Here is a 72,089-nt window from a genome sequence, read left to right on the forward strand (position 1 = left end):
CTTAATAATTAACTTTGTATTAAGACATGCAAAGAGTCGATATGAGTATATAAAAATTTGTATAAAAAAATCACGACCCATGTCGTAACACATTATTGTTCCTATTTCAACACGTATCTTTAGGAATACATATCGAAACTACACATTTAATCTATAATTACTTATAGAATAACTATTCCCGAATGTATATGTTTGACAGTGAAAAGAGATGATTACGCTTGAAGAAAATCATTCCATTTGAATAAAAAAATATCATTAAATCTAAAAAAAAAAGCACACCGAACTAATAAATTTCAATGAATTAGTTAACTTTAGATGAATATTTTCTATCTATTGAATTATTATTATTTTTTTGTATCATGTCGTCATGTCGAAGGAATATTAGCATCTTCATTAATCATACATCTATCGCGTCTTTTCAACCGTTCATGTCAAACTTATTTTTGAGAAAAAAAACATGGCGGGTTTAAAAATGAAAAAAATGAGATTTTTTAATATAAAAAACGACTGAATGTAGTAATTGATACAAATTTGACATTAAAAGAGCCTGCCAAGACTGTTTTGGCAACGCAATTCATCGTCTGCAGATGCAAGTGATTATAGGTTCATCATCTATAGCAGACGACAATAGCAGACGACAATTGCAGAAGTTTGATACATGTTGGCGCAATCGGATAATCACGTGGTAATAACCACTTGCAAGTGACAGGCATTTCATCTTAGTATTGTTGCTTGCATTGACACCCTTGAGTAATGCACACTTAGTTAGGTTGACACTTTTATTTTAAGAAACCTAATTAAGTTTAGATATCGATTTAGATGCAGTTTTTAGCGTTGCAAATTACATGTCTTTTTGTGTCAATGAGCACCGATTTGTTAAAATTTTGCGACTGTCGCAAAACAGAATACAGACTCACGGAACCGTTATGTTTACATAAAGCAGTGCAAAAATATAATTAGAATATAAATGTGGCGGTTATTCTATTCAGTTTCTTTGCATTTTTGCATATGAATGAGAAATAAAAAATAGGCCAAATCGATAAAAAAACGTGAAAGGAAATTTAGTGCGTCATTCAACATCCTTTCTTTTGTTGGTGCAAAATCGATGTAACTAGTGATACTGATTACAATGACCTGAAGATTTTATGACTTTAAGGTATACAAAAGAACTAACAACATGTTAGCATCTTTATTATTATTATTTATTTATTTATTTATTTTCTTGCTACATTGTATTAAAGCATATCTGGCGCCATTCTTAAATTTATTCTTTTCTAGGTAACAAATACGTTTATCCAGATTCTTTTATCTTTAACCTCACAAATTTGTATATAACAGATAAACGTGGATGTCATTAATGTAGATGTTTAATAATATCAAATGTTGTCTCGTGTATAATGATATATATTTGCCAATTTCATTACATGTTTTCATCTCATATGTTTTTCTTTCTCTGCAGCTTACAACATATTTTGCCATTTTCGTTTGCATGCGATTTTATTTATTATAGTTTTCATGATTGATGATAAGCTGCACATGCTTAAGTCAAAATAAATATTCTGTTCTGTTCTGTTGAAAAAAGCTTAACCTAACAGTGGCTTATTATGAAACCGCCACAAACCTGCTTTCCGTAGAGTTAACTTGCGAGAAATTTGTTTATTTCTTACTTAAATCTGATTTTTTTTGCCATACCCTAGTTTATAAGTTTCAATCCTGACTTTTGCATCACAATCTTCATAGGACCTTCCTTTATTTATTTTTCGAAAGTTGGGTAATATAACACACATGTACATTTTAGATTATCTTACATGAACATATACAATACGATATATACCCGTCTAGGTCTCATACACATGCAGAAATATATACTGCTAAAATGTATTTGTTTGGTCACGAGATGTAAAAGAACACTAACGATTGGTTAAATGAAATAGGTATGAAATATATCAACGGTGTTTGTTTTCCATATGATACTCTATGTTATTGTATAAATAGTTTTAGAGTATCATATACTGAAAAGGAAAAGATTTAAAGACTAGTTTCAATCTAAATTAGTAAAAAAACACTCTTTTAGTGATTGGCGTAGAATGATCAAACTTCGTATCCCAGTCACTTAAATTACATATGGCGGTACGGTACCCCAATTACCGATGAACTTAAGCAAATGTATGATAAGGCTTATATTACCTGTATATCTACGGTCAGTTAACCATCGTCGGATACCCACGTTTAATTGTTCGGCAGTGGGTAACCGACGATGTCTATATGCATTTCAACATGGGCGATTTTTTAAGGACGCAGAAACGGATGTGGCTATGACACAGTAAAGGAACATTGAATGCCGTTAGTTGGAACACACGAGCAATGTACTACCACCAAGTGAAGTACCTAGTGACAGAATATCAGCTTTGTAGGAAGAAGGTCAGGGGTTTGATCCATGACACCATCATAAGATTTTAACACGGGTAATAAGCGGTTGAACTTGTTTCTCTTCTTCTTTTTTTACATATACCATGTACATTTCAAAATTGTTACACTGTCTACCGGCATTTACAATGTATTGAGCGTTGTATTGGATAAGTACAATATTGCATAGAAAAGTACCGTAAAGTATGTCGGTATATTTATTTGGAGATGCCCTAATTTTAACTTCTAAAAAGTACACAAATACATTGTTTCTTAAAGGATTGATTCCGGAAACGAAAAGAGCAACCTTTATTGAATCCTTAAGCAAAGTATATCTCTATGTGGGGTAATTCTCTTTTGGGAGATAACTATGAAACACGAAACATTTTTTGTAAGTTTATAATTATTATTATTATTATGTAAAATAACGACGTAATCATTAAGTCAGACTAAAAAGTGTCATATATAAAATACTCGTCAGTATCGAAATACGATGCAAGTCGCGTAAAAAAAACAACACTTTTGCACACTTGCCCTTTAAAGGAAGAAAAAATTAAATGTTTAATTACTAAGTTTTAATTACACGATAATTTATAATAGCTGTCAGAATGACAGGGTATCATTGTGAAATATATATACTTGATATACACTCTTATGCATTCACTTAATTTTTGTGAATTCCTTAAAGATTTATCAAAGTTTAATCAGAGAAGGTGTTCGTAACACAACGCCATCTTTTCCTAATTAATACTTGTTTAATGCCCCATGTTATTATAAACGTCAAAATATTATACTATATTTTGTGATGTTGCGTAGGGATAATTTGTTTATATACCTATAACCGCCCCAAAAACGTGTTACCTAAATAAATCATTCTAGGCTGACCTCTGACCCTGGCGTCGGCTTGCCTGATTTATCAGTTCGGGTATATGATGAAAAGGGCTGATAAAATGCTGAGTGTGGGTCATACGAAGCAGAAATACGTTACGTGGAAGATTAAATGATTGTAAAAGAAGAATAACTAACTTCTTTATGAAAAAAATGATGTAAGCGCATTTCTGCTCAGTCGTTTTATCAATAAACCCGTGCTATGAAGTGTCACTGTATAGAAACGGTAGTACATGTATAGCTTTTTATCTTTGGATTTAATCTTTTCATTGCAAAACACTTCTTTAAAATGATAATGATGACATTAGTTTCAATATGAGTGCAAGTAAAGCAAACAAGTTCGAATATACTTATGCTTATAAGAATGAATATATTTTAAGAAGACAATTAATGTTGCTCTTTTTTATCTACATGTGAACTCTAAATATGGAAAAAGCTGGAAATATGTCATTTTTTTCCGTGAACAGAAACAATTGATGCCAAATACTTACTTTTATATGTCCAATTAAAAATTATTTGGCCATTTAAACTTACATAGCCAGGGCCGAGTACTTAAAATTACTTGCCCCTCACTGCTGTGTGTTCAATTCCCATTAGGAACTTTTGATTCTTTCAAGCTCGCTTCCGGAAGGTCGGTGGTGCTACTCAGAACCCGCTTGTTCTGAAATAATGCACGAAAGGGCACCTAGGGTCTTCCTCCACAAGTAAAGCTGAAAAGGTACCGTATGACCTTTACAGTATTGATGTGTCTTAAAACTGTAACAACCGCCTCCATAGCGTAAACGTAGTGCCGAAGGTGGCACATTTGGCTTCTGTAGATTCCAACATTATTACATGACAAGTAAAAGCATTTCCAAAAAATGCTTGGAATCGCCGTTCAGCCATTAAAATAGAAATAATATTTCATTTCTTGCCAAATACATTTTTTTGTGTGTGGTCAACACATAAAGCCAACTTACAATACCATTCCGTTCTAGATGTGCTCAGTTAGATTCTGAAACATCGAAAGTAGGAGATATTGCCAATAAGAAAAATATCACAATAACTAAACGCGTAGTACAATTAGTTAGACTACATGCGCTACTTAATCAGTGCATCAATCAGCAAATATAATAAGCTTCTTGCGTAATTTACAATAGTTACTTGCTACACATTAAAAAAGATATACTGTTATTAAGACTACATTCTTTTATCAGAAATGGCATGTAACAAAAAATATTGCAATTTGCTGTATTTATCCTGCAATAGACAAAAGACTGGTCCTGAGTTATTACATTGATAATGGTATTTTCAGTTGTACGAATAAGTAACCCGGCAAAACATGGCGGTTGGGCGACTCCATTTAAGCATCCCTCATTGAAGTTTTTTGACGTCCATTTTGTATCATGTGATATTGAATTATTCGCTTTGATTGGCTAAAGGCAGGTGGTGTACAGGTAGAACTGTTCAAATATTGTCAATTGTATATATCGCCGTCCAGGAACGGCGATAATAAAGGGTATAATACAGATTATTACGTGGTCGAGGTCAATGACGAAATAACATGACACCCTGTAAATGTGATCGCAACTTTTCGGCTCTTTCCGTCAGTCTTCGGATAAGATAATAATAGCCGAGAACTTCCTCTAACCAAGGCGCCAATTTAGGACATCTCGGTTATTCCAAAGACTGACGGAAATCGCTGAAAAGTTGCGATTGCTTACACACCATTCGGAACTGCCTCGGCTATTATCTATTATAACCTCGGAAACAATACGGATTGAAAGTAGTTCTACCGCGTGGTTAACATATGTGATAATGTAAAACAAATTTATATATTTGACATTTTATATCTGTTCCGGTACTCATATGCTTGAAAATATGTCTGACAACAATTTGTAATTTAAAAATGCACTTAAACAAATCCGACTTAATGTCAACACATTGGCAACAGGTTGGATTTTTGTACTTTCGGTTTGTACAGCCATATTAGTAAATACATAAATAATGTATTGTTTGCTTTTGTACCTATGAATTCAATTATTTTAGGTGGACTTTTACTACATGTTTTGGAAATAAACTTGTCAACAACTCCCAGCAGTAAATTACTATTTGTTTACATGTTTAGTTTCTTAGCGTAGGTTAGACCGGAATACGTGTATCCGAAGACTGACGGAAAGGGCCGAGTAGTTGCGATTGCCTACACACGCGTCAATCGCACCTTTTCGGTCCTTTCCGTCAGACTTCGGACAAACCTAATATGAATACGGTATTTCGGTCTTACCTACACTAAGAAACTAAACATGCACACAAATAGTAACTTACTGCTGGGAGTTGTCGACAAGTTTATTTCCAAGTCCACCTCAAATAAGTGAACTCATAGATACAAAAGCAAACAATGCATAATTTATATTTTTATTATTATGGTGGTTGTAGAAACTGAAAGTACACAATGCCAACCTGGTTTCGAACGTTTTCTTTGTTCTTTAAGTACACTTTCTATGAGCATTTGAAAACTTTATTGATATATAGCAGTCAGAGTGCAGTTTTTTTCATTGGTTTTTATAAGGAAAAAACTCAACTTATATACATACAGTTGAGTTTCTTTAGCACCTCGTATATATCAGTGATCTATATTGCAAAAATACTGCTGACTGCTATATCGCTAAAAACTGACTGCCAAATTTGCAAATACTGATTTAGCTTAATGATTAATTTCGCCAAATATCGTCAAAATAAAACAAAGCTGATTGTTATTTTGTCAGATACTGTTTTTGCCAAATACTGGCTTACAATAAATATTAGTTACGCTATATCGCCACATGTCAACGTTGTAACATATTCTATGCTCAAAGTTTGACACTTACACTTCAACGTGAAAAATGACACTTTCTTTTATAGTCTAAGACTTACCGCTGTACAAAGATGGTTCATAAACATTATATTCTTATTTAAATTTTATGAAAATAAATCCAAATAATTTACTAGTCCATATAACTATTCAGTCCATTAAATCTATTAAAAACAGATTTGTTTACGTGAAAAAAAATCTGACCTACACATGATATAGAATTTCAGCTCTGTGAAAGGGATTCTGCAGGTTCTAATCTTTGCATTCAAATGTAAAACAAAAATGTATAAAAATGTCGTTATACAGCGTGTAGTAGTAACAGATACACTTTTAATGTTAATTTAATCAAAAGAGTGTCATCAAAAGATCATATCGTCACTGTGTTGACTTTTAATCAACTTCGTAGTGGAAAATTATCGCGTTATCTCCACTTACAATCGCCAAAAAAAACTTGATGAATTTTTTTACCCTCCACGTGCCACGCTGTAAGTAACAATAGCCCCCTTTCAATGCAAACGATTTAAATATGATCTTCGAAAAGTATCAACAGTTTCCCAATTTAGGTGTCTTAAAATGTATTTGATCCATGGATGGTTTCAAACCGCTTTAATATACTGCTTTCCTCTTTGAATCTGATTTTACATTTTACTGTCAAAAATGAAAACTTGTAACAGTGAGAATCTGATAAGCGCGTATGGATACATTAGCACGTGTCTGTTGCTGAATTGCATGGTGATAAAAACTTCATTTTTCATTTGGCTTGATCGACATCTTCTTTTTCGACAATCTATGTCGCCTCGACTTGGGTGTGAATAGACTCGATGTTAACCTTCTTTTTTCCCCCAATGCCATGACTATACATGTATATTCATGAATAAAATGTAAAAAATATGATGATTTTGAAATATCGTAGAAAACCGTGGAGAAAATACATTAAAGATCGTTATTAGCGTTAGTAAAAGATACATATAAAGGATATCTAAGTGTTTTACTAACATGAAAATCAGAAGTACGTAAATCTCACGCGTTAATTGGTGAGATTTGTTTTTTAAACATTTCCAAAAGATTTCATAAGATAAATATAATCTGATTATTTACATTGTATGTATTTTCACATTAAAACTTAAAGATTGTTCAAAATAATGATTTTATCTCTGTAAATAATATATTTTAATTGTGTAGCGCAAAGGTATATTTAAGCATTATCCATGATAATCAAATCTATATGAGCGTCAGAAAACAACATAGTGTTTGCACAAGCATGATCAAAGCCTGGCTCCGCGCAGTTGATCAGATCATGCTGTTCGCTTACAACGCCTATTAATAGAAAACTATCGAACAGCATGATCTGATCAGACGCGCGAAGCAGGTGTCTGATCATGTGCAAAACCTATTATTTTTCATGACGCGTAATAACTGTATATCTGATCAAGAACATGAAAAACTGACGTATAAATAAGACACTATATCACAGTCATATGATTCATGTTTTCAAGTGCATCTCAATTTAAGTTTTTATATGCACGAATTAATTCGAACCATGTGTCTTAAATGTCACCAATTTGTTTTAACCGTTCGTGACAGGTTTTATCCCATACCGGCGTTCATTAGTCGTTCCTACTGGTTCTCGTTATAAGGACGGGTCCTGAGTTTAGCTCCTTCAGCATCAAATCGAGTAGAAGCGAGTAAATTACCGTGACATTTGACAGTTATTTAAATTCTATTTATAGATTTCGTCATATGAAGTGTAATGACCATGTAATGGTCAGTCTGAAATGAGCACAATGGTCACAGCATTGGCGTAAACCTGACACCTGAAGTGGTCAATTTGGTTGAATTTAAAATAGTTATTACGTGTAAGGATTTTGATTGATATGGGATATAGTTTATACCATATGGCACACCGTCTGTTGTCCTTAACATCTTTGCAGTTTCGATAACAAAATAAATTATGTTTTGACAAACGCAGTTATAAAAAAAAAGTTTGTGAAATTATAAAATAAAGATTTCAAACAAGTAAGATCTTACATGCCATAATTATACACACAAATGTAATAAGCCATTGCGAATATGTCCATATGTTTGAAAAATGGGACTACAGGAGACATTTTCCTTCTTTCTTGATGATATAAAGGTTGGCGAAGAAAACTAGTAACTTAGGTGAGAATAATTGACTAAAAGAGCAAGAAGTTTATTGTCTCGGTGCCGTCCGTACATATGTACGTAAGTTGAGTGGCAGTCTGAACGATTGGTCAGCACGGAACTCGATTTTGAATGATCATTTAGTATAATGATATTTGGTCTAGAAGATGTAAGGCAAAAAAAGCCAATGGCATGCTCATTTTACATACATTCTTGTTTAACTTACATACACATATATAGTTATATCCTTTTTTCAAGAGTCTCGTAAAGATAGTGTGAAGTTGCCGTATAAAAATCCGAAGATCTGCCTAGACCTTTCACCCTTCTCCTGCGTTGGGTCCGAAAGCGATCCAATGCAAAGCCAGGCCAGCCTGGATATCCGTATAGTCTGACCAAGCTCTATACAGTTGGCTGATCAACTTCAAGTTATCATCTCGATATCCCCAAAGTTCATAAAGAGTAATTCAAAAAATGAAATAAAAATCAGCAGATTATGGGTTAATAAATTGTTTATTATGTTGTTTACTTTTGTTGCAAATCATGATACGGTATCAGTACAGTTGTATACAGTTCAATAGATAAAACCACTTTTTATTAATACTTCCCTACTCGCCACTCACCGCCGTGGGTTCAAATCCCGCTAAGGACTTTGGATGTGAGGAAGGTAGCTTAAGGAACGTGGTTGCTTCTACTCATGTGTCCACTCGTGTCTGAATAATGCACAGATGGGCATTTGAGGTTTTCCTAGTAAAGCTGAATAGTAATATTATGATCTGTCGTTTTGACTTAAAATTAAACAAATTAATTATTAAACTCTTATTTTTTGTGCATTTCGTTTATCAACAATTCAAGTTTTCTTCAATCGCTGAACATATGAGCAAGTCAAAGTGGTGAATGGAGTTCATAAATGAGAGCAAAAATGTCGTGAAGCTGAAAACGAGCATGTGGTAATATGGAATAAATATGTGTTGACAACAGTACTCATTTTGTTTATCATTATTATCAAAATTGTTTGCCTGTTTTATGTTGTTGTTTTTTTACAAAATCATTACTTTGTACACTTTAATCTTGCTAATAGACTTAAGTTTCATTTACCTAGTGGGCGTTTCTTTTTATCATTTTAAGAAAAATATACTTTTAAAAGAAAAGATATATTTTAAAGGTCACATTTTAACACAGTTTTCAGTGATCTCTCATGCATGTTTAATAGCAACTTTAAAACAAGCGCTAAATATGTTTTAGTCTATCGTTTAAATATGGTGTCGTCTAGCCGACGGTGATGTCGTTATATTTGATAGTCATCAAAATCACTCCAAATTGCCCGGATAACCAGATTTCGTCCTCGCTAATTTTACTGATATGGGTCCGATCAAACGAAATAAACATTACTTTTAAACAGACTAATTAAGAGTGATGGAGAAAAACCATGAAATCGCTGGTGAAAGGTTGTTAATGTTACGCATTTAAAAACAAACGACTTGTTTTACACTTTTTTAAAAGATATTTTGATCTTTGCGAGCCGTTCTAATTGCTCTCAAGCTCTTGTAATAATTGCACGCTATAAAAATAAACGATCCCTGAGACATTTCGCCGCAGAAGAGTCGATAAATTACCAAACATTCCGTCGTCGGATTAAAATGCGCTTCGTTAATGTGTTATAACTAAGATCGTGAATGTTCGGCATATTTCGTCATTTTCCGTGTTTTGTATTCATCAAGTCAGCGTCTTGATGAGTCATATCTATTTCACGCATTCTTATCGTCTGTAACGAAGCTAGTCGATTGTTTAAGGGTTGTTGAGGGATATTTACACATTAAAAGATATGCTCCACATTTATTACACAAATTTCGAAGACAAAACATATGCAATCTTTCCATGTCAAAAACTCAGTCGAGTCCCTTTAATTTAGACCATTTGTTCTCTACAAGGGTATGTATCTGATGGTACATAATTGCTATCCCTTTTTTAATTAAAAACCTGGCGAGACAGCTATTCTCTCGCAAACATGATAGTGATCTTAAAGATCGGTCGGTTCCGCTATACTTCGGTATCTGTAAGTGAGGTGTCCAATCGCAACTTTCTGCCCTTTTTTCCGTCAGTCTTCGGAGAAGGACCTCGGATACAAACCTGTAAAATACATACATTCGTTTTACATTGCAAACTCTATTTTTTTTTACATCTGAAACCACGTGGTAGAAATACTTTCAATCCTTATTGTTTCCGAGGTTATTATACATAATAGCCTAGCACGTTCCGATTGTGAAGTGTCCCGAGTGAACCATTTTTTTTTCTACCACATATGGTGAAGCGTTCTGTCAATCTTATCCGTGAATAAAAAAAATAGCAGCAACAGGAAATTTGTGTTAATGCTGTAAGAAAGAACATCATAAAAAAATTATATTTCATATTTTTAACATTAATTTCATATTTTAAACATTCTGTCATTTGAAAAATTACATTAAAATGGAACAAAAACATCACGTGACTGCTGAATTCCGTCAACTCTAAATGCTGAACAAAATTGAATGGTTTAAACGAAGACGCCATGCGGGGTGTATATTCATCCGAACAGTTTTGCACATATGTCGCCATGCAATTCGTATGAAAATATAAATGTTTGAAATTTAAAAGGGAGGTTTTCAGCTTTTGTATATTATCGTATAGTGGAAAAATTAATGAAGGTGTTTAGCGCTGAATGTACATAAATCAAAGCTGATATGATTAAATTCTATTGAATTCATTCTTTTCAAAAAGACGAGTTTTAATCTCTGCCTATCATTTAAATAAACTTGTTAAATTGTAGAAATGATATGTCGGCGGTTTTTTTATAATAAAAACTATTCGAATGTGAATCCTCTGACATAAGACAAGAAGTCCGACAACATCTGGTACCCGAGCGAGCAACTTCTTGATTGCATCGCTAACATTAAGATGAAACTTAAAACGTAATTTTGTCAAATGATCGAACTTTAAGAAGAGTGGTGTTATCATGACATAGCGAAAATTTAAGTATTACTTTAAGGTAGTCATTAATCTAAGAATATTATAATCTGTTAATACAAGGAAAATCTGTACAGCACATGACACTACAGATATAAGAAACAAGGTCACGAAATCTTAGAGCAATAAACTATTACTTAGTACATAGATGGCAAGTATTCTTTGATCATGCAATACATAAACCAGTGTTCGTTCAATGCACCAGGGAAAAAAAGAAATAGCGAGGACGTTGGGACTGGACTAAAGAGGAAGCAGTGGTCTATTGGTTACACTGTTTGTTCTACAAATCTAGAAGTCGTGAGTTCGATCACTCTAATTAGAATTACAATGTACATGTACTAACAATTCTGTCGGATATAACTTTAAACCCCGAAGTACATGGTAACCAGTTTACCTTCTGGAAAAGTGATTTTTTTAATCTGTTGCAATATCTGGAAAAAAAATCAATGTACAGTGCAACCTTTGAAGAGAGGCCATCTGAAAAACCGGTAACTTTTTGTTATAACAACGGACATGTTCAATGTTTCCCGAAGTGCGATTCACAATGTAATTAAACTCTTTAGGAACATACCTGAGCAACGACCAAATCTTTGTTTCATATATAAAAGGTGTTCGTCTGATTTATGGTATACAGTCATTTTTATGGAGTCAGTCGTCAGATACGATATATGTGTCTGTTGGTGACTATAAAGATACTGAACTAGTGATCTATGAGTCGTTATACATGTTATAGTTCAGAATTGTTGACTATTTAGGGGAGAAGATGTGCAGTCTGACCGGGACTCGAATCCGGGATCCTCGGAATATTGTTCTGCAACTTTACCGACAGAGCTATCCGCCCGCTTACACATCTTCTCCGCTAAATAATGACAGTTCAGTGACACACAGAAACGAATAATTGGACCGACATATATACTCGGGGTAAGAGTCCTATTTACGAGCACTAAAATGGGACCAATTAATTAGAAGGTTCCAATATACGATCACATAGTTAAAGGTGTTCAAAATATGGTACGTGAAACCTGCTACATGTTCCTTTTTACTTTTTTTTTAATGATATTACAAATTTTTATACAATATAATTGATCAATCCTGATATAAAGTAATTCTTATTTTTCCGATGCAGCTCTTTTGCCATCAAATGAATACATGTTCAAAACAAACATCCTAAATTCGGAACAGACAGAAAAAAGTAAATGGGTCAACGTTTAAGAATATGGGAAACAGTTTGAAAATAGAGCATTAAACAGTAAAAAGTAATTCACTTAATTAGATGCAGAACTATAGAGGGATGCGATTGTTGTGTCGCGTGACAGACATGCGACAATGGTTGATGAACGAGCTATCCTTAAATGTATAAATTCTTAGGCATATCGAATTTACACTTTTCTATTTCAATTTCTTTCAGTTTTATGAGTTTCTATAAAGCAGACGACACGTTAGATTATGCAGACGTAATTATAGAACAAACCGCCACAAAAACTTCACTAACGTATCCGAATGACAAGCGGGACACCGTGTTAAATATACTGACTTTGGGCTCTTTCATCTTTCGAAAGTCACCGCCCAACACTGCAAACTTAATATTCCTTACATTCGAAAATTTAATTGCATCCTCTTAGCCATAAAAGTGTTTCCATGCACACGACAGTGCACGCTTGGTAAGGCACAAGGCATGTCGTCTGCCCGTTGACAGACGACATTTGTTACGCTCAGTTTGACGCTAAAATATACAACAATTGTTGAATAATTTAAGTGAATTTTCAATTTTACTATTTTCTTTTAAAAGACAAACGTGGCATGCCTGTGATACGAGGTTTTAGATGTGTTTATTTAAAGAGAGAAAACCACACACTTTAAAGAAGATACACACATGTGATATTAGTAATTACTTTAAGATAATACTTTGCACCTCTTTTAATTTGTTTCTGCGGCAAGAATATCAAGGTAGATCTAGTCAAATTGTAGTTTTTAGATATTACTTTGTTTATTAAATTTGTTTTAATCGGTGCAATCCACTTAATTTAATACATTTTATAACACGTTTAACAAATTTTTGCCAGTGATTATATCCATGTTTGATAATCTAAATGTTTTATCATTTACATATTAGTTACAACTTTCCTTTGATCACCAGCAAAGCGTTTGTATGATAATTTCTTCACAATAACAAAAGCAATATCACCAAAAACAAAACTAATAAACAATAATTAGTTATTACATGTATATATAATTTTTGGGGGAACTTCTTTGTATATCATTCAAATGAGTAGAAAATGGAGAAAAGGTATAAAAAAGTTAACAATTCTGTCCCGGTGCTCCTCGTACCTCACAGCGAACAAATGGGCATAAAGAGTGTTTCTTTGAAGCCAGCAAGATATCTTATGCGATCCCCGGGATTGCTCTATTAAAAAAAACCAATAGTGTTTTTTTTAATTATCATCATTATTATTATTATTATTATTATTATTATTATTATTATTATTATTATTATTATTATTATTATTAATATTACTATGTTACAAATTATGTTTTCAAATTATCTTAATCTTGCAGAAACCTGATTAATATATACATTGTATTTGATATACAAATATAACATCTGTAGGATGAGATATAAAATATATTTTCACTGACCAGATTATGAAGCAATACAAATAACAACTTATATAATATTCAAGATCATTCCACAAATTGCATGCACAAACTGTAAATGAATTTGAAATGGATTAAAGATTTTTTCCCTGTTGTATTGAATTATGCAAGAAATAAGATTCTTTCCATGGATTTTAGTGAAGTTGAAGTTATTTTAAATACTGACTGACCCAGAAGTACATCTTATTTAGTTTATAAATAGTTTGTAAAACAATTCAAATATGAAGATCCATTTCATTGTGTTTACATTAACTTAAAATACTTACAAAAGATAAAAAGAAAACAAAGCAGTGAACATCAGGTTATGATAATGAAATTCGTTTTGGAATAAAGAAGAATTATATATATATTATTATTATTACTATGTTACAAATTATGTTTTCAAATTATCTTAATCTTGCAGAAACCTGATTAATATATACATTGTATTTGATATACAAATATAACATGTGTAGGATGAGATATAAAATATATTTTCACTGACCAGATTATGAAGCAATACAAATAACAACTTATATAATATTCAAGATCATACCACAAATTGCATGCACAAACTGTAAATGAATTTGAAATGGATTAAAGATTTTTCCCTGTTGTATTAAATTATGCAAGAAATAAGATTCTTTCGATGGATTTTAGTGAAGTTGAAGTTATTTTAAATACTGACTAACCCAGAAGTACATCTTATAAATAGTTTTAAAAGCCAATTAGGTGTTATGTTTCGCGATTTTTTTATTATTATATTTTTTTTTACATATAATACCATTTAAGTTATATTCACTCATTATTCTCAGAAATAAGGTATTTTCGTAGATTTTGAAAAGTAAGATGATCTTCATAAAATATTAAAACTCGACAATTGTAGAAAAGTAATTTTCGTCTGAACCTTAAAAAGAAAAGAAAAAAAAAACTGTTCATCACGACCATGCATGCGGTGTAACGCTGATGTATTTTGACGTTCCAAGGTAGGAACACTATTGGCCGAGTAGTTAAGGTTTCTGACTTTTTAAGTACTTTAAAGAGAACTTCACTGAGGTCAAAAAAAACAACAACAAAAAACAAGAGGGCCATGATGGCCCTGAAGTCGCTCACCTGTATATAGGCCCCCAGAGTGGGGCCAGTTTAAACCCCAGGGCTTTTTTTAACAAACTTGGTAGACACCCATTACAAGATGTTTCATGCTAAACATCTAAGGTCTAGCTCGTTGAGTTTTTTAAAAATGATTTTTTAAAGTTTTAACTATACACATATAGTTCAAAGAAATGACACCCCTAGGGCAAGGCCAGTTTTACCCCCAGGGCTTTTTTTAAACAAACTTTGAAGACACTCACTTGAAGATGTTTCATGCTTAATATCTAATTTCTAGCTATTTGGTTTTTTTCAAAGAAGATTTTTAAGTTTTTGCTATACACATATAAGGAAAATCAATGTCCCCCGGGGCAGGGCCAATTTTGACCCTAGAGCTTTTATTTGAACAAACTTTGAAGACACTATCTGGAAGATGTTTCATGCTTAATATCTTAACTCTAGCTATTTGGGTTTCTTCAAAGAAGATTTTTTAATTTTTTGCTATACACATAAATAAAATCAATGACCCCGGGCAGGGCCAATTTTGACCTCAGGGCTCTTATTTGAATAAATTTGGCAGACACCCATTAGAACATGTTTCATGCTAAATATCTTAGCTCTAGCTCTTTGGGTTCTTTAAAAGAAGATTTAATAAGTTTTTACTATATGCATATAGGGAAAATCAATGACCCCCTGGGGCCGGGCCAATTTTGACCCCAGGGCTTTTATTTGAACAAACTTGGTAGACACCCATTAGAAGATGTTTCATGCTAAATATCTTAGCTCTAGCTCTTTGGGTTCTTTAAAAGAAGATCTTAACTTTTTACTATATGCATATAGGGAAAAACAATGACCCCGGGGCGGGGCCAATTTTGACGCCAGGGCTTTTATTTGAACAAACTTGATAGACACTCACTAGAAGATGTTTCATGCCAAATATCTAAGCTCTACTTCTTTGGGTTTTTTAAAAGAAGATATTTTAAGTTTTTTCTATTGGTTGCCATGGCAACCAGAGTTCTGCATGGAATTTCTTTGAACAATTTTTAAAGGTGAGCACCAAAGGAACATTCCTGTGAAGTTTGGATGAAATTGGCTCAGCGGTTTATGAGGAGATGTCGTTTAAAGTAAAAGTTTACGGACGAAGGACGGACGGACGACGGACGGACAACGGACGCCGGACGAAAAGCGATCACAAAAGCTCACCCTGTCATTTTGTGACAGGTGAGCTAAAAAAACTAAACAACATAAAATTTAAAATTCTTTTATAGCCAGGGCACTTACTATAGAAAGATGATTAAGAAATATATTCAGATTGTATTTTTGTGCCAATTGTACCCGATTTGAATGAAAAGCATTACAATGCTTTTTAATTTTGGGTCCTTTTTCACAATTAGAATAATTATTCTGGGAAAACGGAGTGAACGAATGATTTGAAATTTTGCACATTAGTTACCACACAAGTAATTACTCAAGACCTACATCAAATGGAACATTAATCTGGAACAAGAGGGCCCAGAGGGTTCTGGATCGCTCACCTGAGAAATAGGTCAAAAGGTCAAAGTGGAGCCCCTTTTCACCCCAGAAGCACAATTTGAAAACAAGGGACAGTTTAATCTGAACAATTTTGTGTACTGTCACCAAGGAAATTTTTGTGTAAATTATTTCAAAACTGAACCAGTGGTTTAGGTTGTTGTTTTCTAATTTAAGCTCTGGCAGCCATTTAATTAAACAGTTCAGTCTGTCACTAAGTGAGAGGTGAGCTAATACAAAGATGACAGAAAAAGAGAAGGAAAAAAAACCTTGCTAAGGATTGAACTGTCGACATCGGGCCAATTTTGAGCCTATGGGTTTTATTTAAAAAAACATAGAAAAAGTTTCATGCCAAATATCTAAGCTCTACCTCTTTTGATTTTTCACAAAGGAGATTTTTAAAGTTTTACAATATACATATAAGAAAAATCAATGACCCCTGGGGCGGGTCAATTTTGACCCTAGGGCTTTTATTTGAACAAACTTGGTAGACATCCATTAGAAGATGTTTTATAGCAAATATCTAAGCTCTAGCTCTTTTGGATTTTCACAAGAAGATTTTATTTAGTTTTTACTGCATACATATAAGGAAAATCAATGACCCCCAGGGGCGGGGTCAATTTTGACCCTAGGGGTTTTATTTTAACAAACATGGTAGACATTCACTAGAAGATGTTTCATGCCAAATATATCAGCTCTAGCTCTTTTGAATTTTCACAAGATGATTTATAAGTTTTTACTATATACATATAAGGAAAATCAATGACCCCTGGGGTGGGCCAATTTTGACCCTAGGGCTTTTATTTGAACATATTTGGTAGACATACACTGGGAGATGTTTCATGCCAAATTAAATTTTGTAAAAAAATCTTTCGGTTGTCATTGCAACCAGAGTTCTTTATGGAATTTAATTCTTTGAACAATTTTGGTAGAGATTCATGCAAAGGAGATCCATGCAAAGTTTCAACAAATTTGGCCGAGTAGTTTAGTTCAAGAAATTGGTGACGGACGGACACATACACGGACGATGGACAACGGACAATGGGTCATCACAAAAGCTCACCTTGAGGATATTGTCCTCAGGTGAGCTAAAATTATTTCCAGTCTCCTCATGTCAAAACACCTCAGTAAAAAGTAAAGGTCTGTCAAAGGTCAAGGTCGCATTACTTAATTTGAAAGCTTGGTCCTGAATGTTGTTTAGTCCAAATAATATAATATACATTTTTATCTTAATGGGTCAAAAACAATAAAAGGTCAAAGTTATATTTGAAATACATGACCGGAAAGTAAAGTAATGAATCAAATTTATTAATTACAAAATTTTCAATTTACAAGTTTAGCAAAATTCTTAACTTTAATTTAGAGACAAAGAACGTTTTCAAGTTAAGGTCAAATTTGAGTTGCTCAATTGTCAATGTATAAATAAGATTCAACATTAAATAATTATGGCTATAAAATTCAATAATTCCATCATAAAGGTCAAGGTCATACAAAGGTCAATTAAAGTCGTGTTTGACCTATATGAATGTACTGTTTGTCATGACCATTTATGAATGGATAACATTTATTTAAAGCGAATTATAATTGCCAAATTCAGTAAACGTTAAGGAATTAAATCAAAAGTCAAGGTCATATATGGTTCAAGGTTAAATTCCTTACGATATGACAATTATTCCCGTCATTTTTTTTTTAGATTTTTTATGCAGTTTAAGAGAAGAAGGCGCAAATAGACGGTCAGACAAGCAGCCGACAAGACGCACTGCTGACGACAGCCTCAAACCAGTAAACCCCACGTACAACTTTCGATGTGCAGGGAATATAATATGTTATTTGATAATAGTAAGTTAATCTAAGACTATGGTTCCTATAATAATTTCTTCGTTGCCTTTGGTTGCAATATGTCACAAAGACCTCTGGCATCACAAGTGTTTTTATTAAGTAAAAATTTATAAAAAGTCATATAATAAATAATGATAATCAAAAGTATTTTGATTAAAATAATTTTTTGTATAAATAAACGGTTTTATGTTTTTATTCCCGTGCGATTAATTTTTGAGGCATGGAGGAGCACGTGGCCTGTTTTCGGTACATGGAGGAACACGTGATCTGTAAACCGTACTTGCTTGTAATTTTCTTTCTAATAAATTAATAAAACCTACAGTATACTTCATGCACATATGGTAGTTTCAAATACGTACATGAAAGAATATTAAAAAAAAAGAATTAAATGTAAACATGAAAAAACAGTTCTGAAAATAATTGAATGATATATCTTTAAGTTATTAAAGCTTATCCCCGCAAGAAACCTTTTTAACTTGCTGAACTACTGGACAGGTTCATGTCGGGTACAAATGGAGTTGATAAAGTAAGGGGGAATAACATAAAGCCGACTTTACAAGATGTTTTACAAAAGAGAGACTACTTTTAAAACCAATGATATCTATCCCCGCATAATGTCACGTCGTTTTCATATTTTTATCAATAAGTATTTGCTTAATTGTCGAGTTCAAGAATTACTTTTGTATAATTGTAATTGAATGATAACTATGTGCGACTAGATTGACTGAACTGAATAACGAAAGATAAAACAAAAATAATATTATGCGGATGCATTCGGTCCTTTACGTATCAGGTTCTTAGTAAAGCGAAAGTATGATGTCTGCAGCAATCCACAGAGCATTGTAACGTTTTGAATCCAAACTGACAGCAAAACCGGAACATAATAAATGCTGGCAACGTGTCCTTCACGAAAAGCATGACATCGTTGGATATAGCAGAAATCGACTCAGAGTCTACAGTTTTCTTTTATGGCAAAGCCTCCATTTTGACGTCCCGAGTCGATTTTTGTGTCTGTGTCGCGTGGTAATTTTAAGAGCAGTGATTTGAGCATGGCAAATCAAGTGTGTACTTACCTCTTTATTAATTGCAGTGTAATGGTACAAAATCAGCATTTTTATCAAAAGTGTGGGGATATATAAACATTGATAGATAACTGAATCAATATTTAATAATATGACGTCATTTCTAACATGACGTCAATCTTCAAATCGGTTTTATGTGAACATGTGTCTACTCCAGCACCCAATTGTATAAACGTTGGTTAACTTTAACCACTGGGTTAAATCCATGGTTTGGTTAACTTTTGGGTTAAACTTTGGTTAACCAATTGTATAAAATTTTGGTTAAATTTAACCAGCGTAAATTTCTGGTTAAATTAACCCACGTATAGGAGGTGGGTTAAATTTTAACCAAAACTTAACCAGAAATAAAATGGCCGCCGTTTGTACGCTTCGTCTCAACTTTTGTTCATTTTTGCTTCGAATTAGACTATTATCAGTTGTATAAGATGGCAACGATATTTCTTTAAGTTGCGTAGTGACGGGAAACGGAAACAAACTTTTCCAGAGCCGGAAATAAACAGTTATAAAAATCAGCTGTCAGTGTCGATAATTCGGATAAGTCATGGTACAAAATGTCATTTTAAACCGATTAAATGAAGATCATGCTTAGGTTAATACTGAGGATTAACTTGAAGGACAATTATAAATAAAATTACGAAGTCATTCTGGACCAATACGCAGCGGGAGATCCCTGGAAAGACAAACATGAGGCTGTATACTTTGTGATTGATCAGTACATTTATTTCGATCAACACATATGTGTGCGTTTCGTGTAATTGTCAATAACACATGAAATTATTAAAGATTTACAGACTGACAGGATATATCACCTTAGAAAATTCTCTTGCTGAACTTATCATGATGAAGAAGGTATGATAATGCATTTAACTTTTTGTGTCACTGTCAGTTAAACAGTTTGCATGACCTTTTTGTGTTTTTGTTGTGTTTTGTGTATAAAACCATTATCTGATATGAAAGTTGGCAAAACAAAGGAACGAAGTCATATAAAAGAATATATTTTGTTCATTCCATATTTCATGCACTGTTCTGCTTTTTAAATATTATTATTCCTAAACCAAAAAGTCTAGATTGCTCTGTCGTCAGGCCTCGATATCTTGTTGTCATGTCACTAGCGAAACAAGCCAATTGGCAGGTTTTTTCGCAGTGTGTGGCACCATGACACATTGTCGCTTGGCTCAAATGGAAAAATTAGCTTATTGAGGCTTAAATCTGCTTTGTTGCTTGCGACAACGACTCGATTAAGCCATGTGATAACACAGTAAGAAGCCATTCCCTCGTTATAAGCCAAGAGACATGGGGACAACGTGCCACAATCTGGCAAGTTTTGTAGTGCCCAGGAAAAAAAGGCGATAAACAACAACGCAACATGCAAAAGTGTAACATATCAGCCACCATACTAAAAGAGGTCAAAATATGCAAAAAGTCCTTAAGCTGCAGTCTCACTTACTCCCGGCAGAGCCCAGGACCATCCCGGTAAGTTACCGGGATGATCTGGGGTGAAATTATTGTTGCAATCACACTTACAGAGCAGAGCTAAGGATAAAGCCGGCAAAGCTATTCTTCTCGGATCCCGAACCACCCAAGTGATATTAAATATTTTATTCTATCCAGGGTCGAATGTTCCCGGATCATCCAGGACGTTGCCGGCAGAGTTACGGATCAGGGCTTTTTTTCACAGTTTGGGGAAGCAGCCCAGCCCTTAATTTTGGGGAAAAATTACACGGTATATTTGCAAAAGGGGAAGAAAAAACTTGATGTAAATTCAATTTTTGGGGAAAACTGCATGATTTTAAAGAAATTTTCTTTGGGGAAGCAGCCCTATACCGGCCCCTGTTATAGAAGGTAAAAAGGCCCTGCGGATGTACCCCAGTTGTTCCCGGATCACCCCGGTTGTCTACCGGTGCTCTGCCGGGAAGTAAGTGAGACTGTAGCTTTACTGGGTTAGTCATACAGTAGAAATATGGTGAAATATGGTGATGATACTGAAAAATCAATCATCAGTTGTTCACAACTGTCATAAAAAATATTACTAAAAACTTGAATTTTACTTTTCTTATAATCCTAGGACAATGAACATTTTGCTAAGCTGGTGTCCTTAAAATATTTTGGCTCATCTTGTGTAAAATTAGTCAAAAAGTTTTTTAATGTGTATTAAATAGTTTCCAGATACATTGATAATTATTTTAGCTCTATCAAGCAGATTCCAAAATGAAAATACTTTAAAACATATAATCATGCTTATTATTTCCCAATCTTTAAAAAAATTCCTAATCAAACTGAAATTTGGAATATCCAATGCAATAAAGTTAGTTATTGATTAAGTTAATTCCGGTATCGTTACAGACATAGGTGTCACAGTGTGTTGTTGTTTTTTTGGTAGAGTACAATATTTTTTTTTCAATAATTTAGGAAGATTTTCCTGTTGAAAAACTTGCTTTTTCCTAATTTTATCAGCAAAATTTCCAAAATGATGACTTAGGCAATTTGTCTTCTCATCAAATGTTGATAAAGGGCTTGTTTATTTCTAGTAGCAGGGAAAAGAAACAATGTCATCTTCTGATGAAAATCAAACTGTTTTTATTTAGTTTTTAAAGAAAGTTATACAGGAGCTGTAAATTCATGATTATGAATTAACACACAAGTCATATATTATAAAGTTATTTTATCAACCTTTTAACTTTCAACTTTTAAAATGTCCCAAAATAGCCTCAATGTTTTCCCAATAAAGGTCTTTTCTCAAATTAACTAAATTTAGGCTCATATATTTTATAATCACACTGACACATTCTTCAGAATTTAACTGAACAACAGGATATTTGTTCTCACTTATAAAGTATTGAAAATATTTTGGATAGGAAGCTGCTTTAGGTCTGATTTAATGTGACACAATATAGTACTGAATGGGAAAGGGCAATTCTTAACATTAATATTAATATTCTATATGTACTCAAACAGAAATACATTTTGATTTTACAATTACATGTACTTTTGTCCATTTCTTTTATTATTATTATATTGAATTAAACTGCTTTGTCTCTAAAATACTTCTTCTTTACACAATGTAAACTATGAAAGTAAATATATTTATGATTGAACTCAGATGAATGAAAGCATTATTAAAGCATATTTAGCATTATACCTTGTAAATGGCCATGTGAAGATATTCAATATCTCATCCCCATTGTTACTCTTGATATTTCTTAGATGGGGAGGGAGGGGGTTAATAAATAAGCAATAAATAGAGGGAGGGAGAGAGAGATTTAGACCATTATTCCATTGTTCAATGAGGATGTATTTTTATTTATCAAATAATTATTCAGACTTTCAATGTAGATGAAAATATTTTACAAACTATAATATCTTAACAATAGATAGAACTCTAGAAACATATTTGGACACTTTTCATTTTAACCAGTTATAGACTATGCACTTATTAAACTAATATAACTTATTGTTTATGGTAACAGTCATACACTATTCATTACATTATGTATATATATTGAAACCCTGGTTTACCTACTTCAATGACATATAGCCTATTCATAAAGGTACTGGACTAGTATAATGTTGGCCAGTGACAGGTTCCAATCATTCATTAAGTGTTAAGTATTTGTATTTACAAGATCCATGTATAAGTAATAAATACATAAGATCTTAGAATTCCTAAACAACATCAATAAAAATAATTCAAAATTGAAGTAGAGGTAAATTAAAAATCACTTTTGATTGTTCATAAATTAATTAATTATGGTAAATTCAAGATGACATTTTTTTTATAATTATTTATCATTTAGTTTCTCCTCTGAATAGTAAATTTACTGCTGGGAACCAAGTTAATTTTGCATTTGAGTGTTGTGACTAGGGAGAATGAAGGAAAACATGTTGAATGTTTAAAATAAAGGATGTCAGCCATACAGTCACAAGAAAGCAAAAATGATTTTGTTTTCATTTATGTGTTGTTGTTTTTTTGTGGGGGGGGGGTATATGGGGGGGGGTAATTAGCAATAAGTAGACTTTTATTTTTTTTATTTATTTTGCTTTATTATGGTAACTTTCAGTATTTAAAAGCTCTTCTTTTCATGAAACATAGCTTTGGCAAATGCAACAAGATTTCCCTAAGTGACTTGATATGGTATTTAGTAACTGAAACAGAAGTTTCATATGTTATATAGTAAAACTACAGAGAGTAGTTTGGGGCAAAATCATTCAAACATTGCATCTGCTGTTACACAAAATATTTTGGGTTCGAACGTTTTAGGTACGAATCTGATAGAAAAATATATGCGTCAATACTTCTGCATTGAGTGGTTCTTGTATGAAATTAGTTACATTCTAACCATTTTCTGTCCCAGTTGACGGATGATTTTGATTTATAACATTATATCAGCGAATATTTGCTCATTTTGCAGTACATTTTAATTTGTAAACAAAGCCCATAGCAACCATGCAAGTTATTCGTGGTATACTTGATACCTAAACAGTAAACACCAGTTCCGAGGTCATAAACAAGTTCATCCTACGTAAAAGTTATATTTTGTACATTTGTTTAATGATGATATGTAATTAGTGTGGTGACAATTAACACCTTCATTTAAATTTGAACCGATTTTAACTCTACTATCAAAATTTGCGATTGTAATAAAAATGGAAGCGTAAACCATGTGTCAATTTTGACATATTCCGCGAAAATGACATAACCGGATATAGAATTTATTGCATGTCGGGACTAGTATTGGTTAGTTTAACCAGCGGTTAATTTTAACCATTTTGGTTAGTTAACCTTTTGGTTATCTCGGTTTATACAAGTGACAAACCAAATTGGTTAGTTAACCAAAGTTGGTTAAATTTAACCCGCGGTTAGCGTTTAACCCAGGGTTAATTTAACCAACGTTTAATACAATTGGGTGCAGGTGAACGCTATATATTATCAGCCAGTTTATAAAATCATGTAGATATAAAATGATTGAAACAATGAAGAACATGACGCCATTGCTTGACATGACGTTATTAGCCAAATACTGTCAACCGGTAAAAATCAGGCAGTTTTTCAAAACGAAATAAATATGAGCGTTGACAGATGATTGAAACAGAGTGAAAAACATGGCGCCATTGCCTAACATGACGTCATTAGTAAAATCAGTATAATGTGAACCTATATCTAATCCAGTTAAATGATATAAAATCGAGCAGTTTATCAAAACGAAATGAATATGAGCGTTGACAGATGATTGAAACAGTGAAAAACATGAAGTAAAAATCAGTATTATGTGAACCTATATATAATCCAGACAAAGAATATAAAATCAAAACGAAAGGGATATGATCGTTAACAGATGATTGAGACAGTAGTGAACATGACGCCATTGCCGAAAATGACGTCATAAGTAAAATCTGTATCATGTGAACCCTATATCTAATAGATCTACAGTCAAAGGGTATAAAAACAACCATGGATATGACCGTTAAACAAATGATTGAAACAATAAAGAGCATGACGTCATTGCCTAACATGACGTGATAAGTAAAGTCAATATAATGTGAACCTATATCTAATCCAGCCAAACGGTATAAATTCAGCCAGTTTATCAAAACGAAATGGATATAAGCGTTGACAGATGATTGAAAGGATATAATAGTATAAACTGTCATGATTTTTCTGCTTAATTTAACGCTGTGTTCACTAACTTGTTATTTCACAGGTGTTAAAACAAATATACAAGTGAAAAATAACATTTGAGAAAGATTTATTGGATGTATTTTCAAAATGACAGCATTTTTTGAGAAGCGGATCTTGGGCCCGGTCTTGACACATGAGGGTTAAATTTACAATTAATCGTACTAGAATCAAATCTCCAGATAATTTTATATGATGAAATATGACATTTATCCATTTAACGTATAATCATCGTATTACAATACTGTCCATTTTTCATTTTAAGTACGCTATTATTTGTAATATTAGTAATGCGGTTTCCATTCACGAAATTCAACAATGACAAGGTAATACAAAAGCATTTGCTATTTCGATTGAAATATCATAACAGATATAAGATGCTTCAATTTAACTAAACATCTATTTTATCGCCGACACTGATCCATTTGGGAGGTTTTATCCGGCTGTTTATTCAAAGTACATATACACTGTCACAATCGGAACTTTTCGGTATTTTCCGTCAAACTTCGGGTGAAACATGTCACGGTTAACTTATTTACTATAACTCACTTGATGGACCAAAAAAGTTTGAAACGTTGATTATTTTTACGAAATATTTTCATTTGTTCGTTCGTTAGATCTTAGAAAGGTTACAAGTTATAAATTTGGAAGAATTCTTTCTTACTACTTTCTATGAATACATGTAGATCTATATAACTGGTTCTGGAACAACTGTTATCTGATCTACTCGAATTTACTTGATAAGATGAAAGTATATAGCGATTAAATATAAACATTCAATTCAAAATTAAAGAGGAATGAATGAATACCTGCCCAGACGGTGACATGAAAGAACAAAATGCAAAAGTAAATTACTTATTCTTGATATATGCATTTGATAGTACAATCTAACCGGAAGTGTAAATGACCACACATGTTCAAATTGTACATTAATCGCGTTATCTCAATTTTCACCGCACGTGCTTCCAAACCCACTCTGCACAATAGACATAAAAAGAAATCCCTGGTTCCGAATTATCATATCAAAAATGGAAAATGAATTATTACAGACTCGCTTTGACAGTCGTTTGTCTTTTTAGATGTATGACCACGATTAGATGTTTCCGGTCAAGTGAGCAAAGAAGAGACGAACAAGTAGTTTGGTGTATTAATCCGCAACATCTAAAGGCATCCGTAAATCGGCGACAAATTCCTTCATTCCAGAAGAAAGGTCAGAAGGTATAAACACGAGAGGTTGACGTTAATCTAAGACAAATTACCCGTGAACAGAAGGGCTTTGACAAATCGCTGGATGCTTTATTGAAATTAACGATGCAGCGCACTTAATTACTGAGGAGAGACGGTCTCTTTGGAGGCGGGGAGCAACAGAGCTAAAGTAGTGACAGACGGGGTTTTAATAAATGCAGTGAGTATTGGATAACCCGCTGAAGATTCAGCCTTAAATTCTGAATCTGTTATTGTGTTATAACTCACAAAGTGATACAAAATAAATTTATATATAACAGTATATGATGCTATGACCTAAATTGATATTAAACTGGGTTTTCTCTGATGTTGTCAAAAAAGAAGAAAACAATTTTAAGAAAGAGACTTAACAAAAGATAAGACTGCAAGTTGCAAAGAGGTATTTAATTAGAATATTTTAAGGTCATGTAAATATAAATATGCTAAAATTGTTTTAAAATAAAGAAGTAAAATAGATCATAATTGTAAGAAAGGGAAGTAACCGAAAACCACACCAGTTAATTATAACAAATCGACATGATCAAAAATAAAAATAGAATAGAACAAAATAAAATAAAATAAAATAAAATAAAATAAAATAAAATAAAATAAAATAAAATGAAATAAAATAAATTAAAATATATAAATAAATAAATAAATGCTGACTCTATTAATGACGCACTCCGCACGTGACGAATATTGTTGATTATTTCACTCTGTGTTTTCTGACATTATGCAGCATCACAACTGGTGGTTGAAATAACATTTATTTAAACATTCATTAGATATGATGCAAGCTAATTATGCATACATGTAGCTTGCGAAAGAGGGCGATCACTCGGGTCGCGTGAAAAAAAAAAAGAAAAAAGAAAGAAAAAGGTTTTCTCATTTTAAGCAAACTGTATGGATGTGAAGTTTTCGCTAGGACTGCAAGAGGTTCAAATTTTATTCCCCACCCCCACTTCTGCCTCCACCACACACACCACCACCATCGCCACTATCATCAACGTCATACCAACGACGTAAAATATCGATAATCTCTCATTTGCTTTCACATCACAATACACATCACCGTTGTGGGTTCGATTCACATAGGGGACAAAGAATATTATAAACATATACTTACATGTGAGGAAGCTTAGAGCCAGCTAGCTTACGGAAAGTCTGTACTCAGCTGCCCACTCGGGATTGAAATAATCCACGAAGGTGAAGGGAAAGCCCCCACAAGTTCTTCATTCGCCATTTAAACTGGGAGGTCGCCGTCTGATCTTTTATAGGTCGGTGTAACTTAAAACCCAACCGAACAAAACTAACTTCCGACGATACACAGGGTCAGTTTTGGAAAGTAGAACTGTTCTGTCGACGTAAAAATAAGTCAACATCAATAAAGCAGATTTACTAAATTTGTTCTGAGAACTAGTCGGTAAAGTTATGTTTTCTTCCCCCAAAAAATGAATTAATAAATACAAGAATAAAACAAAGAAACAACGGAAAACAAATTGGTACAGAAATCAAATTGGGACGATGTAAACTGATTTAACGTTGTCATAACTAATGAGAACTACTGTGTTAGTCGGCTATGTAATTTGTTCTAACATAACTTATCTTGAGACCCTTATAAATCAGTTTCATTTTGATAGTAAAAAGTTCATTGTCTGTTCTTCCGTACAGTGTCATGCCTAGTTTGTCCAAATATTTAACATTTTGAAGAAATATATGTGATTTAGAGCATTTGTTTGTCACCATCTGTATAGTCATATTTTTTGGTGAACATATGGTCTCAAATAAAACGTGCTTTTATACCGCTTTTAACGTGAAATTTATTCAATGCGGCAACATATTTCGTTACATAAAAACTTTGAATTGAAATGTTATATACGGTGAAAAAGGTAGAAAACGTAAATAAAACAGATTAGTTTTCGGATTTTTTTTTAGAAATAAATGTAGTAACGTTTCATTACATAAATACAGTATATGTTTACCACATCAACATAGCCTTTTATTGTAATAAGGTATGCATGGAAAGATAAGATAAACTAAATTTCAAATTTGTATCAAATTGGATATGATGTTTATTATTACTATCTTAAAGGCCCACCATGAGCCAACTCTCCTTGTCCTTGTCTTTTCCCTCTGCACGGAATCCCTGACTTTCGATGCTTTCTGCTAATTATTCATAACGTCACATCCTTTGAAACTTTTAAAACAAAATTTATATAAGTATGTTCGAAATAACAGACCTCTTACACCATACACGTAGAAAAGAAGTGAATACATGAACTTCACGTTGTTGGTCTTTAATTTTACATCAGAGCCACATTACATAACAGTTTTACATTTTCAGCTGAATGGCAACAAATGTATAAATGAGCCGCGCCATGACAAAACCAACATAATGGGTTTGCGACCAGCATGGATCCAGACCAGCCTGCACATCCGCGCAGTCTGATCAGGATCCATGCTGTTCGCTTACAAACCCTATAACAAGTAAAGAAACTGATAGCGAACAGCATGGATCCTGATCAGGCTGCGCGGATGCGCAGGCTTGTCTGGATCCATGCTGGTCGCAAACCCATTATGTTGGTTTGTCATGGCGCGGCTCAAATTTCGTATAATGAGATCATATGACTTCCAAGAAACGGCGTTTGACATTGAAAACAGCGCGTGTTATGATGGGTTCAGTATCAACAGGATTTTCTTAATATGTACCATCTAAAACCGTATAGGTAATGTTAGAAAAACGGCCAACTCTCAAATTTCCTAGTTCTTTGAAGAAAAGCTCGTTTTCACTTTGTTTTTGAATTACAATTTGTAAAAGTATTATTGACATTTTATGAAGTATTTGTACTATACAAGATGTTAAGCTACTAATCTACGAGGTGCTGTAAAATTTATACAATCATTTATTCAAAACAATTGCCAATCTGTGAAATATTGCAAATGTTATATTTTTTTTAAAGTCATATTGGTTTGATTCCATCCTTCTTATTTGTCGCTTCATAAATTATGTACAAAAAAATATGTTAATATTTAAAGTTTCGGTGATTCGTAGTATTTATATATCAAAAGCTTCTGCTAATTTTGTCAAATAAATCATCAAACTATCATTTTAAATCATGGCCACGCGTAACTTGTTCATAAGTCTATATAGAAATGGATTGACCCGCCAACGGTGTATATCTTAGTAAAAAATCATTAATCATTTAAGTTGCAATTTGTTGAATTTCATTTTATTACGGCCCATTAACGAAATTTTGCGATTATCAACAAAATCTTCGTTACTTAAACATGAACTGACGCCAAATTACGACCAAATGATGTTTAATTTGTTACAAAGAAAATAGTACACACCGCGGAAGGATACTTATCGGTGTACACCTACAGCGTCCATTTATCAACGCCATCATTTGCCATAAAGACCCCTGTCAACACCTTTTATCTGCAACAGTAGTGGCCTATTATCACATCACAGTGTTTGATTAGTGATAGTAAATAAATATAAATTTATGTTTACAATACTTATCAAAATATTGACCATACTCAGGCCGGGTACCAATAATTGAAATTAAGTCCCCCTAATCTAATAATAGATTGCTGACTGTGTGTTTGATGACGTAATATTGACACCGATGGTATGATAAATATTATGACATGTAGCACCCTAAGAGACAAGGCTCATAATGTTCATGTAACGCGGACAGAATGGTTTTGGGGAGCTGAGTTATTGATTTTGAATATAATGACGGGTGCCAATATAATCGCGCGAGGTTATATAATCATAATAAACTTCATACTATTTAATTATGTACACTTTCAAACCTTGTTTGGACAAATAAAAATGGTCAAGTCATATACAGAAATAAATTTCTCAAGCGCTTAGATGTATTTATATACAATGTATACAGTATTTGCTTCAGCAACAGAATTATATAATTTATGTAATCTAGCTCAGATGCTGAGATGGAGAACAGAATAAAAGTTGATTTTTTTAAAACTTTCCTTTTGAAATGAAAAATCTGGCTCGCTATTTTAAAATTCAACATAAACAAAGTTCATAACATAAAATCATTTCCTATTAAACTAGACGGTGCAATATCATTCAACTCCCTTTCATTAAAAAAATCTTCTTTTTTTTTTATACAACCATATGCCGCACGCTCTACTATTTGTAAAAAAAGAAACAATACAAAAAAGATATCCGATCTTTGACGAATTACATCAAGTTGAAAAGTTTACATCAACATATGGTTTAAGTGGTCAACATGTTACTAAACAAATTCCGATGCACGGAAGATTTGAAAGATGTGTACGTTCACGTAACATCCTTGAAGTTTTATTTACTCTGTAAAGTTTGAACAAATTGTCAAGATGTTGAGGTTGCCTGTCCGTCTGTTGCCAATTTTATGTTTGCCTTTGTTTTCAACTGTTACCTTGAATTTGATATTGAAATTAAATTTGATGCTCAAGATACAAAAAAAAAAATCACTGGAAAAATATAAGTCGCACCCTCTCAAATACTAGTAATCACCGAGGCGTAACGACAAAATAAAAAGAAATACATTGCGAAATTGTAAATTAAATACTTATTATGTACTTATTCGTATTGTCTAAGATTTTATTGGGTTTAAAGGCAACAAAAGTCTAGTCTCAATGTATCAGAAAAGAACATGCGATACATATTTTTTTTTATAAATATAAAACTGTTAAATAAATCAGTGTTGGTGGCAGTAAAACATACGAACGAAGGAGAAACCCCCTTTAATGCATGCAGAGGCTGCAATGAGCGTGTTAAAATGGCCCCTACGACCGGTATGGTGCATTTAAAATATGCTTCTAATATTACTAGAAAACCTTTTGAACAGAACTTATACATGAAACAAGTCATTTTAGAGGGAGGACAAAACAAATAAAACGCACACACTCATTGAAGAGGTGCAACAGAACAAATATAACGCACAAACTCTTTTGAGAGGAGAAACAGCACAGAAATAACGGACACCTCATTTGAAAGGTGAAACAGATCACAACGTATGAAACACATGATAATGAAACAACTCATTTTATAGGTGGAACAGATATAACGAAATAACTCGTTTGGTATGTGGAACAGAACAAATACACAATACATAACAAAGAAACTTATTTGACATGGAAAAGAGAAAAGAAATAACAAAACAATTCATTCTGAAGATGGACAAGAACAAGTACAATAAAAAAACACTCAAAAGGTGGAACAGAAAGAAAAACCAGAAACAACCCATTTGTGAGGGGGAGCAGAACAGAAATGTGGAAAAAAGAAATAATGAAGATCTAACAGAAAAAAATAGACGATGGACATGAAAAGGATATATTTGGCAACGATTTTAGACAATGAACAAAATCACAAGCCATATGATAAATGTAAGCCATTGCAATATATCAAAATTGTTAACATGCCCGTGTCATATACGCCATTTTTCAGTCCCGGGATTTGTTAAAATGGAATCCAATTTAGAAAAACACGTTTTTAATCAAGATCCTAGATTACCTGTCAGCTTCTACGATATCAGATTATTAAATGTGGTTTGTAGATTTCGTAGGTGATGGCACAATGTAACAGAATTTGATAAAGACTTCCATTCTTCTCTATTTGTTCATATTAACACTTTGTTTCAATACTTTGATAAACTTGGTGATACAAGTTAACGGTTAATAATAGACAGTATCCCGACTGATAACCAAAGTGTCAGCAAATAATAGACCAGATGATATGTACAACACTTTCTCTGAGATAGTTATCGCACCCTCTCGCGCGCTATCGTCAACTCTCGCGTGACATGTGTCTGACCGGTGTAACTGTTATTTAAACAACATTATTATATTTGGTAAACAATTCCGATGGCGAGTGCCAATGATAGTGTCTTTGGACAATATGATCAGTAAATATGATACAACGATAATGAAAATTAGTTCGTTTCGCACGTTTTCAGCAAAACATTTCAATTTAGAAGTGTTGACAAATTGCGGTCCGTCAAAAAGCTGCTAGCAACGGAAGAATTCTGTAAAATGTCAAACACGCGCTCAATTTAAAATGAGTCACGTATTGGTCTTTGTTTTATCTTTTGCTTTATTCTTTTATTATTTGAAAAAAAAGAGGAACAACGATTGATAAGAAATGTTATTCTTTTTTAGATTTTGAATGATCTTTGACCCGTAGCCCTGTCTTAGACTATCAATCAGGGTATAAGGAATGTTGTGCGTTTTTAAGACTTTAAGACTGTTAATGACATCTATGCAATCGGTGAGTGATAAATGACCACTTTAAGATATAAAAAAATCAAAACAAAGAAACGAGTTGATTATATCAGACAAAGCTATTACCACAGGGGCGTGTAACTCCTGTATTTTTGAGCCGTGCCATGACAAAACCAACATAATGGGTTTGCGACCAGCATGGATCCAGACCAGCCTGCGCATCCGCGCAGTCTGATCAGGATCCATGCTGTTCGCTTACAAACCCTAAAACAAGTAAAGAAACTAATAGCGAACAGCATGGATCCTGACCAGACTACGCGGATGCGCAGGCTGGTCTGGATCCATGCTGGTCGTAAACCCATTATGTTGGTTTTGTCATGACGCGGCTCATTTATGTTTTAGTAAAGCGTTACATGGCAGTGAGGCGGCGTGGTTCTGAAAAATGCTTCACTGAATTTTGATGATTTTGCATTTTAACTGGCTACTCTTTTCTTAAATATATAAATATATTAAACCATCTACATCATAAATTGTGTCCTTATGAAGTGTTAAAAACATAAATATATGGAACCTCCCTGTGCCATGCTATGAATTATTGGAACATTTTGTAAAAGGTCCTATTCGCGTACGGGTTCAGGGAAATCAGGGAAAATGTGTTTTTTCCTTTTTTTTCATATACATGTTTATAAATCATATTTAGCAGTAAACATTTGAATATATAACTATATTGCCTTTTTGTTGAAAAACTAGGAATATAGGAATAAGGAATAAACTGAATATTCGGTGACGTGACTTCTCAAACAAGACCCTATGGCGCGTGCGGGTGTTGCCCGGCATTCCTCGAGACAACACTGTCGCGTGTCCTTATTTAAACAGCTGTATTTATAACGCGTATTGAAATGCTATCAAATTGTAATTAATATGCCCCATAATACCCAGAGGTTTTCCGAATAAAAAGGTCAGAGCGATAAAATACTTGATGACTGAATATCGATAAAGATATAAATTAAATGCATTTCAAAAGGGAAAGTAAAGGGTTTTGTGTTTTTTTGAGTTATCAGGTCCTTTAATTTTTCTGGCTTATTGGGAAAAGGAGGGGATGATTAAAAGTTCAAACATGGAGAATAACTTAATGGTTTCAATAAAAATAGGAATTACATTCGCATTCAGAGCCTACGGGTTTCTTATTTACATTTCTATTTTAATCACTTTCCATTCCGATAACTCAGTCTGGCGGATGATTAATTCATTTAGCCAAGTCCCGCTTACTTTATTCTTAAGCAGTTTTCTTTCATTTTTGATTTGTGACACCGGACAAATACCTGCCATATAAGATACCTACGCGTTTTATATTCTTACTCGAAGAGAATGGTAAAAATAACCACAAGGTTACTAGTAGTATCATTATTCTTAAACGTACATTATATATAAATTATGAAATGGACCTATGTAACAACCAGATTCCTTCCAACATGTGAATCTACAAACCTCACCCCCCCACACACACACTTCCCCTCCCCCTCCTCACCGACTTGCCGTTTTCGTTGGATAAATCACGTCGTTTGCGCTACCAATGCACAAAACAAATTAACCAAATGGGTTAGAAAGGCTTATGATTTCTATCTTTCATTTTTTTCTTATACTAACAATTTTACCTGCAACGAATTTATGTTTAGAGACTTTATGGATACTGTTTTTAAATACATGCATAACTTTTGAGATAATCTGCAAAGCAACATTAGATGCTACCATTTATGAACATGTAACAAACGAATATATTTTCGGAATTTCTAAAACGCTAGGCCATTTTACATTCAAAGTACAATGTACATGTGCTCAAAACCAGACAGCAACAGCCAAAAGGATAAACAATTTTGTGGTTCATTTAAAGCGAAAAGAAATATTTGACATGAAATTTTAGAAATATTTCTTAAAATATTTTGATATATCAGGTTTGTATTTGTTATGATTTCACAAAAATGTCCACAAATACCCGTTATCTACTTCCTGCGTGTTCATTGCCACAGAACTTACCGTGTTAATAACCGGTATACGATACCCGGATCTTTTGTATTACCTTTAATAGACTCATAATCACATATCAGCTTGCAATGGGCCCGTTATACGTATCATCTCTCTGCGTCAAAATTAATTACTTTTCTTTAACTATCTACTGCATAAAAACGCGTCCACCGACATACCATTGAATTCTTAAATAAATCTTGTGCTGCGTGCTATTGAAATTTGTAAAAACCTCCACTAGATGTCATTAATAAATGATAACCGTTAAACTCATGTAGCCGCAATGTCTTTTATCTTCGTAGTATGTCTATTTAGAATTTAATTTGATCATATATCATGCATATATCTTACTTTTGAGATGTCATAAATTTAATAGTTTATGTTTTGACCGAATGTCAATCCTGAATAAAAACTGTTTTTATTGAAAATGGCGGCATTAAAGGGGACCCTATGTCTCGTTGATGTGACACAAAAGGGATATTACCACGGGCTATCGAATTTAGGTACAATTTTACACCATTATTTTATGTTTTAAATGACCAATCCACCCACCATTTGTACGTATTCCAATGATCTGTTTATCCCCTTGTTCTTGGTTTCATAAAACACCTTTTTTGATCGGTTGCCTTGGAAACAATTGGTCCTTGGCAGGTCCTTTCAGGACATCGGATCTTTTTACAACCCCTTAGTTAGATTGAAGTGTAGTAATTTTGACAAGCATAAAGGGGGTAGGTTTCCCTTCAGCATCTTATTTCCTCCTCATATTGTCCCTGTTTTCAAAGCCCCCTTTTCTCATTTACATAGAATAATATAGGGCATCCGGTCCTTAAAATCCAGGCCCCATTTTCACGTAGGTAGAAATAAGGGTCCTTTGGCGGGACATTGGATTCATAAAAAAGAAAATAACACTTGTCCGATAAATTGTACCATATCCGTATAATAAACCTAACGATTATGTCACATGATCCGGAATCTGTGTAGTTAGGCGCTGTGTATAATGGCCGATTTATTTTTTAATGGAAGTAAGTGGTACTTGGAGCAGATATTTACCCGAAATTCACGTAATTGTACGTTTTTAGTATTTCTTGTTTACATGGGAAATTTTATAACGATTTATCCCAAATGATATCCTTCGTCTGCGATATATGATTCAAATCAGTTTGAATTCTCGTCTGATTAGCGTTGTATGGTCAGATGATTGGCTATTAAAATGTCAAGCAAATTTGTATGCCTGTTTTAGTTTTTTTTTCTATTCACGATCTCGGGAAGACAATATAATTTTATAGTCAGTCACATTGTCCGCTCGTTTCGTAATATTTATAGCTTTTTCTGATGAAGTATAATGATCGTAAATAGAGATTGAGAAATGTATTTACTTTAACATTAGCATTGACATTTTTTCTAATATGCTGAGACGATATACATGAAAAATACTTTGTTATATAGAATCAGTTTTGATGTCTCAAATTGATTTTAATGGCATTTTTGCAAATACGGGATTAGCCAGGGTGCACCTGTTTGCCACTTCTTATCCAATACGTATTTGACAGGGTATACCCTAAAATGACCTCTACGACTGGCCTTAAATGATCTTGACATTTTTTGAAGCGATCATTGTAGCCAAGTTTAAATTCACAAACACACCACATTCATTTCTACGTGCTGATTCTGCCCCTTTTATCTTTGTATTGAGGCAAAGTAGCATTTTCGTATACATAAATGTATCCTGGATACGAAATGAATTAATTATCAATAATTTGACTTCTACAACGCGGTTTAACGCTGAACACGATAAATCTTTTAGGTGTGATTAACAGGATTTTATAAATCTTCAAAGTGGAATTGAAATATATCAACCTGTCTTAACAAGGGTTTTATGATGTGGCCAGTTAGCGTATTTATTACCCTATTTGGCGGGCAATATTAAAAGTTAGCTGGAGATAGGTTGGCTGGAATTAGAAGATAATGCGATGTTTAGACCACACGTGGATCACAAATCCTAAATTAAACATAAAACTATCGAGGTGTTAAAATTAGCTGGATAATTTAAATCCCATTACTATTAATTGTTTCATCTTCTACCAGTACATAATATTATGAATTCAGACCTTAACATGCTAAATATTTCAAATGCACTTGTCTGTCTTTGAACTATTCATTAATTATTTGGAAAATGTCAAATCATTTATTGACTGGCGTATGGAGCAAACCATGAATCAGACGACACGGATGTCTTGGCTCATCTTGGTCTGCACTGGACGCATGGTTAGAATGAGTTGTTGGCAGAACTAAATGTTTGTAAATACGTGTAAAAATGTATGACTAAGAATATAACACTGGAGATAAAGAAGTTGAACCATTAATGTTGCAGTGTCAATACCATGTATGAATTTTTAAAAATACATTTTTTTAATTTCCGAGAGGTAGTAATTTGGCATTGTGTCTGCATTGAAAATGATAATTATTGTTATGATTATATTGGTAGCGTAGTAGAATAAAGATTACTGACTTCCAACCGCTCGCCCCTCACCCTTACTGCTGTGTGTATGATTCCAGAAAAGCAGTCAACAAAAGCGTGTGAGTTAAGCATGGACGACAATGAGTGTGTATAGGGGATCGTGAACCCCTACTGCACAGTGGCGCTTTGAAAGCCCTTTGCTTAGTATACAAGCATAGTAGCTATTCCATTATTGACTTTTTACGATTTGTTGAATTTCAGAGATCAAATGACACAAAAGAAAGATATCGCCATTTTGTACCATACTTACTCCGGTTTCCAAACTGTTCATACTTGCTTACCATTGATGACATTTCCATGTTTTGTGGAATATATTAAGGTCGGCAGTTGTTGGAAAGGTTATTCTTCATAAAGACTATTAGATTGTATTCTGAAAAATGATGTTGTTTCATTCATTCGCAGTGTTCATGTTTGTTGTTGTCGTTATGATCGTATTTTTAAGTAGGATGATCAAAGTTTAAATGCAGTCTTTACATAAATGTCGGCTGTTGCTTGTTTTAGCTAGATTTGTATAAATGTTCATACATGCTCATATAGCGACATTTTTGCCAAAAAAAATTAAATTAAAATGTTCAACAACACCTAGTGATATTTAGGCGCCATCTGTTTATTAGATTTTCGCTGTATAGGCCTTCTGTTGAAAATTTCGGTAATGGATTTTGATAATTTTTAACGACTTAAGTGTTGTTCAAATCGCCCTTGTTACATATGTTAATATGATTTCAAACTGTGGCCAATTTCCAGTGTATCTTCAGATGATTTCCGACTCTGCTGTGTTACCCCATTAACTTGTAACAAATTTATGGAAAAATGATAGCCACCCTGATACATGTATTCCAAATTGTAAGAGCGCGCGCGCGCACCTGCAGCGCACAGCATTGCAGTCCCTTTTTTGTTTTCTAATATATGTCGACAGGCTAGTGGCGGCTCTCGGAATAGAAATCTCATGATCATGTGATCTGGACGTGACCTCTGATGATAACAGACAATAGTTCTGTCTGATGTGCCGATATCAAAATGTACTTTAGAGATAAAAATGAATAATTTGGTAATTTATGAACGTCAAAACCATATTCTTTCGTTTAGATTATTTTTTGACTGTCCCTAAATTAAAACGACCACAGGGAAACATCAATTGTCTGCATTATAAACAGTACTTCTACTCAATGTACGTCTGCTTTTGTCGATTAAGACCCGTTTTTCATTTCTCCTTCAATATTTTTCTCCTCAACAAAACTGTAGACTTCAGAAGCTATTTGGCGAAGTTAACTAGTCGGACTAGTAATCAAGGCTTGCAGGCCGTTTGTTTTAAACCCCTTTGGAGGAAGTGGGGGGGGGGGGGTGTCAAATCGGTGGTAAGCAGGAGTCAATTCAAGAGTGTGGCTTTAAATTTTAAATAGCTTCCTACACAAATAAAATAAATGCTATATTAACTTAAAGTCATTTAACACTAAACGTTCATTTTAGTGAAATAGTAACGGCGAGTATTAAAGAAATTTGGTCTACAAAAGAAGGTCGGTAATACAATTAATAATTACTTTGATAATACTTACTACTTAGTATCATACATAACAACAAATCACAAAAGAATCATACATGAATGTTGTTGGTAAGTGTGAGACACATGATCTGATATTGCATATATTTAAATAGCAGATAATAAATTGTTCCAGAACAAAATATTAATATTCCTCATAAAAATGTTTATACGCAAATTACTTTATATATTTTTCTTTCAATCAAATATTTAATAAAAAATATCCATCTGACGTATTTCTATATTTATTATAAATGTCTAAAATACTTAGGGAAATTGTACTCGTTCACTTTAATTAGCTATATGGAATATTTTTAATTTGCTATATGGAACAAGTTCCGTATAATAACGTTTTTCCCTTTTTTTTAATTGCTGCAAAGCATATTTTACAATCTTTCTGTCTAATACGTGTAAACCATTCATGACGTTTTTTGTGGGACCAATAACGAATTGAAAATAACAGGCCATGTTAAACTGCATCAGAAGATTTGAGCTAACTTTGGATAACTATGGAAATAGAATTACACAGTGTTTACCTAAAACTTTTCGGGATATCGACTGTCTTTTCTTTTATTTAAGGGCATTTGTCTTTCTGACAATATTGTGCACTGTTTATTTTTAAAATTGTGAGTAGCTTATATTCTTTCCCATTCTAATGTCATTTGTTTTGCCGTCTTTAACGACCTATGGTGTTCCTATTTTGACTGTTTGAGTATATGTGCGAGAGAATACGTTAAATCTAAATTTATAAAGGTACATAAAAACTTAAACGAAAGTTTAAATGACTAATAAACTTTATGTTAATTTGATATATCATTCAAGATTTTAAATTTCTTTATTTGTATTAGGTAAAGCTATTCTTACATCTGTCGTCTGCGGTCCCAATAAAACAAGGATATTCAGTGGCTATTTTGAAGGGTTTATGGATAGGCTTTTCAAATTTACTCTTAGATTACGACTTTTTATAGATTTTTCTCCGAACAACAAAAACTTTAAATGTCATTACATTTGAGTATTTTACACTATCAAAACTAGGAAATACGGCGGTAAATGGAAAAATAAAGTGATAAAATTAAAATACAAATAACAGTCAGTGTAAGGGAATTCGGATACTTTAGATTTTAATACATTTTGTACTATGCGCTTGATTTCAGTTCTGAAAAAAAGCACAATGTTTGAATATTTAATCGAGCTAGATAACAATATAGTGAAATTAGACGCGTGTACGCTGAAATTGTTCATTTTAAAGTAGCACGTGTGTCGGTTTATACAAAAGAATTTTTGTATAGAAATGTCCCCAAACTAACTGTTAACATGCCGTATATAGTTTTTCTTTTTTTTATTTGAACTTAAATTCTAAGGTATTAAACTAAATATCTTAAAGCCCCATCATGGTTTTATAGCAAGATTGGTGTAATTATAGGAGAGTTTGTTTATATGGAAATAAATAGCACGAATTGTATATATCACCTCTACAATCAAAGACCATGCTTCATCTAATGCTTATTTAAAGGACAGGTCATTTGATTATATTTTAAAAAGAAACAACCTGTAATAAAATAAACTAACCCAAAGTTTTCTAAACACTGATACAAAGTTACATAAACTTCTCCAGGTGCTCGAGTATAAACCATTAATCATTTTTTCAAAGTACATTTTCATTTTGTTATTTTCTGATATACCCCCTTTAATAAAACAACAAAACAAACACATTTCTTTGATTTTCATTTTCAGTTTATTTCATCTCGCTTAGAGATATGAATTATCATAACACATTTTTTAAAAAAAAAAGGTATTTGAACTCGTTATATAAAACTATATACAATTTCAATAATATTTATACAGTCACATATATAAATGTATGTAAATTTCATAAAAATAGAATAAAATTATGTACATATTAACGCTTGGAAGCACTATTTCAATTTCATAACAACCCAACTCTTGCATAAACCTGTGAAGAATTTGTACCCATATTTAAATTTTTTCTCAACAAATAAGAAAATTAACAATTTTCAAAAAACAATTTTCAAACAAAAAAAAACAAGTGCCTATGACGTCAGAATCTATGACGTATTTTTATCATTGTAAGTTTGCATATAAAAACAATTATCTATGTCTCATTTTATATTAAAAAAAATGTATGTTGAACACATTTCTGAACACACTGCATAGAAAACATTATTACACAATTGTGTAACGTATTGTGTAAGTACTAAGTACACAATGTTAAGTTTTACATCTCCTTTGAACACATTATTATGAGAACAGTACAAAAAATATCTTCAAACTCAAAAAAAAAGTCCGAACAAGGGCCTTTTAAGTACCTGGTCGAATTGAGCTTATGTTTAATAATATTGTAAAAAATGATATGTATATGTATATGATAAAAACAGAATTGAACACATTCGGGGAAAATACAAATAACTGCACATTTTTGTTCAAGCAGACTTTGTTCAAGTAACATATAAAAATGGTAAAGTAATAAATACGCCATATGTGTTGTCGTTTTTTTTTTCAAGTAAAAGAAAATACAAGTATTTTAAAATCGCTTAACTCTAGTTAAAAGTTGTTTCATAAAAACTCAAACAATAATAATTGACCGATAAATTCTTTACAATAAGCAGTGGCGTTTGTTTTATTTAACTTTTTATTCTAAAATATTGCAACAAAATTAGAAAAGTTAAATCTCAACCTTTCGTATTTTTCTTTCTTTTTTTCTTTCTTTAATCTATGAATAAATATTTCATACTCAATAAAATATATACATTCATTAAAAACACGAGTCCATTTAAGGCACTATTCCAGTATTGTCAACTGCAATTATAAATGAATAAATACTTTATAATTTCAAAATCTATACAATGCTAAATGCATTTAAATAAGGCAGTGTTCTGTTGCTGGTTGCACGTTGCCATGACGATATTCGGTGTTCTTCAGAAATGCACCCTGCATTTTTACCTTGCATCATGGCTTGTGTTACCAACGCAACTCCGTGTAATCTGTCATTCGGAGGTCCTCTGATTTTTACGGCTCACGCATCATGCCTGAAACCGCATTAGTCCTTTCGCTACGGTTTGTCCGTAATCCACAATTAACCGACTCTGTTATCACAAATCAATGCATATTCTGAAAAGAGAGAAATAAATAAATAAAAATAAATTTTCATAATTTATTCTAAGTCAACGAAGTATTAAGCAAACATACTCCAAAACTTCACAGCTTATTAAATCATTTTTATACCAGATTGCCACCTAGTTTATACTCGCTGAATAGAATATGTTAAAGGAAGTGTAAGATTTCCCCTCTCCTTATTTAACTTTCTAACTGCCACGCTTTAAGTTCATTATTTATTAATAAAGATTTAGTTCCGCACCCAATTCACCCATTTTGACCTCTTTGATCCGCACCGAACCCTTCACTTTTACTAACAATTTTTAAAAATTAGATCAATATATAAAAAATCGCAGTGCGTATGCACACAAATTATATTTCTATTTAATAAAAGATCCGCAACTCCTCTTTTCTCTCGTGGTATGCAAGTGAATTGACGAGGTTTGAATGAGTGGTGATAAAAACCAAGCAAGCGTCGACAAACTGTTGACATGCTACCATAAAGGTGATATACCGCCTTTAATTACATATTTTGCTTGATGCAACCATATTACGAAAAAACCTCAACTAAAGTAAATTTTATCTTTATCAGCCCATTATCAACTTCGCGCGACCAAAAAATCTCGTTCTCGTGTGCCGCACGCGCCAGCTCACGCGAGAACAAAAAGCTTGAAACTTGATTGGTTGACTGGGTTGGAAATGAAAAAAAAAGCAACTCAAGAATGTCTGAGAATATTACAGATGTGCGGATTTAATTTCAATTAAATATCAATGCATGACAAAAATATTAAACCTCATTCTCTTTTTATTAAACGCTGAAGCACCGATATGCGACTATTGAAATTATTTCACATTTAAAAAATTTAAATACATATCAGTTGGTATAAACCTAGATTCTGTTGCGAAGACACGCCACTGCATTTTGCGCACCGTGATTTTTAGAAAGAATTTAAGATGAACATAAAACATTTGAATAAAAAATGAAACCCTAAATCCTGAGCTGGTCTTCGACCCCTAGGGGACAGATTCTTTTTTATATTTACATTCAATATTTACAGAAGACAATCTAGAAAAAAAGAAGTAGCGAAGAGGGTCATTGAATAAACAGCGAAATTGCTAATTATAACTGATAAGTACACAAATCTGTGAAAAGATAGTCTTAAATCCAGTTTTTAACTATATAAGGCAATTACGCCCCGTTAACAAAAGATTAATGATAAAAGAACAGTTCGCCTTCATTGTGACAAATCCAAAAGACCGACGGATTCCGAATTTTATCAATTTTGAAGGATCTTTAGTAAAGTGGTCCTTCATTTTATAAAATAAATAGACTTAGACTGTTTAAGACTGGAGTGCTTACGTTTAGCTTTTATGTAGAGATTACGAGAAAATTCTATCCGAAACGAGTGCTGTAATTATAAACTAAATTTTTAATTGTGTGACATCCAGTCTTGTTTAAACGACAGTAATTAGTTTAAAAGTACAACTTTTCACGGAAGACGGCCCCAGTGTTATTATTTGCTTCTCAAATCCGAAAGTAAATTTTCGTGGTCTCCAGTTACTATACGGGAGTTGAAATTTGTTTATTTTTCAGGGCCTGTGTTATTTGCGCTAATTTTATTGTAAATTTACACCCATCGAAACGTTCATTGATGGACAAAACTAAATACAAAAAAATCCTTTCAAAAATAAGAGAAGAAATTAAAAGTAAATAGCTTCTAAATACAAAGAAACATTGAAATGTTTAAGTCAAATAATCGACAGTCTGTTTATTTACACCGTCTTCACTTTAATTCAATATTCCAATTTAGGCAAATTTAATATTATACAACTTACAATTTAAATAATTTAAAGTTAATCTTCGGGAATTTGATAAAGAATAGAAATAAAAAATGAAGAAAATGAGTTTAAAATACTAAGCGTGACCTGACAACCGAAATTCTACGCTTAACAATATCGCAAACATGACTCCTTACTACAAAACATCCTAAATATTTAAATTTATCTTGTAAACGAAGTGATAAAATCCCAGATTTAAAGATTTTTAAATACCGGTGAACAATTTAATTTAACTGTCTATTTTTCTAAGCTTGTAAAATTTTACCAGAAGTTGAGAAAGGCGTAATGTTTGCTCAAGAAATTTCGAACAATTTCAAATGATTTAATCGTTAGTTTTAAAGAATATATAGATTTAATAAAATTAAAATAAATACTATTAACGATAATATGGTATATTTGTATTACCGTGAATATGCATTATAAACTGTTCGGTTTACTTAGCAGTATATAGTGAAAGAATGAGATTTTTTAATAAACACGGCAATTTGGCAAACAGTTACTGTCTTAAAACATCAGAATAAAAAAGCCTTCAGATTTAAATCGCTTATGTTTTAAGAAATTAAAAACAATATTATATGTATAAAAAAATCAAACGTACCAAACATATGCAGACTTGATTGTTTTGAATGATCAAAACCAGCTTGAGAATGACAGAATATCTTCTTCTTCATGACCGACAGAGTCGTAACTGGAGTCCGACACGACACTTGATGTTGGAGAATGTAGTGAGCCGGCGGGAGATGCCTGGGAGTACGACATTACTGATCCCGCCGCCGACGACGTGGAAATATTGTCATATTGCGTCGTGTAAACTGGCTGACAGTTTTGATAGTTCTGGAAAAAATGATCCTGTGCATGATTTGGAGACTGCGGTAGATCCGGTGAACATTCCGGTGTGCTAGAATCTTGTTCCGGATAAAAATTTTGTGTCGTCTGCTGCAAACGGTTTCCGAGATTCTGCGAGACGTCCATAGCTTCCTGATTAACACTGTTACTTAAATTAATACCATTTTCTAAGTTCAGGTTATTGTTACTTTCGTTTGCATTTTGTATCATTTCTGTAACTTTGTTCTCAAGTTCGTCCATATCTACATTATCGAGCAGACGATTGTCCGGAGCTGCAGCGTCAGCATCCAGAAGTTCCTGCAGTTGTTTTATATACTGTACGGCAGACCTTAGTGTCTCAACCTTGCTCATCTTCTTGTTTTTTCGGCCCACAGGAACATGCTGTCTTAGCGTCTCGAACCCCATGTTAACCATTTTCACGCGCTTACGTTCCCGCTCATTTCGTCTGGAAACAGACGGAGTTTGTGAGTCTACAAGTTTGCAGCCAAGTCCGGTAAAATCCACCCGTCTTTTGCACCGTAGAAGAACTGGTTTGTTTGCATTTTCGTTATTGTTAATTTCTTTTCCTCCATTCTGCATTTCTTTCAGAGATTTTGTAAGCTGCAGTTGTTGAGCTACTGTTGGCGTTTTCACCACCACGTATGTCCCATTTGCTGGAAATCCTTTCTCGAAATTGTACTGCCCGATAGCGTTTGTTGGAATCAGCTGCAGTGGAATAAATCCTAATGTAGTAGCTGCCATTGTATCAATTTTATGCAACTATAAAACTTCAATCATTGAAAATTAGAAATATGCAAATGTCTTTATAAGTATGTACGTATAAATTCGTGCGACAGTCGTGTGCCAAAAGTGTGCGTTATTACTTCTCCTCATACAGTTCGTTCGAATATGACCCTGACGAAATAAGTCGATATTATAAACTCAGGTGCGATATATGTGACCATACAACCGTATCATGTCAATCAACCTTTCACACGCGACTCCGCTCCACCCACCTGTCAATCTCAATACAGCGCGTGCTACCTGGGGCGTTGACGATACTAACCGCAGTAGGGCGTTCACGCAACCGTGACAACATGCGCACCTGTATTCTAAACTCCGCCTCCTCTTTCAATGTCGTCTGCAAAGATCCTGTCAAGTGCTTTCGCTATTATTTAGAACGTGTGCCTTGGCGTGTGCCAAAGAGATGAAATACACGAATGCCCCAAGCGTTTTAAATTTCATCATTTATGGGAGACGTTATTCTTCTGATAGATTCATTAAAAAGTCGAGGCTATTATTCTATTCTCTTCATCAGCCAAATTAATCATATATCACTCCGCGCTGACATGGTTTCTTCCAATTTTAGCTCCTTTCAATCGAGTTATAGTTTAAATTCGGACGAAAAGCAAATTATTAGAAATTTTAACACAGGTATGTTTTCGAAATCAAAACTTTGTTCAATAGCATAAAAACTGTGATAACTTTAAGATCTGATTTTATAAACTCTTTGTTCCTAAATCGAGACATGTGGGCGAATGATTGATAAAAAACTTTTTGTAATCAATTCAAATATATTTAATCCAAAGTTTTAAAATTCAATATTTTACTCCAAAGATTTGAATCCATATCATGGATTTAAGTGGCCGTTTTTTGTGATCTTTTTCTTTTCTTTTTTTTTTAATATTTTACCTTTATCCTCCATATTTGAAAAATAAAATGTTAAGATTTATCTATACGCGTATAATGTAGATATTTTTGTGTGTATGAAAAAAAGTATATAATAAAGTCACTTCAATCCATGACAAATTTTACGGTTTTGTTACGTGTCGGCTTGACAAGGTGTTTTATTATTAAGTTAAACCAGTTGGTATTTAATGTTGAGTTTTCTGCATACGGTGAAATATTTAGCATTAAAGGATTTAATAGTTTATAAAGATATTATTATATAAGTTCGCCGCAAATTGTTGTATAGGGAACTTTTTTCCTCTATGTATAGTTTATTGGCATATATTTATTTTTTTTAAAACAAGGGTCATATCAGAAATATGGTAAAAATTCAGATTTCGTTAAAAAAAAGGTAAAATAAGTTGAAAAATAATTTAAAAACACGTCGATTTTTGTGACAAAGGAAGACAGTTAAATCAAACTTACCAGCATGAATAATCGTTTTCTGCGTTTATCTAACTATACATGTATTTAAAAATGATAAGAAACAACTAAGCAACAACAACAAACAAAAACAACATGACAACGGAACGCACGGTTAAAATATTACCTTTCTTTTTGTTTGAAAAATAAAAATTACTACAGGAATTTGACCTTGATTTTGTTACTCTGTATGGCAATGTTTGAACAGATGGAGTATTTGATAATTATTCTATGAGAAAATTCTGGCATCAAGGACAGCAGCAGTTCCAGGGAAATCAATCCCATTTATTGGCATGAAAAATCAATTTTTCTAAATCACTCCACAACCTAGGCAAAGGGAAGCAACTCTTGTTTCACTGTTGGCCATGTATTAAAGTTACTAAGGACCAGATTGGGCTAAAATGGCAGTTATTTATTTTTCTATTTTAGACATTTTAACCATCTGCTTCAAGTGCGAAGTGTTCAAATCTAGGAACTTACTGATAGAGGTGTTTTAAGTAAAATATTGAATTGACGGCAGAGTTTTAGACTCTACCCTTAGATGAATACAGATATTTTTTTATATCTTGACCTGTTCATAGACTTTATATTACAGAGCAGAAGAGCTGAGCTGAGTAGAGCAGAATAGGAGCATGATCACAGCTTATTATCAATAACATTAAGTTTTTGACTTAATATATTTATTTATCAAAAATGAAAACAGAGCTAAAATTTAGCATGTATATATGGAATATTGTAATGATATTTTAGCCGAATTCATTAAATGGTCTTGAACAGCTTCAATTGTTTCCAAATATTTTGGCTTATCTGGAGGCATGCAGCTTTAAAGGAGTTAAATTTAATACGAGGCTGTGCCATATATAGAAATATATATGCAGTTGTTACATTTTATTGAAAATCAGCGACGTCATTTGATAAAAAAGATATTCACCCTTCAAATATAAAAAAGTACAGATATCACGAATGAATGGTGAAACAAATAATAAATATCATCACGCAATGAAAAATGTCAATAAAGAATTGTCTAAAGAAATTATTTAATTACGAAATGACATTTTTTTTGTAATTAATTCGTCTGTTTCGTATTTACTTTTCTGACAATTTCATCAAAATGTTAGTGATACCATACTTGTCACTTGAACTTCTAATTTAGACTTTTAACATTTTATGACATTAAATATCATTACAATTAACGTTTTCCACAGTTTTGCAAATGATGAAAAAAATCTCTTAATGCATTTTCTATAGGACAAAAACACGAAACAGAAAGGTGGACGAAATGACAAGGTTTGCACACGCCTTTACTTTGACGATTGCCAATGTTGGTGGCCGGTATCACTTTCATCTATCCTGAAAAAAACAAATTAGAATTGTGAAAAGCAACTAATTTCTCTATATTGAGGTCCTTTGATATGAGACTAATATAGGAAAGAAGATATCATTTTATAAAGATTTATAAAACCAATATTTCTAATCTATGAATTGCTAAAAGCGATCTCTCGGCGTGATATGATTTTATTTTTGCTTTTATTTTTTGTGTGTGCGAGTTTGATATTACCAGCGGAAGCACACAGGGTGACCCTATCTCACCCGTCCTATTGACGCTGACCCGAGGAGAACCGTGTTCCTAATCTTATATTTAAGTGTTTTGCCTGACCTCAGTTATTGTTAAAATTTATTGATACTTTTGAACTAAGATCTTCAAATCAAATTGGCTTTTTCAAACATTTGTGCTTTAAGTTAATCAAACGTTTAATTTATAGTGCTGATAAGCGATACCAATCAGTGAGGAAAACGGCGTTAAACAGTCTGTGTTTTTAGGTTAAAATCATGAGATAGAGGATTTTACAATCAACTGACAACATTAAACATCTTTAACTTTGATACCGAAACTTTTTTATTTTCGTTCGGTTAAATGGTTAAACATTCTTTGCAAATATTATGTTTGTTGGGTGTATTGTACTCCTACGGAAGACCATGTAAGGGAATTTTGCTAGCGGACATTGACGGTGTTTTGCGCGGTTAAACCTTATACATGTACATTACACATACACTCAGCTTTTTTTGTCAAAAACTGCAAAACTTAAGATTTTAAATAGTTAAATATTGACTTTTCTGGACTCAAGCTAAACATTTAAATATAGTGAACAAGTGATATATTTACATTGTCTGGTGAAAAGGCTTTCCTTTTTCCGCCCTAACTTGTGTTTATATTCAAAACTGGATGTTTATCCAACGAAAACCTAACGTTGTTCGATAAACATATAAATAACAGATAAAAATATAAACCTCTTTGATCTTATTAAGATTATTATACTTTGTCCCGTGGCGAGGTTTCTTTTTATGATCAACTGCGTTACTTTGTAGCAAAGTTTATTAATGTCTTAAAGGTCTTTCATACAAATATTCGTGTGTGTTTATTCGGGGTGCATATAAAGTCTGAAATTCTCCGCCTCCCGTGATAAAAACTGTGCGTATCTTACACCCAGCGGCCCAAAATGGTCAATGTATTGGTAGGCGCATTGATGAATTTAGTACTATTTTATGAGCGATTACACTATTTAACTAATCGCGTGTTCTAATTTTACCGTTTAGTGACTTTGTCGGCGCCGTAATGATGTTTAAAACAACGAAATGTCCGACATCTGTAGACCGATTGATTTAAAATTACCAGTCATTTTTGCCTCATAAATTGTTCATCTAAGTGAGCTTATTTACACAATCTGTCATAATGTGTTATAGTTAAACTCCTTTGAACGAATTCATCACTGAAATTTAGCAGCAGTTTAGGTGCAAGCCAGGTTTTCTGTCCAATCGTTTGTTTAGTCCCGTGTTACAACAATTTGCCACCCTTTCTGTTCTGGAGACCCAAAAGAATCGGTTAAACAAACATTGGAGCAATTTAAGAGTATTATTCCACTCAAAACTTAGGCTCTCACGCTTACTTGACTAAAACAACAACAACAACAACAACAACAACAACAAGAAATAAAAAGAAAATAATAAAAAATATTAAAATAAAAATAAAAACAAAACAAAGTCATAGTATTACTAGTAGTTTTATTTCCATATAAACAAGTATACAAGCATACATTTAAAGGTCCTTATTTTAGTTACATAAATGTTGGTGCTTTTTAATGCTGGTTAAGTTATTAATAATTTTTTTTTTATTTAATATTCCAACTTTAATAACAACGTTGATAAAAGGTGATAAATTCTCAATTATTAATTATATATATTCAGTACGCGAGATTTCGTAAAATCAAGCGGGGAATTTAGAATTTCAAGAGAGAAAGTTACATAGCAACCATTTCCACACGTGTTATCTAATTATCGTTTCAAATTTGACGATTTAATATTCAAATTTGCGATATAACTGTCTTATTCAACAGAAAAATTATCATTGTTTCATTTCGGTGACTCGTAACTAATTGCAAACTTTTGTCTTTCATAGCGAGTCCCCTGGGGCGACGCGGCAATGCAAATTTTATTATTAAAATCAATATTTTTGATAAAAATGTACCAGAAGGCACGGCGTTATCTCGAGTAAAATTGAAATGACTGTCATAATAGTTGTTTAATTTACGTCGGCGTACCTTCTAAACATGTAAATTACACTGAGGCGGGTCCATATCAGATGCTTTACTGAGATCAACACGAGTTATCTGCCCAGAGATAGACCACCGCTTATGATTAGAAGATCAAAGAAAAGCAAGTCGGTGCAGCTGCATAATAGTATATAACGTGTACGCGTGTTCGTCTGTACGTGCATGGAAATAGATCATTTACATGTACTTACAACCATCATTAGTTCGGGTAAAGGTCGGCAAATCTCGCTACTTTCCGTGATTAAAAATATCAAATAGGTGTCTCAATATGACTTGGAGGTACATAAAAATGTTGTTAACTTACCACTTAATAAATTATACATCTGATTGTGGTTAACTTGGTAGACTTTACAAAGCTGGCGACAGATTACATATAATCTATGTTGATTTATGTTGAATGTTCAATGTTACAAAGTAATTTTTATAATGACCGGTTAGGTGTTAGTTTAAGTTATCGTTAAAATGATCCTTATAGTGATCGTTAAAGTGATCCTTATAGAGATAGTAATGACCACTTCTTAAGTGATCGCTTAATTGATCGATATGGTGATCGATATAGTGATCGTTAAAGTGATTGCAACAGTGATCGTTATAGTAAATGTTTAAATGATTAATAAAGTGATCTTTTTATTGGACATTTAAATGATCGCTATAAAGATCGTTATGTTGATCGGTTCAATGATCGCTATTCTGTAGTGATCGTTACAGTGATTTTTATAGTGATCGTTACAGTTATCTTTACAGTGATCATTACTGTGATCTTTATAGTGATCGTTACAATGATCTTTCTAGTGGTCGTTACAGTAATCTTTATAGTGATCGTTACATTGATCTTTACAGTGATCTTATAGTGATCGTTACAATGATCTTTATAGTGATCGTTACAGTGATCTTTATAGTGATCGTTACATTGATCGTTACAGTGATCTTATAGTGATCGTTACAGTGATCTTATAGTGATCGTTGTATTGATCTTTATAGTGATCGTTACAGTGATCTTTATAGTGATCGTTACATTGATCTTTATAGTGATCTTATAATCATCGTTACAGTGATCTTATAGTGATCGTTACAATGATCTTTATAGTGATCGTTAAAAGTGATTGATATAGTGACCTTTATAGTGGTCGTTATAGTGATCGTTAAAATGATCGCTATGTTGATCGTTAAAGTGATCGTTACTATGATCGTTAAAGTGATCTTTATATATTGACTGTTTGTTATAGTGATCGCCTTAGTTGTTGTTATGGTAAACGATATAGTGATTGTCATAGTGATCGGCATAGTAATCATTACATTAATCGTTTAAATGATCGTTAAGTTGATGCTGAAATGATCGAAATTGTGATCTTCAGGTGATCGTTTAAATGATTACTAAAGTAATTGTTATAGTGATCGTAATAGTAATCGTTCAATCATTTACAAAGTTCAGTAGAATAATGATAATATCTAAAACAAATTGTAGATACATTTACAAAGTTCAGAAAAAATATGATTTTATCTTAAACAAATTTTATATACAATGACCTATTTCAGCAGAATTATGATTATATGTAAAACAAATTATAGATAATTATGTATAACAATATTTAGAAGAACTATGATAGTATCTTAAACAAATTGTAGATACAGTAAGAGGATTCAGTAGAACTATGATTAATTATAAAACAAATTGTAGATACATTAAGAGGATTCAGTAGAACTATGATAGTATCTTAAACAAATTGTAGATACATTAAGAGGATTCAGTAGAACTATGATTAATTATAAAACAAATTGTAGATACATTAAGAGGATTCAGTAGAACTATGATTAATTATAAAACAAATTGTAGATACATTAAGAGGATTCAGTAGAACTATGATAGTATCTTAAACAAATTGTAGATACATTAAGAGGATTCAGTAGAACTATGATTAATTATAAAACAAATTGTAGATACATTAAGAGGATTCAGTAGAACTATGATTAATTATAAAACAAATTGTAGATACATAAATTAAAACATGCCTGGAAAAGTATAGTCATTTATATATCAAATTGTTTATTCATCAGCGTATTTGTAATAGAAATATTTTTTAATATCTTTTTTTTAAATATTTATTTTATTTTTATTCATTAAAGGTACATGTCTTCAGACGAAGAATATTGAAGATATTTCAAGAAAACCAACTTTGACACAAATGTAGTTAGATTTTAAGGATGGAAAAGATATTCAGAATTTAAATAATTATTTACAAGATTTAGGCAATTAATGACTGACCTTGCTGTATTTATCATTGGTGACTTACGCATTACGGGCTTTCTTTTAAATAATCTAACCTTTTTGTAATTTTCCTAGATTGTATGTGCTTTTTGTAAAATATAAATTACTTTCTTTCTCACTTAACAATACTTTACTTTCTAATATATTTAAAATGTTCATAAAAATTAGCATGAATCTGGAGCCACGCTGCTTTAAAACAAATGATAGTAGTAAATACACTTGGATGTATCATTATTCTTAAGGTATTTTTGAGAAATATTTTATCTGTTATGTACACAAAATATTAATGTCATTTCGCATATTTCGTTCAGAATATTTACATCCTTCATCTTAATGTAGTACGTACCATTTAAAACCGTCTGAGACATGTGTAGATTAAACAACAGATTATGTTTTGTTGTATTTATCGTATGCAAATCATGTTTTATTCATAATATATCATATATTATGCATAATATACTAATATAGATGCTCGTAGATACAAAGTTATAACCACTGGTATAAGGTTAATTTGCAAGAAGCACGCGCCTGTGGTATTAGCGAATAAATGAGCCGCGTCACGACAAAACCAACATAGTGCGTTTGCGACCAGCATGGATCCAGACCAGCCTGCGCGGATGCGCAGTCTGATCAGGATCCATGCTGTTCGCTATCAGTTTCTCTACTTGTTAAAATGTTTAAAAGCGAACAGCATGGATCCTGATCAGACTGCGCTGATGAGCAGGCTGGTCTGGATCCATGCTGGTCGCAAACCCATTATGTTGGTTTTGTCGTGACACGGCTCAAATTTACATATCAAACATCATCACAGTGGTTCTGCTGCGCCAAATCTTTTACAAGACCAACATTTCCTTCCATTTCTTGGTTCTCGGACTCTTTGCGGATAGTTCTCGCTTGGTTACATGAATTCCTTGTAAAACAAAGATGAAATTTTAAAAGTAAATGATAGAATACAAAGCAGCTGTTGGCTACTGGATGAAATAGGTTGGTGAAATGAGTCTCACATATGCAACAGGGTATTGAGTAACAAATAAAAATGAAAATAAACGCGCTTGTTGAAATTTGAGATGGAGTCATAATACGTTATAAAAGTTTTACTATCTTTACGTGTGTAACCGACATATAATTATGCATATAGACTGGTATATACATACTATGAAATCCTAAACTTGAAGTTATGGCCTGTCATTCTAATTGGTTTCACATTTTTCTCAAATAAACATTTAAAAAAGTGAAATAATAACGTGCAAATAGCCAGTAATGATTTTGACACGGTCACCGTAAGTTAGTTGAATTAGTATCAATTAACAGGTAACGGACGTTTGTATTAGTTCTGGTATCTAGAAGACTAGAGTACAGTCACTTATATACATATTTGTACCGGTCGTCCTGTGCTATAAATTAAATTTAGACACGAAGTGTGAACAGTTTCACAAATTTGTTAAATATAGCAGCATCCGCGTGCAATGAGGCGCGTGAGTTACTCACGTGACGACCGGAAGTTAGTCGCGCGCAACATTTTAAGAACCTGAATGACACGTTGATACTGCATTGTGTTCTGTCACGAAATCACGAAGTTCCTCAGATATATTTGAACAGCTTAAAATATATTTGACTACTCCTTCCTTGCCAATTTCTCTTCGTAATCAACAAACCTTTTTTTGACAAATGTAATTTTTTCTTTAGAAATTTAGAAATCGTTCTACAGTTTACATAGATTATATTTCTTAATATGTGGCAATTATCTTTTTATGCACTGATAGAGAAAAGCAATCTTAGCTTTTTTCAATTTTCATGATTTTGGCATACTTAACAACTCATTGGAAAATGAGATATATTTTCTCATTTTTTATAAAATATTGAAAACACATTTACCACCATTTTTTTACATTAGTGAAAGCTATGGATATAATTCATTTCATATCTTAAAAAAGGGAGATTTCAACCATATTTGATCACAATCTGCCCCACGGATACCTATCAAGTTTCAAAAATTGGCTCGCAAAATTTTATGTCATGGCAATTTTGCAATTTATCATTATTTGTATAACCTTGCGACAAAAACACATTTAAATCAATTATTAGAGGCACTGAATGATTTAAATTGCAATCAGCTATTCAGAAAGACTAGAAGAAAAATGGTGTAAATTTCCGTAAAATGTTTCGCTCATAATTAACCTTGTTCAAAAATCATGATATTTTTTTTTCAGCGGGCGATTTGAGAAAAATGTTATTGACACCAATTAATAAGGCGGTTAGAAGATTTTAGTATTTTTTTTAGTAAACTTAGAGATAAGATCGAAAGTTATTATAAAACCTCGACGGTATTGCTTAACATAATTACAGACATAATCGTGATACTTAATATGATCAAACCCCCAAAAAAGGATGGGATAGCATTTGTCCTTCGTATAAATATATCAACTAAGATACGCTTTTCAAGTTTTTTAAATACTCATATATTTGAGTATATATTTTATCGCTGATATAAAAAGTGAAAGTTTATCGTTAATACCAGTGCTATTTTATCTTTTATAAACATTTTATTCTGCCCATAAATGATAATATTTCATGGGTTATTAGCAATTCGTATGCAATTTATTTTTCTCGCGCGCACGCATTTCTTCTGATGCCCTCATTTTTAGTATCTTTTAGTACCAGCGTTTCCTGTAAGAAATAGATAGCACATGTTTGTTCACATACTCACCCGCTCAAAGTTCCTGTGATGACCCCATTTCTTTCAAAATTTACTTTGATAATTTAAACATCGGAATACGATCAGTGGTACATTTTTTGTTGTTGTTGTTTTTTTTTAAATATAATACACTAAAACATAACTCAAGCAAAAGCGTATGGAAACATTTTTATCAGAAGTGAGTATAAAAGGAGCGTATCTTACATGATGAAGGAACCAGTACAAGTATGCAACATTTACCATGAAATGGTAGAATTTGGAATATTGAACATTTCACACAAACTCTTTTTTCCAGAGATACACAAAGCTAGCATATGGTCTAGTGATAACACGACCACTGAACCAGGAGTTGCGAGTCTGGTGTCAAGGTCACCCTTCTTCCATGTGCTCAAACTCAGTTTCGGTGTGATTAACAATTAATACCCCGTGTATTACTGTCCTATATAAAAGCATGGTTATTGCTGCAACGGGAAATCTGTATTCTCGAACTATCCTTTAAGACTTAAATGACTATCCCTTTTTCCGCAGTAGGCAGTATGCACTTCCAGTGACGGCTGTTATCAAATATACATTTGACACAATATTGTCCATAACAACATAAATTTAGTTAATATTGCAGGCTGATTATTTGTCACTTCACTAATAGTTGTGAAGCTTTAATGTTAATCTGTTCAAAATTATTTTATGTCAAAAACAGATGGCTGAAAACATTTTAATATTCATTTAAAATTTCCCTTTGTTTTAAACGCATTAACGCAAAATTAAGCTATTTTGTTATCAATTTAATCAAAAACATGTTAATTTATGCATACCATTTTCCCCCCATACATATCGCAACATTTGAGGTATTGAAATTCAACTGTAAAAGTAGTATTTAATTTATTTTGTAAACTATTTCATTACTTAAACTTTCACGGTTGAATTTTCGTATACCATAATATATTTTAAGAATTCATAGAAAAATTAATAAACTGTTGAATTGGTTGAAAGAGATTTCATCGAATTTAAACTGCATTTTCTTTTACCCGGTATATTACTCCTACATTTCATTACAAAAAAGACTTTTCTTGCATTTAAAAAAAAGTACAAAAGATTTTTTAAAAGTCGATTTAAATTGTTGATAGAAGCAAAGCAAATGCACCGGCCTCTTACACAGACATGGCTGGAAGCACGACACGCAGACAGACACGAAAAGGAAAGCAAACGCACGAAGAAAATTTAAAAAGGCATAGATCATGCACAGCCAAAACCAATCAACACCACACAACCACACCAACCCACACCCTTACACCACAAAACCCACAAACCACCCCCCAAACACCCAAATTCCAAGAAGCCCAAACACCTTTAAAATAGTTAAAACTCATGTTCAAACAAATAAAATTTTAAATATATTTTTAATTTTTTAAAATTTTTTTAAAAATTTTTAAAAAAAAAACCCTTTTGTCCCCTTACAATTAATTTTTTTTATTAGTTAATTCAAAAAACAATGTTTTTTTCACCATTTTTTTGTGACACTTTTTAGTGTCAAGAAATTAGAACAGAAATATACTTCATGTCGTATGTGACAGTAAGTGAAGGAAGATATATGGACCAATAGTGTTAAAGTTCAAACATTTACTCTTGAAATAAAAAAACACAAATGAGAAGTTCATATTTTTTATTGTTTAAGTGACATGTTTTTTAGAGTTAGTAATGGAAACTAGTATGGACAAAGAGGTGAAAGGTTGATCTTAGTTTCCACAAATTTGTTTTAATTTTATGACGATACGATGATACTTTTAGAGAAAAAAAATGAAAGGAAACAAGCGGCTCGCGTCAGACATACAGATTGTGTTTTTAAAACAGGCTCGGTTGTTTTTGCACCTTTGCGGTCGCGGCCAATATCGAATCATACACAACAAGGAGTGGCTCCCTGTGTTGTTCGCATGATTTGCCAGTTCGGGTGATAATCGGTCCTCTTTTCAATTATCACTTTTTCGGAGACAATTTACACGGTGTTCTTTTTTCTCGTGATAATAGCATGCTGTGAGAATTACTTTATCGGACTAATTTACGTGTCTGTATAGAAATGCCCACGCGATAATGTAATATGACAATTAAAGAATGGCATATCTAAATTAATATCTATTTCTGAAAAGGGACGTTGAGAATATTATAGATCGCATAAAGCACAATAAACTAGGTGGATAAGTTGATAAAACTATTATTATATTCAAACAATGAATATATTTCTAAACAAGAAAGAATTCATAATATGACCACAAAAGAGCAAATTACTTACGAAAGTAAATAATAATTCAGACATAGATAACATAACAGTGTGATATAATAATAATAATAATAATAATAATAATAATGATAATAATAATAATAATAATAAGAAGAAGAAGAAGAAAAAGAAGAAGAAGAAAAAGAAGAGGAGGAGGAAGATGAAGAAAAAGAAGAAGAAGAAGAAGAAGAAGAACAACAACAACATTTCAGACTAGGAGGCTTTTTACTTTTCCAATCTATTTTATAATTTCTCTTTGAATGCCAAATTAAGACTACAATTGAATAAATATTTTTTGTGAAGCTTAAAGTTAATATTATACCGTGACATACAATATGTCAGACAAAACAGACTCTTATCAAGTTCGTACAATGTCATTGCAATTTGAGAATGGCTTGATAGATGTTCGCAATGACAAAACAGTACATTTATATATTCCTTTTGTCCTTTGAATTTATACTTAGAATTGTTATTAAATTGGTTTTTTTCTGGAAATATTTCCGTTCCATTTAATTTTATTTACATGTACTTAAACAAAAGGGGAAAAATTCATATCTAAATTTTCAGAACGCAATGCCCTCCATTTACTTAACTATAAATAATTTTAAAACCCAAGCAAAGAAAATTTTAAAATAGTAAAATAAAAACGAAAATCAATCTATATTTAAAAAAGGTTAAATAACCAAAAAATATCATGTTTTTTATAACTGTAATAAAATGTCACGTTACAATAACAGAAAAACTCACCTAAATAAATTTAATGGGCAAAAGCAAAAACGTAGTCGTGAAAACGTATAAAACTTCAAGTTTGTAAGTAACGATGTGTCAGCAGTCTGGGGACATATCATGGCATTTTATATAGTGTATTAATAATATATAATCATGTCATGAATGGGTCAGACGAAAAATCATTAGGTCATGTACAAAAAAAAGGGTTTTTCTATTTTTACCTGTAAATTAGCAAGGGCTTGGCATGAAGGGGAACCAGTGCAAAGGAGTAGTTAGACAGGACAACATGTTTGGATTTATTAAATATCTTGAAAAATGTGATCCCTCGGAAGCATTAAACAGCGAAATTACATGAAAATTGCAGACTCGGTTTGATTGAGTCATTTTCACATTGTAAGGGAACATTTGCTTAGTGGTTAAGGTGTCTGCTTCTCAACCTATTGGTCTTGGATTCAAGCCTTACTAACGTCACGAGCATGTTTCCTCATATGAGACCTTTACTGGTTAGTCCCGACAAGCTGTCATGAAAATGTATATAAGTTGCATGAAATTGCTTTCACAGTCGGGTTGAACAAAACTTTCATAGTGCAAAGGTCGCATTACCAATTTATAAAAGGCGGGAGATTTTCCCTTTACTTCTTTAGTATCTCGGATTGGTTGCCCACAGTTATCTATGTTTGGCTTAAATATTTTCAATTTTCATTTATGCATAGAGATGAGACTTTCCCCCTTATTTTTGCTTCAACTAAAGTAACTATTTAAACATATGCTTTTAACTGCATTTGTTTACTTTCTCAATAAAATATTCTGATCAGAGGATATGTTACTGTAAAGATTAACTTCAATATCAGTGACAGTCATAAAAGCAAAATGACAGTCATAAAAGCAAAATATTTACAAACTAATACAGGAGACAATTTCCTGACAGCAAATATCAATCTAAAGCAAATATTCAAACAATGGCAACAACAAATTCATCCTTGATTTCTCGGTAAAGGTTCTCGGAACATTTTAAGTGGCCAACACACTAGAACGAGGAACGTCAATACAGTTAGAGACTTGCCACGTGGCAAGATAATTAAATATTGACAAATACTCTATCAAGTATCATTTAAGGTCGTTTAACAACGTATTCTGTTAATTAAACGAAGATGAAACAGACGATAAAATCATTTATATTGTTTCTCATTTTGTGGGATGACAACCATATTGTAATTAAAGAACAATCAAAAGCGGCATGAAAATATTCCACTTTAATCAGATTTACAAATTGCCCTATTATACAAACAGTCCATCGATATGATATTCTTTCGTGCATAAATCTTCATGATGATTGCCTGTCGATACATGTATATAGTTACATGTATATATTTACATGAATATAGCGTTTATTGAAACCAAAATGTGACCCGTTGTAATAGATTATAGCAAAATTCATTGCAGATTTTATTTATATTTTGCTTTATTTTTTGTTATTGATTTTTGCTTGCTTTACAGAAACAAAATGAATATAATAATAATAATAATAATATAATAATAATAATAATAATAATAATAATAATAATAATTATAATAATAATAATAATAACAATAACAATAATAATAATAATAATAATAATAATAATAATAATAATAATAATAAAAAATAATATAACAATAATAACAATAATAATAATAATAATAATAATAATAATAATAATAACAATAATAATAATAATAATAACAATAATAATAATAATAATAATAATAATAATAATAACAACAACAATAATGATGCGCATTTCTTATTATGTAAATACTTTTGTCAAAGAAAATGAATTTTCAAGAAAAAATGTCAGTGACACAGAATGGGAAGACTCGAACAGTAAAACGCAGATACATGTATTTCGATTTATCCGGAAGGATTACAATGTATATACACTATACTTGTTCACTTTGTTTGCGTACTTTCAAGATAACCTTGGATGTACTTTAATTTTGCATATTAAACAGGTAACATAAAATTAGGACTAACAATGTATTCAGCATAGTCGAATTAAAAGCTTTAAGCTTAATCTTGTTATCCTAATTACATTAAACGCGCGCGCTAAAACGACAAAAGCGCGTGTTACCTAGGTGGCACGCGCCAGCACGCGTGTTGATGCAGACGGATTTAGCTGACAGCCACTTAAAGCAACTCTGCTGTTCAAATTTACAAATCATCTAAGGTCACACTAAAAGTCAAAATCAAGCATGAATCTTCAAATAAACTCATAAAAAACACGAAAACTTGTCATGGTTTTAAGATGGAAAACTGTCACGTGACCGGAAGTTTCAGATGTTGGTACAAGCAAGCGCGAATGTACGATGAAACGGCGGTGAAAGTGTCAAGTTGAAACAAATAGAAATAAAGATAATCTTCCACTTAGAATGAAACTAGATATGTATGCCTTTAGCAAAAGCTTTTAGCTCCTCGTGTTATGTTGAAAAAAATCACATTAACTTCATTTTATTGCAAACAATATTGAAAAACGTATAAAGTTATAAAAACAGACGATAACTGTGTAAACGTTTGGGCCACGGCGACTCAGTTTCAGAAACAAAAATATGTTAATCTAAATAAAATCGATGTATCTAAATATCATTCTGATGGAAAATAACAGAACATAACAAATCAAAATCAAATAAGGATCCGACAATTGAAGAAGATAAACTTCACTTGTGTATACACATATGTTCATATATACATGTATATGTGTGTATATTCATTGTGGCTGGTAACAAATTAAGGCGTGTCCACAAGAGGCTGTGGATGCAAATTCAGAGAAACACCAACAACTCCGTTTCTAAAACAGAAATGACTGTCATCAAATTTAGCCAAATTGTACAAGGCCGAACCTGCAATCCATTGACTTGTAGTACTGCAGTGTTCGGGTTTTATGACTACATGCCAACTTTGTACTCATGTACCCATGATTCCCTGGTTGAGTGCCAGGCACCTTATACCCCGGTCACATATTCACGGAATACGCCCACGGAAGAGCCACGGATTAATTCCGGCATCGTCCGTAGCTACCCGTACTGGTCAGTAGCTCTCCGTATTGTAACCGTAATCAATCGTAGTAGTCCTGGTATATCCGTAGCGATCCTTGACAATTTTTGAACATGCACAAAAATTTGCTACGGAAAAATCAACCGCAGCGTATCCCTGCTAGTCCGTATTAAACCGTACTGATACGTACTGGTCCGTACGAAAACCGTACTAGTCCGTACTGATTCGTAGCCAACCAACTTTTCAAGGATTTCCACGATTTGGTACGGAGAACTACGTTTTAGTACGGTTACCCTACGTTTAAGCTACGGTTTTAATACGGATTAATACGGAAAGCCACGACCGTAATACGTTGTACTACGGAGAGACAGGGATTAGCACGGTCTTATACGGTTTATTGCGTTGCAACACGGACTTGTACGGTCCACCACTGTTTAGTACGGATTAATTAAGTATCATGTACTTTCCAAGGGTATTACCTTCTTGTTAAAAACAAACATATTTGCGGGAACATTCAATAAACGATAATTGCCATTTACTGGCTGCAATTTTATATTGAAATGGCTCAGAATGCGCAGGCAGTGGTCGAGCTGCTAGATGACATGTATAGAGGAAAAATTCGGCTCTCATGGCCGAACTTGTTGAGAACCCAGCGTCCTTCAAGAAATTCACTTTTATCGGACCTGATGTGTCTAGGGGGTCAGACGCGATCAGGCCGAATCCTCTCCGCCGAAATCATTAAACTCTGCAATTCGTTTTCCAGGTGTCCTTTTCTTATGAGGCATTTTGAAAATGAGCATGCAAGAAATTGTGGACGGATGTATTAGGTCCGTATAGATCCGTGGCAATTCGTTCTTCTCCGTATCAATTCGTGCTTCTCCGTATCAGGCCGTACTTATTCGTACTAACCCGTGCTTATACCGTAGCAGACCGTAGTGTATCCGTAGTGCGTCCGTCCTAATTCGTGTCGCTCCGCATCAAACCGTGCCGGTCCGTAATAATCCGTGTCTCTCCGGGGAATTTTGGTGGTAAATCCGTCGGACTCCGTACTTATACCGTTGTGTGTCCGTACTGGAACCGTAGCGGACTACAGAATTTCACATTTCCGTAGTAATCCGTGAACGATTAGACCGTAGCTCTTTCGTGGCATTATCCGTGAATATGTGACCGGGGCTTTAACCACTAGGCCACCACTTCCCTTAATCAGTTTAGCTAAATACATTTATTTCAGCTCGATTTTGAAGCATACCTGAACAATTCTTGATACAGCTTCCTGAACTTTACAAGTACTTAAACAAGGCTGTGATTGGAGCAGGGTTCGAACCTTTGATTAAAAGACACATTGATACTAAAGTTCATCTGAGACGAGAGGCCACTGTGCTATTATTGAACATTAAGCATATTTTTCGACACTTCAATATAAGTTTTATCGCATGTACATGTATATCATGCATGTATTTGAAGAAAAATAGTCGTTGCCGAAGTTATATTCTTGTAAAAATTTTTATTGCAATTGTATTTACTTCACGATTTGCATAATAAATGACGTAAATATCGGAGAAAAGGAAAATATCATTTTCTGACGAGCTCTTACATTTAGCGAGAGCCTAAAGGCCTGTCTTCGTAGCAGGTGCTTGGTCAATAAATATCCAAAATAACATCTTAATTGACACCATCTTTTATTTCAGCCGACTATTCAATTACACTTTTTCCCTCCAATTATGACCATCGCTGATTTGTTTATAAATATTAAATGAAGGTAATTTCCGAAATGATAAAATTCTGCAATGCAGATTGTTTGTGAGTTTCAAGAAAGGGGAAATGGGAACGTTTATAAAAGACGGCGATGTTGGTGACACCATAATAATCAAGCAGAATTTCTTAAGGAACAATGTTCCACACAATTTGACGGTAATTTTCAGAACATGGAATATATCTAAGCCTTTTAAATAAAAAATTACATTTTTAGTTACAGAAGTTTACGAATAGATAAAAATGGAGTGTGTTGTGTAACATGTGTAATCAACTTTCGGATTATCTATAAAAATGACATCTTTCGAACAAAATGTGAAAGCTACGTGCCGAATGAATCGGCGCCAGTGTGGCGAAAAGGCATTAAGAAAACGAATAAAAAGAACTGGTAAAACGGTTTATAAGCACGTGCCTCACAGCGAGAAGCCGCCACATCTCGTTGCCAGGAGAAACGCACGTGAGAGACGGCGCGTTGAAACGGTAAACAACGCGTTTCTAAGGCTAAGAAAACATGTACCGATGGATATAAAACACAAACGCCTGTCAAAAGTTAAAACGCTTCGGTACGCCATTGATTATATAAAGCGTTTGACAGCCATGATTGATAATCATGACAAACATTTTGGAGCACCTTGTTGCAATTTTGGACGTTCTGTTTCCATGGTTACCCCAAACGCCGAGGAACGCGGAAGGCTGATCTACAAAGCACGTGACATTAACACGGAAGTGACGTCGTATGGATGGTTTTCTTCTCCGTGACTAAAGCTTTTCGTAACAATTCATGTTTAGATAAGAAAATGTACTTGGAAACAGAAGAACAAGCGTTTACTGACTGATTCAAGCAAAACTACACCTTTATACATAAAAATGTCTAAACACTTTTAACCTCAGATAGTCATCTAAAATATCTTGACGTCATGATTTACATTTCATTTGAAAGTCGGCCAACTGAAGCATTAAAAAATAACAATCGTATAATTCATTACTTCAAATACATTTTATCTAATTTTTGGCTTAATTAGAATTTACAATCTTGAAATTGTAAAGTATTGACACAAAATATTTCAGAACATCGTAATTTCAAAATAAATATCAATTTTCTTTTTGAAATTAAGTCAAGTCATTATAGAAAATTGTTACTAAATTTGTATCATTTATTCAATGTTAGTTTAAAACGACGCATTTTCATGATTTATAAAGATACAGTCGTTGGTTTTTGATACACGCTTACTTTTTTAAGCTATCTTACTTTTATATCTGCATTAGATATACCAATTTATTTGAATAATTACTCATTTATGTCTATTAAGGCCATATTCGTTAATCGAAAATAGTCTGTTTCATAAGTGATCGTCTCTTAAAGCGGACACGTTTGTATCATACTAATTCACCTGAGATAGGAATGGTGGCATTTTGTGTTTTTATGAAAATACTAAATATAATGTTAAAGATAATGGTTTTTTGTTTTTTGCTTTTTTGTATTTTGTTTCTGGAAGGTTGAGTTTTAAATATTTATTTTTTTCTTACTGATAAAGTTGAAGACAAAGCCCTGTTTTGATTAATTAGTCTGTAATGTAACCCACGTGACAATAAGAATCTTAGCTACGAACTCATTAGTGAGCTCGTGCAATGAATGCCAAATGTTTAGAAATCTCAGACCCTCGAGCCACACCGGTTTCGTGCCGGTGAACGACTGCAGAAATACATAATTTTTATGTTTTTCATATTTCACAAAAAAAATATTGATATCCACAGAAATCCGGCATTTTAACTATAATTCTGTTTAAGTAATGTACATGAAGTAAAGCCATGAAGACAATCACAATAAAAAGAGAAAAAAGCATCGCTTTCTGATATCTTCAATGTACAATTGTTGTACATGTATTATAAGCACATCTTTAGATTTTTAGACAAAAACATTTAAACAGTAACCAAGTGATTTATAATTCCCCCTTTTTGATGTTCATTTGTTTGGCAATCTTACATTTCTGTTTAGAAATACTCACTTGTAATCTATGAATAAATAACATGTTTACATACTTTAAAATATATACTAAAGTTGGTTAATATTCTACTTTTTAATTGAACAACTACCTTCTGGTTGTGAAGAAAATTACTTATTGGCCTTTTAAAACATGATTACATCGCACCTATGCTTTGGTAATTAACATATATTACATTTATATTTATATGTAGTACTTTCTTAACGGAAATGTTAGTAAAAATCTATAAATGTTAAAATGTTAAAAATGTTAATGAAAATGTTACCTAGGAAAACTGTTTTTCTTAGTCTCAAAATTGGTACTATATTATTTTGTTTCGATAGGTCAAGATTCTTTATTGACATTTCTCTCTGGCCAAAAGGTCCTTGTTCGTTGTAGGCATTTAAGCACAGAATTTTATTGTACGTTAAACATATTTTAACTCGTTTCTGCGACCTTCAGCTCCGTATGATTGATCAGGGTTCGTTAGGAACAACCACACACGGACTTCATGATGACTTATTTATATCCCCATGTTTTATTTGACTCGTTTGCCGCACCATAAACCGCCATTGCTCTATCACTCGACTGACAAATCAAAGTATCTAGCTTTCTTTATTGTGATATTTGGTTAAACATTTTATTTGTATGTACTATCACTTCAGACATATATAATACCACGCATTCTATTTAAAATGCTTTTTTTACCGACCACCAGTTAGCATCGTTAAAATGATTTAACCTTTGCCCACCAACGCCGCCGACGAATTTGTGCACATAATTTGCGCACTATGTGCATTAATTTCATCAGCTTAATGGAATTTCGACTTGAAAACTACTAAATTAGGTTTTAACAATATCTATTTCTTCTTCTTCTGTATTTACAAACAAAATTTCAATACATAAATTACATCAAGGATTGGGTAGAAAGCTTAAAGCAGCACGCCTCCAGATAAATGTTTATTTTCATGAAAATTTTGAAAATGTAATTTAAAGTTTAATGTTGGATAGTAACCAAAAGGAAGCATTTCACACATTACCAATGACACTTACAACCCACGATTAATTACAAAAAGATTCAAAATTTGCAAAAGATGCTCTTATTGCTTTAGTAACGTAGGTGAAATATAGGTGAAATATATTTATACATAATGAAAAATTAACCATTAATCGCTCCTAACCGGTAAATTATTACATGAATATTGAATCTTTCCTCTTTTCCTAAAATTTTCGTACATTTTTCTCAAGTTTGATTTTATTGAAATAATTTTGCTCATCTGGAGGCATGCTGCTTTAAAGCTTCTGAACAACTAAAGTTGAACGTTCAAACTCCAAACATTTTACTACCCGTTTTAAATATATTTTGCATACCTTATACATTTTGTATTTATCTTTGATAAACATGTAAGTAAAAATAGTACATGTATAAATTGAGCAGCAAACAGTGCAGAAAAGTCTGGTCACATTGCAGACTTTCCTTGCGCCATTTTTTTGTGATATAAATCCATTTTTAATTAACCCTAAAATGCTGTCTTAACTTCCATTTTTTTTATTTGAACTGCCCTGTAACACCGCACTTTGGGGTCAAACGCACTTTGGGGTCCGACCCCAAAGTGCGTTAAACTTCGCACCGCACTTTGGCGTCAAACGCACTTTGGGATCTAAATCGAGAAATTGACCCCAAAGTGCGTTAATATGCTACATATCAACGCACTTTGGGTTCAAGAGGTCTAAAGGTGTCATCTGAGTTCTGCTTAAATACTGAGTACTGACTTATTTTCTATCTGCGACATTGGAATATTTGAGTTGGAATTCAAGATGGCGGTCAATACTTTATGATGCTTAAGTGATAAAAGTTTCATTAATTTTACCACTTGAAAAATCTAAAAATTGTGTTCATATAACAAAATTACGGTGGCATAAAAGTGACATTTGCATTTTTTTGTTTTTAGTTTTGTATACATATTTTATTTTAGTTTTGCATACATATTTTTTTCAGTTTTGCATTCATATTTTATTTTTGTTTTTCGTTCATATGTTATTTTTGTTTTTCATACTTATTTTAGCCAATCAAAACAGCCTTCAAATCTCATAACAGCCCATAGTTGAGTATAAAACTAGCAGAGTGGTTAGGTCACATTTCGGCCCATTTTTGGAATCGGCCCAGTCGTTTTCGGCCGGGCAAGTCTGGTTTCGGGCGACCCTATTCGGCCCTTTTTTATATTATATGTATTTTATTTAATTATTGTTTTATTATTATATACTGATATATAAGTGTCTATTTGAAAAGGGCTGTTGATTGGTGATCAGTTATTATTCCATGAATATGCACCACTAAACCCCACCCCCTGAGAATTATGAAACTTAGGTCAATTCCTTAGCACATCCAGATAATATACAGAACTTTACGCCAGGTGTGCCGGCTCAAAGTCGGGGTCACAGCTACAGGTCAAAGGATAAAGACTTGAGACCATATGCAGAACCTTTCTTTTGGTTACCGCGGATACTAAAAAATGAAAATGTTGGTATTTGCAAATGGCATTTGCAAATAGGGTACTGTAATTTACATATGGCGAAGTGTTTGAAAATGGTGTTTAACAAATGGTGTAATTATCCAAACCTCTACTTTGCAAATGGCGTCATGTAAAAACATGTACGAAAAAAAAAACAAAAATAAAATATGAAAAAAGAACTAAAATAAAATATGTATGCAAACTTAAAAAGAATATGTATGCAAAACTAAAATAAAATATGTATGCAAACTAAAAAAGAATATGTATGCAAAACTACATGTAAAAAAATATCTACGACAAACAAACAAAAATATGTACAAAAAACAAAAAAAAAGTATAAAAAAATACAAATGTCACTTTTATGCCACCGTTCAAAATACTCTAGTACATAAATTGTGTATTCCTAGAATTAAAAGATGCTGCGAAAAGTATCCCGTTCTGTCGGTCATTTACTTGATAACTTTTGGTGCCATATTGAGCCCCATTTTAAATATGTTGGGAATGAAAAAAATGCAGTTAATGTCTTTTTCCAAAGAACTATAAATATACTCTATTGCAATGTTCTGGTGAAATTTTTTTTCGATCGGACTTTAAAAAAAGATTTTTACAAAAACATTATTAAGCTTATCAAAAAAACTTAAGTGTTTTTGTAAGCTCCGTAACAACCGTTCGCCAGAGACTTTTTGATGGGAAATCTTGCATACTTCTTAAGAAAGGGCAAACATGAATTTTATAATGTTAAAATAATGGTATCTGAGAAATGTAAGATGCTTGTTATCTGAATAAAGTAGCGATAACTGTGATATTATTCGTCATAAAAGAAGTCAAAACACTGTAGTATTTGACTTCCATATAAAATACTAATTCACTATAACTGTACTCATCATTGCCAAAAAGCAACAGATGAAAAAGATGGTTCAGGTAATTGGCCAATGTGTATTTTTTTTGGATAATATAGAAGAACATCAAAATAAAAAAGCTTTTAAGAAAAACAAATAAAAGCATAATGTGCCTTTAAAACGAAAACGTTATTTTTAACCCTCGGGGAATCAATACCCCACAATCCCCTCTATACCCCCAAAGAGAATTTTACATTATTCTGAAGCTCCGCTCTTAATGTGCGACTACTTAAATAGTTGATATTTTTAGTACTACTACTTAAAGCCGCATCTACACCTAGTCAAGTTTCTTATATGTCACATTTAGCTAAATAAATGGCCCTTTCAACATATTATCAGGCACATTTTTTACTGAAATGTCTTACTAAGATTTCCCAGAATTTATACCTTTGTCTATGCTAAGACTATCATAATTATTTCTTAAAAATGTGTAAATAAAAAACGGCAAAATAATGCATTTAGCTAAAAACAATGGAGTTAATGAAAGGTGAACATTCTTTTAAAATAAATGGAAAATTTGAGAAAAAATATTTTAAGCTTAATAATTGATACAAATTCTTTATTTGTTGATTTATTTGATGAAAGTTCTTCACTTACTAATCAAGATCATTTAAATCCCTATTGATTCTACTATAATTCAGGGCACATGTTTGTGTCTATTTAATGCCTTGATTTTTTTGTTTACCATTGGCTTTGACTACAATATATTATTTAAAACATAATGAACTCTAATTTTCTATGACCCCAAAGTGCGGTCGTTTGCCTGATGTTAAAAAACGCATATGTACCTGTTTAACGCACTTTGGGGTCGAAATTGGACCCCAAAGTGCGTAACGCACTATGGGGTCGGACCCCAAAGTACTTAACGCACTTTGGGGTCGGACCCCAAAGTGCGTTTGACCCCAAAGTGCGGTGTTACACTGCCCCTTATTATAAGTTTAGGGATATCGAGTTGAAAAAGCCATCCGTATAGTTTGGTCTGCTAAGCTTAAAGAAATGTTTAATCTTTAGAAATCTTACGTTACCATCCTTATAAAATATTTGTGAATTGGTTAAACAATCATAGAAAGTTAAATATGATATATGAAAATATTGATAATTGCTACACAGTATCTTTTTTTAAATATAAAATAAACACGTATTGACCTCACACAAAGTAGATATGGCATGTAAAACATTACTTGAGTTATGAATATTTAACTTTTTCTTAAAATCCTAGTACATTTATCCTCGAACCTTTATTTGCTGATCTGGAGGCATGTAGCTTTAAACACTCTATATTTCGTTTAGATGAACTTAAGCATTATACATGTTGGATAAGTTGACTCTAAACCCCATATTTTGTTAAGATGAACTTACCGTTTGACAGGATATTTCAAAACTTCATTTATTAAAGTTTATTTTACCGTATTTTTAACCGGTTTCGGATTTATTTACATATATGATCCAGTGTGAAATTAATATACTTTTATAAATATGACATTTAAGTATAATGTATATTAAAAGATGATTTATATACTATGTGATAATCATTTTACACATAGCGAGTGTCTTTATCGACTTATAAAAGGACATTTTATTCACCTTCTTAGTTATAACTATATAAGCCGCGTCACAACAAAACAAACATAGTGCGTTTGCGACCAGCATGGATCCAGACCAGCCTGCGCATCCTCGCAGTCTGATCAGGATCCATGCTGTTCGCTATCAGTTTCTGTACTTGCTCTAGGGTTTGTAAACGAACAGCATGGATCCTGATCAGACTGCGCGGATGCGCAGGCTGGTCTGGATCCATGCTGGTCGCAAACGCACTATGTTAGTTTTGTCATGACACGGCTCATTTAATTTTTCAATTAAACGGATTCGGGTATAATTTCATCAGAAATAATAAAAGATGATATGAATTAGATATAAAACCAAAACGATATAAATGCACCGACTTTTACACATAATTATTCGTTCGCGTTCATTTATCTAAATATATTATTCGAGTTTATTTATACTCGTCACCGGTTGCCCATATGGGCGAGTCCTCCAGAAAAGTATTAGTCATTTTAGATTTTAGAGGGTAGTGCAAGATACAGAACGATGCCCAAATTCCAGAAGCTTCTCTTGGTTCTGTAGCGTGCCAAGTTTTTAAGCGCTCATACACGGGACCTCGATTAAAGTCTCATCCGAAAGACTGATTAGTAAAATAAGTTGATCAACCGGGAATCGAACCCAAAATGTCGAGATTACAAGTCTAGCTCTACAACCGATTGAGCCATGCGCGCTGACATATATTTAGCGGCTTTCACGTTCAAGGCAATATCAGAGCAATTTTACACGTATAATCAGCAGAAGACGTAAAATGCACCCTAATAAGGTACACAATTTGACAGTTTATTCTGCACTTCTTAAATAAAACCCCATCTTATCTTTTATTTCTATTTGTTTTTCGAGAATTCAAGTGTTTGCAATATACGAAATTAACAGTGCGTTTTTCTTATGAAACCGCAGAAATCTGATCCCCCCAGATTGCAGGTATAAAGCCACTAAATAATCGCAATGCTTTATTAAAAGAGATTTTTTCAATGTTTGCGAGTACTCAAACTTTAAAATGTCTGCCAAGTGAATGTCATGAAGTGTAAGTTCAGCGACAGCACATGTCGACGCGTGCCTTAAGTCGACATAAATGCTCAACAAACATGTTTTGAAGAGCAATATTGCCTTGTGGAGTCACACGCCCTATCCTCTGATGTCACAAAAATTTATATCTCAATTGCATTTATTTTCTATATGTGAAGAGATCCCCCCCAATACTTGAGGAGGCCAATTATATAACAAAAATTGAGAAAGAGCAAGGGAATTGAAAATGCAAGCCCTGCATCTTTTAATCTGTTTTTACATGTTCTGGTATGATATATGAGCCGTGTCACGACAAAACCAACATAGTGTGTTTGCGACCAGCATGGATCCAGACCAGCCTGCGCATCCGCGCAGTTTGATCAGGATCCATGCTGTTCGCTTACAAACCCTATAACAAGTAGAGAAACTGATAGCGAACAGCATGGATCCTGATCAGACTACGCGGATGTTGGTTTTGTCGTGACGCGGCTCATATATACTATGTTTTGAAACAACTCCTTTACCATAATTAGCTAACTTTGATATAAACATGAAATATATTGATATGCACATTAAAGTTGCACGCCTCCAGATGAGCCAAAATATTTCAAGAAAATCAAACTTAAAAACTATGTTCTAAGATTTTAAGAAAAGTAAAAAGAGTCAAGATTCAAATAATTATATAGATATGTTGCGTGCGATTAATGACTGATTTTAATTAATATCACTATATTTTTTATACTGCGTGACTAACGCAATAAGGGCTATTTTCGCATATTTTGACCTGTTTCTGGTAATTTACGTAGATTGTGCCGTTTGCAATGTGTAAATTACTTTCATTGTTCACCTCACAACATTATTCTTTTAACTACATTTTTTAAATTTTGATGAAAATTAGCATGAATCTGGAGGCATTGTAACACCGCACTTTGGGGTCAAACGCACTTTGGGGTCCGACCCCAAAGTGCGTTAAACTTCGCACCGCACTTTGGGGTCAAACGCACTTTGGGGTCAAAATCGAGAAATTGACCCCAAAGTGCGTTAATATGCTACATATCAACGCACTTTGGGTTCAAGAGGTCTAAAGGTGTCATCTGAGTTCTGCTTAAATACTGAGTACTGACTTATTTTCGGTCTGCGACATTGAAATATTTGAG

The 72,089-nt window shown here is 32.9% G+C and overlaps 2 protein-coding genes across 2 annotated transcripts; one reads left to right on the forward strand and one right to left on the reverse strand.

The window, feature by feature from the left end:
• Positions 1–40,371: 40,371 nt before the first annotated feature.
• Positions 40,372–45,361, reverse strand: LOC132733411 (uncharacterized). Its single transcript, XM_060720059.1, has 2 exons — positions 44,201–45,361; positions 40,372–41,778 (listed from the first exon to the last, which is right to left on the reverse strand). Exon 1 carries the CDS (start codon positions 45,187–45,189, stop codon positions 44,233–44,235), a length of 957 nt encoding a protein of 318 aa, XP_060576042.1. The 5' UTR covers positions 45,190–45,361; the 3' UTR covers positions 40,372–41,778; positions 44,201–44,232.
• A 17,864-nt stretch (positions 45,362–63,225) lies between these two features.
• Positions 63,226–63,690, forward strand: LOC132733409 (achaete-scute homolog 1b-like). The gene has a single exon (XM_060720057.1). It carries the CDS (start codon positions 63,226–63,228, stop codon positions 63,688–63,690), a length of 465 nt encoding a protein of 154 aa, XP_060576040.1.
• Positions 63,691–72,089: the final 8,399 nt, after the last annotated feature.

The sequence above is a fragment of the Ruditapes philippinarum genome, unplaced genomic scaffold (genome assembly GCF_026571515.1).
Source record: "Ruditapes philippinarum isolate M1 unplaced genomic scaffold, ASM2657151v2 ctg2124_1_1_1_1, whole genome shotgun sequence".
In the NCBI taxonomy this organism is placed as follows: Eukaryota; Metazoa; Mollusca; class Bivalvia; order Venerida; family Veneridae; genus Ruditapes; species Ruditapes philippinarum.

What these genes read in the sequence shown, in the direction of transcription:
- LOC132733411 (XM_060720059.1), bottom strand. Translation starts at nt 45,189, where the DNA reads ATGGCAGCTACTACATTAGGATTTATTCCACTGCAGCTGATTCCAACA.
- LOC132733409 (XM_060720057.1), top strand. Translation starts at nt 63,226, where the DNA reads ATGACATCTTTCGAACAAAATGTGAAAGCTACGTGCCGAATGAATCGG.